Raw genomic sequence first — 72089 nt, 5'->3', positions numbered from 1 at the left:
ACAATAATTATACAAACAATTTATAACATATATAATTAAAATATATATGAAAATACAGTAAAAAAATGAACTATAATATTAACCATATTTTTGTAAACGATATTAACAACATAGATATTTTTACACAGCAGATGGCGGAACCTTCATAAAAATGCACCTGATACATAAATTGCCATTACTATATTTAGCCCCTTATCAGGAAAATGGGGATTATGTGCACACCGATTGAACACCCGCCATCACAATGACAGTTCTAGCTAGAACTTACGAACATGTAATGAGAAAAGCACAGGTGCACCATAAATTGAAAATGTGCTAATATAATACAATTAACACAAAAACACAAATAGTGATGTCGAGAAGTCTGATTGGGTTGAATAATTTATTTGTCAAGTAGTAGGAAAACGAACAGCCGACGCGTTTCGTCCCGGATGGGACTTCTTCAGGGCAAGAAGCAGGGTAGAAACTCCTTGACGGTGAAAGTAGTCTTGTAGTATGATGTAATGGAAGGAAGCCAGCAATTTACGGTCCGTTTCGCAGTCTCAATGCACAAAATATGCGAATCTTATCCTATATTCTGGAGGCAGTTGACTCTAAAGGTATCTGCGTAAAACCTTATCCCAGAAATTCATATCTTTTAAGGAGATTAATTCGCCACACTAGGAATGAAGCTAAAATCCACTAGTAAGCAAAGTTATAGCTATTTATATTGATCCAAAAGCATGTAAACAGAAGTGAGATGCACCAACCCTGTGATGTGCACCTGAAAAGAACCTCCTTCCAATGTTATGTAAGGATTATATTGGGAGTATCTTCTTTGTTCTTCACCAAAATTCGCAAGAAATGAAGACACCGGCAGTAATAGCCCCGACGTGACGATCCCTCAGTACGTATAGCGCCTGAAAATAGATATTTTTGTAAATGAAATTAATTATTTCGATATTGTTAAAATTAATATTACTTACCTAGAATGTTATTTCCTTGTCAATGAAATTCTTACACACAATATTTCTTTATAACAATATTTCAAACTCGATATTTATGTATCTCCATATTCAAATTTCATTTTTTTGTCTGAATACCACAACGTTGTTTAAGGGAGCAACACTAAACTGCATCACCTGTGCTTGCTTTTGTTTTGAGTTGAGAGGTTTGGTTTCTGGAGCTCTAAGGAGTTTGGAATTCATGGTGATTCCTGAGACTATGGAAGTTCTGTAATCTTGATGAATGAGATCAGGTCCTGGTGATGCATGGGAGATTATAGCAGGCCCTTGCTTTTCCCGTGTTTTAAAATCTTATGTTTTGTGTGAAAGACTTTGACAGCTCATGATATAAAAGTATGAACAGGGACACTGAACCCATTATCTGCTGAACTTGAAAGATACACTGTATCTTTTTTCTGCAGGTAGCTCAGAATAAGTGGTGATGTCAACCTAAAATGATTCTTACTGTGTGGTCTAACGGAATGATGTTGGCATTGGGGGCACACACCCATTAAAAGTTGCCCAACTGCCACCAAACACTTCAGCTAACAAAAAAACAGACCTATTGGCTATGACAATTCTTGTTATTCATTGCAGGGCTCTTATCATTAATTCCAACAGAAAAAGAGGCTGCAATGTTAGTTATAGACTGTCAGGTCCATCTAGCCTACACAGTGACAGCCTGCCACATGGTTCCAAGCTTTATCTTAATACCCAGAGTTTTTTATGCTGTTTCATGCTCAAGAACTCATGAGAACACCACTCTGATTCTCTGATTCTTTGATGTGAGAAGGGTGTATTCTCTGAACAGCACTGCATCATTAATATCCTTGCAAAATCTCTGCAGAAAGCAGAATAGGCATTTGAACTCAAAGAACTTATAAATTCGAATGTGTGTTTCATCTGAAGATTGCAGAAAACACAGTGCTCCTTAATGTATAGTTGCTGGTGTGTTAAGGATGCAAGCTGCTTCTCTATGATATGTTTTGTCAAACAGAGTAGAGCGAGTGCTTTCATTGCCCTGTCACTGGCATTTATATAGAGCATATTCTGCCAAAAATATGGTCTTGTAGGTCATTTGAAGTTTGGAGCGTGTTGTTCCAGTTCTGAGATTTCTGGAGATTGATTAAGCTTTGATGATGAATTAGAGATATTTTGTTCTGGTGCAAGTGGCAGTGTGCCATGGTATGGGGATTTACAATATGCTATGGTTGTCCTGGGTTAATAAAGGACGTTATGTTGGAGCAGGGGAATACGGGATGAACAGCATCATTTTTATTCTAAATATGCTGCAGAGATTTATGATCGTCAACACTAACCAGATAAAGGTGCTTTTGGGGAAAGCTTCATGAACTGAGATTGACCAGTCTTCTTTCAATCTTTTAGAAACAAGAACATTAAAAGTTAATATGACAGCAATATATTGTGAAAATAGATTTGTTTTTACATTGAATAGATAACGTGGGATAGATGGCTAGCTGCTGTAATGAAAGCATGAGCCAATTTGCTAAAAATTGATCTGAAGAGAAGGTTCACTGTGTGCTACTCCCCAAACGCATTCTATCACTGCACTTAAACTTTTAAGCATGCTTCCTACATGGTAAAAATGAAGAATCCCCATTTGGCATACATACATTTCCAGTAAGGCCATATGATCCGGTGCAGGAGAATTCAACCATAGCACCTAATGGTAAGTTAAATATCACCTGTGGACTGCAGTACATGCTTTGCCATACACTAGTCTGACAAGGAAAACATGGCTTCAGATCCACATGAGTAGCCTGACTGCTGCAGTTTCTAAACCATTATAGAAATGGGGTAGCCCATAAGGTATGGCCCTGGTGAATATAATTGTAAACAAACAGTGGTCCTGAACCTATAAATCACAGTATTTTGAACAAATCAAGAATGAATCAATATTTAAGTAGGAAAGCAACAATGATCTGTCTGCTATTTGTAAAAAGACTATAATGTCTTTGAAAGGAAACCTTACACCACGGTTAGAGAAAATATATTCCTATTTAATTTTTATATTCATATTTTTTGCAATACTTTTTATCAATAAAAACACAAAGGTTGCCCCAGGACAGGAGCGTGCAAAGGAAAGATGTGATTCAGAAAATGAAAAACAAGTGAAAAAAAGGGGAGATGAGTAAAGAAATAGTGATTAAGAGATAATTCGCACAATTTTACAATCAATACAGAACAAAATTCTTCATTGTATTGAACACCTGGCCAACAACATAGTCCTACCAATGTAGTCAAAAAATATTGTGTTACATGAGCCTAAGTATCATCAATTTTGCACTGTGTACAATGTTAACAGACAATTGGTCCAAGGTGTATGTATAGGGATGTCGACGTTTCGACTCGACTTATTCCCAAGCGGCGAGTTGGACCTGGGGATCGCGAGTCTTCATCAGGACTAAGATAAAATGAGGCAACCAGGGAAAATGAGTAACCCCTTAATATTTAGAGCAAGTGATGTGGGAAGATCCGAGTTTACCACAACTCAACAGGTGTCCTTGAATTCATGTCTTTATCCATGTCAAGGGGACATTGCTTCATATATGACATGGTGTGAGGTACCTTATTTGCAGATTCAATCAATCTACCCCAGTCGATAACTTGCAAATTTCCACTCCAGAATTCAAGAAGCACTGAAGTTAAAAACTACAGTTTTTCAGGTAGGCCATGTACCGATATACTCCTGCTCAATTTCGGGAGAAGCCGTAGTTTAAGACGTTCTCATCGTATTCATCCGGTCACCGACGGCGTCTTGAAGCTATCGGAGGCTCGGTCTGAGACATTTTCCACTCTATGGAAGAGCGGTTTTCCGCCAAACGAGCAGTATTTTTACTGACTTTGACCGTCCAGGACATCCGTCAGCACGTGAGGCTCGGATGAATACGATGAGACCGTCTTAAACTACGACTTCTCCCGAAATTGAGCAGGAGTATATCGGTACATGGCTTACCTGAAAAACTGTAGTTTTTAACTTCAGTGCTTCTTGAATTCTGGAGTGGAAATTTGCAAGTTATCGACTGGGGTAGATTGATTGAATCTGCAAATAAGGTACCCCACACCATGTCATATATGAAGCAATGTCCCCTTGACATGGATAAAGACATGAATTCAAGGACACCTGTTGAGTTGTGGTAAACTCGGATCTTCCCACATCACTTGCTCTAAATATTAAGGGGTTACTCATTTTCCCTGGTTGCCTCATTTTACCTTTAGTCCTGATGAAGACTCGCGATCCCCAGGTCCAACTCGCCGCTTGGGAATAAGTCGAGTCGAAACGTCGACATCCATATACATACACCTTGGACCAATTGTCTGTTAACATTGTGCACAGTGCAAAATTGATGATACTTAGGCTCATGTAACACAATATGTTTTGACTACATTGGTAGGACTATGTTGTTGGCCAGGTGTTCAATACAATGAAGAATTTTGTTCTGTATTGATTGTAAAATTATGGGAATTATCTCTTAATCACTATTTCTTTACTCATCTCCCCTTTTTTTCACTTGTTTTTCATTTTCTGAATCACATCTTTCCTTTGCACGCTCCTGTCCTGGGGCAACCTTTGTGTTTTTATTGATAAAAAGTATTGCAAAAAATATGAATATAAAAATTAAATAGGAATATATTTTCTCTAACAGTGGTGTAAGGTTTCCTTTCAAAGACATTATAGTCTTTTTACAAATAGCAGACAGATCATTGTTGCAGTTTCTAAACCTGGAGGTGAACCTATTGGAAAGGGGCGACCACTCGGTCCCCCCGAACGTATGGCGGAGTGCCTCGATCCCCCCGGGAAGCCATTTTTTGGCGGGAGGCGCGTCTCGGCTGGTATGCCCGAAGCGGCGTAGCCGGGGCGCGCTTTTTCCCGCCCTAGAGTGGGCTGGCCTAGACACCGACGCAGCCAGCCACGCCCTCGGGGCAGGCAGGGGCGGGTTTACGCCCGCCCTGAAGACGGATAAAAAGGGACGCAAGACCAGAAGACGTCCTCTTGTTCTTGTGCTCTGAAGCTGCACCTCCTCGCTACACGTGAGCTCGGGACAGAACGAAGAGCCAATTTTGACCCACCCACCAGCCCCTGAGGACAGCAAGTTGTTTTGTAATAAAGAAAATCTATGATTATGTTTGCTGTTTTCGTTTACAGGTTGTGATGGTATCATGTTTATGATTGACCATAATGAAGAATAGTGTATGTGGTGAAGGTTGTTTCAATAAAATGATTCGATATAGTGCTGAAAGTTTAAGCATGCTCTTTCGGTCGTAGCGACAAATGTTTTTGTAGGTTTGAGTAGCATTGTCGTATTTATTTTTGGTAGGCGGTAAGGTCATGATCGGTGAGCACTAATTGGTAGATCCCTATGAGTGGGCGTCACCCAACACGGATGGGAGCGCTCGGGAGAGGTGGCCATTGGCCCCTCAATGGGGAGGCGGTCCCGTCTAAGGATGGGTCGCCGGAAGTAAAGGAAAGGCGGTCAAGGCCCCTTCCTTTGTAGGAGGGGTTACAGCCCCCTCCTGGTGAATTTCCCGGGGCCAGTGACATCTGCGACGGCAGATGCTGTAAGTTGTGTGGGGTGGGGGGAGGTCCACGATACCTTCTAGATACCTCACACAAGTCTTCGAACGACCTTTAAATGGCGTCGAGTTCTTAAGTGCCCCCGTCAAGTCAAGGGAAATTGTTAGTAGTTGCACTTGAGGTAAGCCTCTGTGCTGTCGCCCCTCCCAAGTGGGAGGGGTAAGTCTGGTTAGGGATCTTGACACCGGTTATGACCTTGCCGTTGGCCCTTAAACGTTAGGATGTACAATTTCAGTAATTTTAGAGAATGTTTTGTAGGATGCTAGTTCGGCTAGGAGAACCTCTGTATTAGAGAATCTGTTAAGGTTAGCCAAACATCGCAATGTGGTAATGAAATTGTACATAACATGAAATGTTTAATGTTTTTTAATTTGTTTTTAATAAATACGGCCGGGAGGGTCACTCCCTCCCACTTCCAAAAACTTCAAGAACTGTTTCCGGTTTCCCTCCTTTCTGGGGATTGTGTTGAGAGGGGGTGGCGGGTATCTCGGCCATATAAAATAACCATGTTTGACAGGAAGAAACACTATGTTTAGATATTGTCACCACTATGAAGGCCTCAAACCCAACATGTGTGGGTGACTAGTATTTAAAAGTGGAAGATGTAAGAATTTCAAGTTGGCAGGGTCCTACATTGGCAAACGGTCTAAAGTTATTTTCACTGTTTAAGGTGGTAACTGTTCCTGTGAAAAAAATCACAATGCAAAATTTATAAAGCATCTGATTCAATAGTAAAGTGGGATATTTGATAAATATATAGTAAAAGTAAGTTTTAAAAATGTTGACATTGCCTGCCTGAACCTCCAGTAGGCTAATGTCAGACCACAACATTCAGCTAAAGTCAATAGTACTAACCTATCAGAGTGATGAATTGCCACCTGCACCCTGTGTCGACATCTAAATTAAACTTTTGAGCTGCACTCAGTGATTTAACACAAGACAAAATTGGGAGAATTTAAGAGACTGCTCACTGGTGTTACATCACAACCTTGAGAACTTCTCTCTTGTTATGTTGTATGCCTCAGTCTTATCTACTCAATCCTTAAAACAAATAAGCATAAGTATTGTTTTCAAGTGTGTATTTTCCTTTACATGTCAAACTATCCAATGTCTTATCTTTTCCTAAATGTTCTTTAACTGAAAATGTCAAAGTAAATGGATTCTTGTCTTCTCTGTCTTTTCCCTATTTTAACCTTAATACATCTGCTGCTTTCACAACCTGTTACGGTTCAGTTCTACTTACAAGCAGTATTTCAATCTTGCTTCTTTTAGTTTGAGTTTTAGGATTCATCTGCTTCAAACTCATTTTTTTTAATTCTGTAGTTTCTTTATTCACTCTTATGTCACTCTTGCACAACTGTCTTTTTAGCATGCATGTCTCTTCTAACTTTGTGCTAGGTTTTACTTGATTTAATCTTGCCTTTCTCTTTTCTTTTTACGTATGTTCTGTTTGCAGGGTGACGTGTCTACTTAAGATGTCTCCGTGTTGTAGAATGCACATGATCAAAAAGATTCTACAGATGGATTTGTCAACTCATATCCCAAGTAAGAATCTCCTCAAGCCTGAATTGCCTAGTAAGGCATGGCTGGGTTTATAATGTTTTATCCAACGACTGCTGAGATTTCAATGTCTTTCATGACCATTTCATTACGTATGTTCTGTTTGCAGGGTGACTTGTCTACTTAAGATGTCTCTGTATTGTAGAATGCACATGATCAAAAAGATTCTACAGATGGATTTGTCAACTCATATCCCAAGTAAGAATCTCCTCAAGCCTGAATTGCCTAGTAAAGCATGGCTGGGTTTAAAATGTTTTATCCAATGACTGCTGAGATTTCAATGTCTTTCATGACCATTTCATTACGTATGTTCTGTTTGCAGGGTGACTTGTCTACTTAGGATGTCTCCGTGTTGTAGAATGCACATGATCAAAAAGGTTCTACAGATGGATTTGTCAACTCATATCCCAAGTAAGAATCTCCTCAAGCCTGAATTGCCTAGTAAGGCATGACTGGGTTTATAATGTTTTATCCAACGACTGCTGAGCTTTCAATGTCTTTCATGACCATTTCATTACGTATGTTCTGTTTGCAGGGCGACTTGTCTACTTAAGATGTCTCTGTGTTGTAGAATGCACATGATCAAAAAGATTCTACAGATGGATTTGTCAACTCATATCCCAAGTAAGAATCTCCTCAAGCCTGAATTGCCTAGTAAAGCATGGCTGGGTTTATTATGTTTTATCCAACAAATGCTGAGATTTCAATGTCTTTCATGACCATTTCATTACGTATGTTCTGTTTGCAGGGTGACTTGTCTACTTAAGATGTCTCTGTGTTGTAGAATGCACATGATCAAAAAGGTTCTACAGATGGATTTGTCAACTCATATCCCAAGTAAGAATCTCCTGAATTGCCTAGTAAGGCATGGCTGGGTTTATAATGTTTTATCCAACGCCTGCTGAGATTTCAATATCTTTCATGACCATTTCATGACCACTGAAAGATAGTTTCCAAAGTATTTTTCCTTCAAAGCATTACCACTCAGAGGCAAGTTTTTATTTTAGCGAACCTACACATATGTAATGGATCTTGGCCTACATCAAAACTAGGCTAATTCTCCATCTTTTCAAATGCCAAGTCCAGGTACGGTTATAATAGGACATCTAAGTAGTATGGAATGCCATAATGGTCATTTAATCAAATTAGCATTAGTCTTCGAGCAGCTGACTCCCTGTTAGTGTTTCCACTCAAAGAGGCAGGCAAACTGCAATGGTGTGGGTCTTAGGGCAAGAAGAGCTGGGTATCAGGTATGTAACTCATCTCAGCTCAGTATGGCATGATTTAGGAATTTTATTATATTGAAAGGCAATAGTTGCGTCCCACTGATTCATAGTTAATTGTAATTTGATGGATGGAAAAGGGATCCTTTGATCCCAGGGCCAAATGTTGCTAGGTTGATACCATCCCAGTGGGAAGGGGAGTTGGACCTAGAGTGAATTTGGTGTGGTTGGGGAGAGGGCTGTTCGTTTCTGTGGGCACGCCCCTGGGTGGACCCTTCACCTCATCATGGAGCAGAAGGGTTCTGTCACTAATAATAGTATTCTGAGGGACAGTCTGTAGTAAAGTAAAGAGGATGTGCTGCAAACGTGGGCTGGTTTAGCCTTAGTACCTTGATTCTCTTTAGTTAGGGAGTAGTCAGGAGTCACCCCACCCACTGGTGAAAATAAGCTGCACAAGTGTCACGTCACTCCCATCTCATCAAAACACACCTTGACCTGTGCATGAACCAAACTGAATTCGACATGCTGTCTGTGGACCTGCTCCTATATGCAACTAGGACTGAGAAGTGGACGCCACTGACCAGTTGGCTGAACTCCTGTGTGATTACCTGTTCACAACAAGCTGCAAAAGAACCTTTCCTGGAGTTAAAACATGACCAATTGCACCAAGATCTGGAATGGTTCTTGCTAGTGTCCTCTGATGGAGTGAGTCCTACTCCTTAAGTGCTGCTCTTTGAAGTCCTGAGGGTTTGGAAGTGGCTAGGAATAACTGCTCCAGAAAGGCATGCAAAATTGGGGATTACGAACATATTTGGATTTACAACACCTCTGGAGATTTAGTGGGACCTTTTTCAGTTACAGCGTCACATTTGCCCTGCTAGAGAGTTTTGAAAGCAAAGGGTAATGGTAAAAATTGTGTTCGACTTGGTGTATTCATACTTAGCTCCATCGCAGTAAGCATGGAATTTCATCTATGTCCTGGTCGACAGCAGCCAATGACTTCTGATTAGTGATTTGCTTCTCCGTGGTACTTTTAGTTGCATAACAGTTATTTTTCATGTAAATTAGGATTGTATAAATGCTCTCTATTGTTAGACATTAGTTGTGGGGTTTTCATTGCATCGTGTTTTGAATTATGAATTGTTTTAGTACTGCTGAATACTTTATACACTTTTCCTTAACTTAAGACTGACTTCTATTTTCCATAGCTACAATCAGTTGCTCACAGGTTTGTGTTGAGCTTGGTTGTGGGACATGACAAGTTTTTGGATTTATTACTTTGGAAGAATTTATATCCTCTCCACCTAATAACCATATGTGTACACTAATTCCGACCCTTCCTGCCTTATCCTTAACTTAATTAAAGATAGAGTGGAACAAACTCAAAAGTCTATTGTGAACTTAGTAGACCAAAACACAAGGGTAATATTGTAGGCACTTGGGGCCTGATTCACAAAGGGCCTCCGCAATCATGGTCGAGGCTCCGCAGTCATGGGGGAGTCTCCACACTCGGGGAAGAATCTCCGCAATGAGAAATCTTTTTATGGAGATTCCTCCCCAAGTGAAGAGACTCCTCCACGACCATGGGGTACATGGAAAATTAAACTAAAATGATACCTAATATTTGGCGGTGAGCAAAACAACAATGGATTTAGGCCCAGTACTCTGACTTGGGGTGAGTGTTTAAATTGTTCAGCATTCCATCCATCAATTTGTTTTGCATTTGTCCCCCTAAAGGGAGATGGGTATACCCAAACGTGGGGTCCTGTACTCACTATGCCACTGGTTTCGAGATATCCTGGCTGATGAGGGGTGATACCCTGAAGCCGGTTCTAGGATGCTTGATTCCAGTCCAGGGAGGACTTGGCCCAACAGTTTAGGCTGGACTATTACCATGGGAGGAGGGTCAAGACTAATTTGCATAAGGCTGGGTCTAATCTGGAATGGCATGGTGAGCAGAAAAAACAATGGACGTAGGCCCAGATCTCTGACTGGGGTGAGTGTTTTGCAGTGTTCAGCATTCCATTCATCAAGTGTTATCTTTGAATTTGGTACCCCCAAGTGGGCTGGGTATGTCCAGACATGGGACCAGTCTTTGCCATGCCACTGGATTTAAGCTATCCTGGCTGATGGGTCGTGATGCCCCAAAACTGGTGACTATTTTGCTTCTTTCCGGTCCAGTGAGGACCTGGCCAGGCAGTTTGTATTAGATTGTTACCTTGTAGAGTATGATCAAGATGGATTTGCGTATGGTTGGGTCCAAACTGGAATGGCATGGTGAGAAAAAAACTATTGATTTAGGCCCAGTTCTTTTTACTGGGGGTGGGTGATTGACATTGTTCAGCATTCCATCCATTAGCTGTTCTTTTTGAACAAGTCACATTAAAAGGCATCTGCAGACACTCATACAGGTGATAGTCATTTTATAGTTAAAAGGTGAAAAAGCAGCAGCCAGGAGTCTAGGAACACTAGAGGAAACAGCCTCAGGTGAGAGTCTCTCCCAGGCCACATCTGTGGTCTTCATATGGCATCTTCTGGGGCTTGGGAACAGTAGGACCCCACAAAGTACGGCAGCTCTCAAGGTAGAGAAACCACAGATGTAACATTATATCCCCTCCCAAGGCACCAGGTTTGTCAGAGAATGCCAAGGTATGGGTGTGGACTAATGAGGGTAGAATATAAGAACCATTACTAGCACAATATATTTTCCAATGAAAGAAGAACTGTAATCAACCCATAAAAGTTTGGAGTCGCAAATCTCACTGATCTCATAAGTGGGTTGCCCATCTCCCATGGCAGGAGGGGTCCAATGAAAAGAATCAGACACAAAAGGCTTTACTGAAAGACATGAAAGCTAGAATGAATCTACCAAGAGTTACGAAAATAGAACCTAAAGGAGACTCAATACATTTGTTTTGGTATGACAAAGGGTCCAAAGAATCAAGGACAAAATCAGACTGACAATTTTGAGAGGGCAAGAATCTGGAAGACAACAGAACTTTCTCTCCCACCTTAAAGTTTGGAAACAGTCTTCTCAACTTTTTTTGTGCTAGCCCTAATAGCTGTCCAAGAATGCTTAGGATTTTGAGCACTTACCCTACTTCCAGCGTGAAGTTTCTATAGACAATCTTTGGCACCAGAGACAAGAAGAGAAGGCAGTGGAGAAGAGGGAATGAAATGAGGATGAATGCCCTTGATGCAGTAGAATGGGGAGGTTTTAGTAGCAGAGTACACAGAGTGCCTACATGAAAGCACTGCTAAGGGAACATATTCTGCCCAGTTGTCTTGAGCGGCATTACAGAAGCACATCCGATATTGCTCTATGCCCTGATTGACCCTTTCTGTCTGACCATTTGACTGTGGAAGGTAACCTGGGAAGAGAGTGTAATAGATTCCCAGAGTAGGGCAGGTTGAGTGGCAGGCCCAAGGAAAGTATTGAGAGACCCTGTCAGAGATGGTGGTGTAAGGAGTCCATGCATGGAAAGGATACAGCCTGGAATTTCCTAGCTATGATGCTGCCACTCAAAAGCCTCCAAACTAGGAAAAGTGAGTCATCTTGGAAAAATGGTATAAGTAAACATAATTGCTCAGTTTCCATCTGATGGTGGTAAGTCCGGTCATGCAACTCATCTGGTTGTTGCCTGCAGAGGCAACACTGAACCTCCTATCACTCCTAGTCTGGAGTCTGGTCAGGGAACTGTAAGCGTTAATCAACTGCCACCCAAGAAAGGAAGAGGGTTGGGGCACAATACCAAACAGAGTAACTGTGTGCCTTCAAGATCAGCCACTGCCTTCTAGGAGTTGTACGTAATCTTTTCTTAGTCCTGGAGAGTGTTGTTGTGAAATGTGTGTAATTCAGTGCACAGTGAGTTTTACTGCATATACAAGAAGAAAGGGATTTCAACAAATGTGTAGCCATGAAATATTCTCTCCCGCCTTTGACAGTACTGACAGTCAAATAAATGATAACAAATCTATTGCTGCATAGACTTCTAAAAATCAAGTATTACCCTTGGAGTTGTGGCACTCCCAGCAGAAGTTTTAATGCCTTTTCACATCACACACTAAGTTACACTTTGTTTGTTTGACACTAGGCACAAGGAGTATGAAAGTGTGCTTTTTGGATTCACATAGTACAGCATAAAAAAGGATGGCACGTTAGAATGGCACTGGGCGCTAATACCAAGACCTCTGTATCATACATGCCTACAGACCCTATTCAGGCGGGAGACTACCGTTTTTTCAAGCCAAAAACGACTTTATTTTAGCTGTCTCCCGCCTGAAATTGCATTTTCAACAATAGAAGTCAATGGCGAATTTTTATTCTCCCGATTTTTTACTTGAAATCTCCCACGTCCCTGTCCTAAAATATTGGCATGTATGTCTGTATGTACATTCAATAATACCCATAATGTCTCAATGTTCAAGAGTTTAAACTTTATTCATTTATTTTTTGTTTATTTATTTATTTATGTTGGAGTCAGCCCAAATATCACCATAGCCATGCTGAGTAACCCCAAATATCGGCATAGTCATGATGAGTCATCCCAAATATCACCAGAGCCATAATGAGTCGGCCTGAAGGCCCTGAGTGATGTTACTGTTTATGTTTGATGTTTCATGACTCGGTGCCCTAGGACCCCGAAGGTATATTTCCAATGCCAAGAACGTTGTCAAGTCTACAGGGCAATGAATCCCATGAACAGGCAAGTAGGCATTGAGACGTATGTTCAATACCTAAAGACCCCAACACACAAGGTAGGAGGTGTGGGAACACAAAGAGGTCAGGGCCATGAGAAGTCCAAAGTAAAGTCAGTGGAAATTGTGTGCCAAGGATGAGTAGAAAGGAGTAAAGGCTGAAGAAAACCATCATCATCATTATAATGAACTGCCTTGAACTGAACTTGATATAGAACTCTATGTCCTGGTGAACAGTAGGCCACCAGAATGAATGCAGGAAAAGTTTGAAGATTGATTTAGAAGGAGCAGCAGCCAGGAGCAGGAAAAGAACGAGGCCCAAGTGATGAGAGATTTTCCACCCCACAGATGCAGGCTTCATATCACATCTTCTGAGGCCCGGAAGTCTCAGGACCTCTCACATTACTGCAGCTCTTTGGCATGCAGGAACCAAGGAACTGCTGATGCAACACCTAGTACAAGTTTCACTGCTCCAAGTAGCACTAGGATAAAAAAAATGCACATAGAATACCAACTCATATCATAGTCCAACTACTTTCTGTACCCAACATAAAAAGGATAATATTTTGGAAAAGAATAATGGAATGAATAAATAACTCCCCTCATCAAAAAACATTTGAGGAAATAGACATCTCTCACCACCTAAAAAAAAGGAATAGAACAGAAGATTTCATTTTTTTTGCTAATCGAAATAATGAGAGGCGTATATTCATTCTTATGACACCACAAAACTTGTTAACTCAATCAGTCATCTGTTTTTAGAAACTTTAATATCTACCCCTCTCCATTTATCATCACCAACAAGCAATATCAGGACACCAACACACCTCTAGTTTTCATAATATCACCAAATACCGAAAACATTTACAGTGAACTCTTAAACACAATCAGATGGAATACAAACAATGACTCAACCATTAAAATAGTTAAATATTTTGAACGTGCAATGATAAACACAATAGTAAAAGTATTTTCAAACACCGACATACAATGATGTTAGTTTGGTATGTCATATTATCTTATGTTATGTTGGCTTATGTTATTATGCTGATTTGTATAGTGCACTAATCACTCAAGAGGGTATCCAGGTGCTTGGGCAAGGTGTGTAAGTGTGTGGTTCCAAGGTGCGTATATGAAGAGCCAGATCTTCAGCTTCTTGTGGAACTCAATAAGTGAGGAGGAGGCTCTGATATGTTGATGAAGGTCATTCCATGACTTGGGTGCAATGTAGGAGAATGAGCAACCTCCAGTTTTTCTTTTGTGGATCCAGGAAGTGTGTGCAAGTGAGAGTGAGGCAGAGTGTTGGTGTCTGGAGGGTTGTTAAAAGTGTGTGCAGCTATTTATGTATTCAGCTCTTGTATTGTAAATGGCTTTATATGTGTGCATGAGACGTTTGAATTGTCTGTGCTTGTGAATTGGGAGCCAGTGAAGCTTCCTGGGGTTCAGTCTGATGTGGATGCGTTGTGGGAGGTTGAGTATGAGTCTTGAGGCTACATTCTGGATGGTCTGGAGTCTATGTAGGAGTTGTTTGGTGATTCTGGTGTAGAGAGTGTCGCCAATGTTCAGCCTACTGGTGATGAGTGCTTGTGTGATTGTCCATCTGGTGTTCTTAGGCAACCATTTGAAGATCTTTCCCAGCATGCTTAAGATGTGAAAGCAGGAGGTGCATACTGCGTTTACTTGAGCCATCATGTTCAGCTTGTCACCTAGAATGATTCCTAGATTGTTTGCGTGGTCTGTTGGTGTGGGTGTTGGTCCAAGCCCTGACAGCCACCAACAGAAATTCCAATGGGGGATCTTTTTGGCGAAGACCAGTACTTCTGTCTTGTGTCTGTCTTGAATTGAGCTTCAGTCATTTGGTTCTAACCCAGTCTCCCCTATGAACATCACACTTAACATCAAAACACCAGCTCACCGCTTCCCTGAGCCAGCACCCTCCAGCCAGCTCAGCGAACCCCAACCAGGCCGCCGACAACCTCTCGAAGTGGATCAGCAAATGCGCAGATGAACTCGCCCCTCTGAGGATCCCGCCCAGCAGACCCGGCAATAAGAGAGCCCCATGGTTCACCGACGAACTCAAGAGCTCCAAGAAGAACTGCCGAGCCCTCGAGAAAGCATGGAGAAAGGAACCCACGCCGGACAATAGGACCACTCTCAAGCTCGCCACCCGGAAACACCACCAATTGATCCGCACCGCCAAGAAAACTGCATTCAAGAACCAACTGGACAACAACGCACACAACTGCAAGGAACTCTTCAACATCGTGAAAGAGCTCTCTAACCCCAACGCCGGAAACAACGACATCACCCCATCGCAAGACCTCTGCAACTCCCTCGCCTCCTACTTCCACAACAAGATCGCGGACATACACAACAGCTTCAGCACTCAACCGACGCACGCCACGACCGCAGCAACACCACCCACCACCACCCTCCGCGCCTGGACCCCGGTCAACACCGAAGACACCGTCCACATGATGAACTCCGTCCACTCCGGATCTCCGACCGACCCCTGCCCTCACCACGTCTTCAACAAAGCCGACGCTGTCATCGCACCCCACCTGCGGGACATCATCAACACCTCATTCGACACCGCCACCTTCCCCGAGAGCTGGAAGCACGCCGAACTCAGCGCTCTACTCAAGAAACCTACAGCAGACCCCACCGAACTCAAGAATTACCGCCCCATCTCTCTACTCCCGTTTCCAGCCAAAGTCATCGAAAAGACCGCCAACAAACAGCTGGCCGTCTTCCTCGAGACGAATGGATTCCTCGACCCATCGCAGTCCGGATTCCGTGCCAACCACAGCACCGAGACCGCCCTCATCGCCGCCACTGACGACATCCGAGCCCTGATGTACAACGGAGAAACAGCGGCCCTCATCCTCCTAGACCTCTCTGCGGCTTTCGACACAGTCTGCCACCGCACCCTAGTGCAACGCCTCAGCAACATCGGAATCCAGGAGAAGGCTCTGGAATGGATCGTCTCCTTCCTCGACGGAAGAACACAAAGAGTCCGCCTACCACCGTACAAGTCAGAGGCCACCGAAGTCATCTGCGGCGTCCCTCAAGGATCCTCGCTGAGCCCTACTCTCTTCAACGTCTACATGAGCCCCCTCGCGGCCATCGCACGCCAACACAACCTCAACATCATCTCCTACGCCGACGACACCCAGCTGATCCTCTCCCTGACCAACGACCCCGCCGCCGCCAGAGCCAACCTGCACGAAGGGATGAAAGAGGTAGCCGAGTGGATGACGTCGAGCCGCCTGAAACTGAACTCAGATACGACGGAGGTCCTCATCCTGGGCTCCTCGCCCTCCGCGTGGGACGACTCCTGGTGGCCCCCCGCCCTGGGCACCGCACCCAAACTGACGGACCACGCACGCAACCTGGGTTTCATCCTGGACTCCTCCCTCTCCATCACCAAGGCAAGTCAACGCCGTCTCCTCGTCGTGCTTCAACATCCTGCGCATGCTTCGGAAGATCTTCTGGTGGATCCCCACAGAGACCAGGAAGACCGTCACCCAGGCCCTCGTCACCAGCCGACTGGACTACGGCAACGCACTCTACGCCGGAACCACCGCCAAGATCCAGAAGAGACTCCAGCACATCCAGAACGCCTCAGCCAGACTCATACTCGACATCCCACGACACAGCCACATCTCCGGACACCTAAGAGACCTGCACTGGCTCCCGGTCAACAAGAGAATCACCTTCCGCCTCCTTACCCACGCACACAAAGCTCTCCACGATCAAGGCCCGAGCTACCTCAACAACCGCATCAACTTCTACGCTCCCAAACGCCACCTCCGATCTGCCAGCCACGCCCTCGCCGCCGTCCCACGCATCCGCAGAGCCACTACAGGAGGAAGGTCCTTCTCCTACCTGGCCGCCAAGACCTGGAACTCCCTCCCGGCCGACCTGCGCCTGACCCAAGACCACCTCTCCTTCAGGAAGAAGCTCAAGACCTGGCTGTTCGAGCAGTAGCGGCACCCCCCTCCCCCCTCCCCCAAGCGCCTTGAGACCCTACGGGTAGGTAGTGCGCTCTATAAATGTCTTTGATTGATTGATTGATTGATTGATTAAACATTAATTAATCAAGACGATTTCTAATTATTAAAAACCTCAATGCACCGCAACTAACATAAAAATCCCACCCAAACCTAATCTAACTAGAAAAAAACAACCTCAATCCAAAAAAGATAAGTTTAAAATAAGCTAAAGAGCTGCTACCAGACCTGTGTCAAACACCGCTGAGTGAAAAGAAAGACTGTTACAAGTAAATAAAATAGTAGTTCAAATTAAAGAAAACACGCATTTTACATGTAAAAATAAAACAAAAAGCTATTCTATGAAAAAAAACTTAAATGATCTGTTACATTTAAATGTATCACTGTATTTTTGTTTTTATTATATCAATGCATAAAAATGTTAAGAATGTTTGACATATATGTAATATTGTACATAGTGCTAAACAGAGATTATTGAAGTAATATATATACGTATTTTAAAAATTTTGTACACACTAGAGAAAATAGCATTACAAATATTTTTCTCTATCTGTTAATGTACTTTAAATATTTATATTATTTAAAGTATTGTAAGTAGCAAATTATATATTTATTATGTATTATACTATATTTGTATATTTCAAATACATTGCTTGACTTTATTGTACTATTTCTAAATTTATATGAAATAAAACCTAAAAAGAATGAAATAAAAAATGTACTATTACAAAACGTTTCATGAAATAAGTTCAATGCAAAATAAGTCTTATATAATGGGGGGAAGGCAAATGAAAGGCATGTTAGCTTTACCTAATAATCTCCAGCCCAACTAAAAAATGCCTATAGTTGGGGGGAGGGCAGATTTACTGTTCTCACTCCAACTCAACTAACATTGGTGAAAATACATGAATTTATATGGGTCAGATTTTATATTATAACTGCAACCCAACACTTATTGGGACAAATATACGTATTTATGGGGGGTCAAATGTAATCGTCCAACTCCTACTCAACTAACAGTTGGAAGGATGTATATACTCTTCTATCTCCAACTCACCTAACATTGGAGAAATGCTAATATGCTTATAATGGTGAGTTGAAATTACCTATTTTAGCGCCAACCCAACTAACAGCGGTGAAATGGACTAACATTTGAGAAAATATGTACAGTTAGCTGGTCAGATATACTATTATGCCTAACATTGGCAAAGATAAAGATTATTAATACAATATCATTTGACAATTTAACAATATTTTTGAAAAAATATTAAATCAACCAAAATAATTTTCTGAAATTACCAGCCCTCACACTCTCTCTGTTTTTCCGACTCTCGCTCTGGTCTCCTGCATTGCAGCCAAACCTTTAAACTCTCTCCCATGTTATCGTGACAATTTAAAAAAAAGTCTCAATAATTGGCTTTTCGGATACATCTCAGACCTGTTAATATGCTCCTTCTTTGAAGCCAGGACACCTGCCTTGCAGGCAATAACTGCACTTATAAACCTATTAACATAACAGAACAATCCACAGAATTTTACTCTGGAAGAGATCGAGACAACAGAGTCTATTTTTCAATAAAAATTATTATAAAGTCCCTATAGATATTTAGTATTCAAGCTCAGTTATATGAAGAGAGGAAACTTCAAAAGTTAATTTATTTAATAAAATACTCAAGAGATCTCAAAAGAAAAGCCACCAACCAATACATCATTTAATGAAAGTGTGTTTAGGATGACACTTGAAAGTAGTTGTGGTCCATTAACTTCTGTTTTTACCAGACTATTGAAATATGATTTAATTAAAATCTCTGCATGGATGTAACGTATTTTACTATTGAAATTAATTAATTGATTGATACCAGTGTAGTTTGAAACATTTATTGAATATGAATAGTGTGCGCTAAATCATGTCTGAGTGACTACTTGAGCAAGAAAGTCATCGGAAAGAGCTCTCACAGGTGTTTGAATTGTACCTAGTCCAATGTCACAGGCTGTGCCCCGAGGCAAATGGAGAATTAAATAGTTAAATGTTCATGTTTTTCAAATGCTCTCTTTGAAATGATGGAAAAGGCTTCCTAGGTATGAGCACTTTAACACAAACCTATACGACAGTGTGTGTGTGTTACAGAGGAAAATGGCATTTTCAGTGTGTTCTACGTACTGTATTCAATAACACGTTGTGAAGTGCTATAATGTGAATCACAAATGCGCTGGTGGTGGCTGTGGCGTGCTTGTGAGGCAAACGTTTCTGTCCAGGTGAACTCTTTTCCTACGGTGAAGTTCTTTGTTCTTGTGGAGTCACGGGGAGAAAGTCTCTCTTCCAACAGTGCCCTGAGTGGGAGCTGTGCTATTTGGACAACTACTGCCATCACTGAGGGACTACAAGTCCCAAGACTCCCTTAGTTCCCGCACGCCTGGCCCGGACCATTGACACGCCCCCAGCCTCAGGCGCAGTAAAAACAGCTCGCTGCACCCGCTATCATGTGTGCCGCAGCGCTGGTGGTGGCTGTGACGTGCTTGTGAGGCGAACGTTTCCGTCCTGGTGAACTCTTTTCCTACGGTGAAGTTCTTTGCTCTTGTGGAGTCACGGGGAGAAAGTCTCTCTTCCAACAGTGCCCTGAGTGGGAGCGGCGCTATTTGGACAACTACTGACATCACTGAGGGACTGCAAGTCCCAAGACTCCCTCAGTTTCCGCACACCTGGCCCGGACCACCATTCCCGCGGCGCGGGAGCGTCCCAGCCGGGGCCGGAAATGGCCGGGACGAGCCCCCCGTTCCATCTGTGTTCCCGTAAAGGAAGACTCTCTCGTTATTGACATTGGGCAGCATTCATTGACAGGCTGAACATTGTTCGTGTTATTGTATAAGCGTTAAACCTTTGCTGGTCCACCAGGGGTAGTGTGTAGATTGAAATTGATTCATGCTCGTGTGTAATCCCCCCCACATTTACTTTTAAAGTTGTTGATGCCGTTGATGCTAGCTTGCCACTTTTTAATTACTAGCTAATACCTTATACCGAGCACTAGCAATGGCGCTACATCTAAGAAATGGGAGAATGATTACACAGGGTAGTGTGGGCGGTTCTGTAACAGGGACTCTGGAGCACATCATATCGAGAGCAGCAAATGTTCTTGAGTATGAAATTTCTGTTGCTGAAAAAAGACTATCCCAAGAGTTGGCTGCAAAAAGATCCTCTCTGGGTAAAATTATGACCGCTATCACCAGAGCGGCTGCTTGTTCGTAGTGAACAAAACCCAAGCACAAACCTGGAGAGGGCAGGAGTTGATACTTCTAGAAGAAGTTCTTCACTAGACACCACTACTGATATTATATCAATTTTGGGGAGTAGACCACCAGAGCCCAATCTCCCCACTATTAGTAACCCGTGTATTGAGAATAATTCCAGGGTAGGGAAAAAAAGTAAGGGAAACCCCACACCGCCAACCATAGGCAAGAGAAAGCGTGGCAGAGGGATACAGAAGGGTGGACGTGTGAACGTACAAAAAGTACAAAAATTCTCCTTCACCACATCTCAACCAGACCACCCCCCATATACTGCACCATTTATCGGCTAATGGCCCATGTAACCAAGTTACTATGACTACTCCCAACCAGTCTCCGGTAAGTCCACTCCCAAGAGGTACTATAGAAACTTTAGAACAACTTTTAAAATCTTTAGAACTTCCAATCCTGGAGAGGGTTAAACATCTCAGTAAGAGTGTAGGGAGGCTGGAAAACATGGTAATAGCAAACTCAGCAACTTTGGACAGGGCTGTGAGACACGAAATTTGTCAAGGGCCTCCACCACCTCCCGATATGGCCATGGTATCTACAAATGGTCTAAATGATATTTCTCACTCTTTACCGCTTACCCAAAGTGAGAAACAGCACCCCTCCCTGTTCCCGTAGAAGCCACTTCACAGCAAAATATAGTTCAACCAAGGGTGGTAGCGGATCCAATTGTTAATGATGGTGGGAAGAGGGTAGTTACTAATGACCCCAAAACAGGATCTACTAGAAGAGGCAAATACCCCCCTCGGAACAAGGCTATTTCACAAAAAGCGCCTAGTATACACTTACCTCCAGAGGTTGCACCCTACACGGTCATCATGGCAGGTGTTCCGGGACTCCACCATGATAACCAAGAGTCACACATTGAGCTCAAACACAAGCGGGCATATTACCAAGCTATAGCGATAATTATCGCTAAGCTTGGTTAGCGGGTATTAAAATATTGCCGCGCTCCGACGATTTTTACCGCTGAGATACCTGGATATTATCAAGGTTTATCTCAAAAGCAGTAAAAATCGTGGGAAATGCATGAATATCGCTGTAAAATCAGCGATATTCATGCATTATCGTGACAATTCTCTTACCCATGTTTTCCACCTTCCATTGGATAACATGGCTAAGAACTGCTCTGGACAGGCTTAGCGCGATTATTTCCAAAAGTTGGTAATAGCTGACAGGGTGATAGGTAACTATCACCCTATCAGCTTGATAGATACAATCCAAAAAATCATTGCAAGGATGGTCCTGTCTCGAATACAGAGCTGGATGGAGCTTGAGGAAATGTTATCACCCCTCCAGGCTGGGTTCAGATCATGCACCAGCACCATTGAACAGGTCCTTAGGTTCAAACTTATCTAATGGAAAATTGTCAGCCTTGGCGGTGGTACCCTGTTCACCGCCTTCGTTGACCTCAGGTCAGCATTTGATCTTGTCCCTAGGGCCAAATTGTGGGGGGTCCTAAATAGAATGTGGATGCCCCCGGAACTTCTCAATATTGTAAAAAGACTCCACAAGGCAAATTTTGCTCAAGTGCGATGGGGCAAGCAAGGGCAGGTCACAAGCAGATTTCCAGTGTCAAGGGGTGTTAGACAAGGGTGCGTCCATGCGCCAACCCTGTTTCTGTTATACATTAACAGGGTTGTGCAGTATTTTTCAAATGTTTCAACGGACGCCCCCTCCCTGGGTGGGACCAAATATCTGCTATTAATGTTTGCGGATGATACGCTTTTATTGTCTCAGACGCAGAAGGGCATGCAGGCCGCCCTAGATAAGTTTGATGAATTTTGTAATGATCACAATCTGCAGGTTAATGTCTGATCTAACAGGGCTGGATGAACAGGGCTGTGAGAACTTCGGACTGGGAAGGAGTCAATACCTACATTACACAGGACTCTCAGAGAATTGTTTAAAATGCTGTGGCTTAGCGCGATTATTTCCAAAAGTTGGTAATAGGTGATAGCGATGTTAGCGACTGTTTCCAGTCGCTAACATCTTGGCACGCCCACTTTGCATGTGATTAGCTATAATTATCGCTGACATGCATAGTGGGCCCCTAAATGCCGCTATCGCCTATTAGCCGTCGCTAACTGGTGTTAGGGACAGCTAGGTAATAGGGCGATAAAATTATCTCCGCTTTAGCAGGAAAAATTCCCGCTAAAGCGGCGATATGGCCCTCGGTAATATGCCCCATGGTCACCCACTGGCTAAATGGGAATAGGCCACTCCCCCCCTACATGAAAGCAGAAATCTTATCAGTTAGGAGGGTAAGCTGGTTGGGTACTAGAAGAAAGGCCGTGGAGGGTGATTGCATTATCCTAAACTTCAGGGACCCGAGTGTGGTTAGGTTCATCAGTGACTATTATAGAAACCAGGGTGAAAAGGGAATTCTTACCCTGGACTTGGCTTATTTTTTTGCCCACTATTGGAGATGAGAGACATTTGATCAGCTAAATGGGTGGGACATGTTCTCCAGATGACCCCATGGCCCCTGTGGTCAGAAGTTTTGTTTCCCCCTGCTTAACTGCTTTGAGGCGTTGAGTAGCCTGGAGTGTGTGGACTGACTGAAGCATAAGCGCAGGGAAAACAGTATAGTTATGCATAGTGGGATAGCCTGTAAAAATGATGAGGAGATGGCATCTAGCAGCTGTTTAAACGGGGAGTTACTGGGTGTTGGAAATGTAGAGATGGACACTGTAATCTCTTCCCCCTTAGTACCACAAGGCAGATCAAGCTTCCAAATCCACACTCCCCCCAAAGCGAGCGCCCATGACACTATTATATCTATTACAAGTTCTTTACATCCTGGGGTGGCTCTATCTGTCGGGGGACTTAAGTAGGGTAATGATGAGCACAGATCGGGGAACCATTGTATAGGTGCGAGAGGGTGTAATAACACGAGTATCATTGACCTCCCGGATGTCCAGCAGATTGCGCCCTTTCAAGCAATGCCCACGGTTTTTGATACCCAACAAATTACTTTGGTTTCATGGAATATAGCTGGTTACAGGAGCAAGATGTCTATAGGAGAATGGTCTGCCTGGACTGAGAAATTTGATATACTAGTCTTTCAGGAGACATGGGCAGTTGAGCCGGTTTATTTACCAGGTTTTCTTAACTTCTATAAAGCAGCAGCCAAAGGGGTATAGGGTAGACCTATGGGCGGCCTGTGTATCTGGGTCAGGCAAACTATCAATGACAGCCCCATGGAACTAGCCATAGACAACCCGGACCTTTTGGACATAAAGCTGCATTTTTCCGGTGGCCCTGACATACTCATTATCAATGTTTATAATAGCGGCCTGCCTGGCGGGCGTGGTACCGTTACCTTTCAAAACCTTGACAGCTTTTTGGATAAATTTAATCCGGGTATAAACATAATAACAGCAGGGGACCTAAATTATTCTTTTGAGCCATTGAATGTCGATGGGGATACTTTTCTGACAGAACTAGACGCCCAATGGAACATCCCCCCCTCGACCTTACTCCCATTAAGAAATGGACAGAATCGGCCCTACAATGGTTGGGTCTCTGCCTAGAATGTGGTTTTAGGGCAACAATTGTGCAGTCTTACTCTGACAAATTGGGAAGGGACACTTTTGACAATGGCTTGCACAAAAATAGATTAGATTATGTCCTTACAAGGCTGAGTGTTGGTCAACCTTAAGGAATATGGTGATTGTGGATCACCCTGAGAGCGACCACAACCGCCTTGTAGCTACTTTTCAGCTAAGCGGAGATGCGCACTGTAAAGAGAATACGGAGATAGTCTCAGCTGATGCCTTTTTAACCAATGACCAACGTAGGGTGCGCTGGGCGAAGGTTGCTATCCATCCGGGAGCACAAGATGCAATAAAAATCAAAGTAACTAGGGCCCTTGAAACCTTGAGCTCTTTTCCAACACAGGCAGACATAAACATGAAGATAACACAACTTCATGTAGACCTGTTCTCTGGCCTAAAGATGCACTTCACTAAATCTGGTAACCCAAAGGGGAAAGGGGGTAAACCCAAGTCCAAAAATTGGTATAACAAACAGTGTAGGGAGAAATATGGTCTACTAGCGGCAGCCATCAAAGCAAAGAACATGGATGCTATCAGATCAGCCAGGGGGAGCTACTCCAAAGCCAAAAACCAGGCCAAGCAAGAGTGGGACAACGACCACTGGCAGGATCTCCTAGTTGCCAGTAAAAAAAAAAACCTGACCAAGTTCTGGCACATCGTGAAATGGGGCAATTCTCAAAACTCGCAGGTACCAGAAAATCATGTCCCTATAGAGAGATGGGTAGAGCACTTTAAGTCCCAATTTTCAGGGGTAAACCTGAATGAGGCTGTCATTCCCCCTGTTACCCAAGATATGGCCAGTATGCACAACCTAGTCTTCGAAAGTAGAAAAGTCGAGGAGGCCCTTAGTAAGATTGATCCCCTAGTGGGAAGGCCCCGGGTATTGACTGCATTCCGGCAGACCTCTTCAAACATGATCTAGACAACTGGGTACCCTATATCACTTTTTTGGCTAATGCCATATCCAAGGGGGCTGTTATCCCAGAATCATGGAGAGGCGCCGAGATATTGCCAATATATAAGAAGGGGGACCGTACAAACCCGGGTAACTATCACCCTATCAGCTTGATAGATACAATCCAAAAAATCATTGCAAGGATGGTCCTGTCTCGAATACAGAGCTGGATGGAGCTTGTGGAAATGTTATCACCCCTCCAGGCTGGGTTCAGATCATGCACCAGCACCATTGAACAGGTCCTTAGGTTCAAACTTATCTAATGGAAAATTGTCAGCCTTGGCGGTGGTACCCTGTATGTATAGGCATTTATATGGTACCCTATATGGCGGTGGTACCCTGTTCGCCGCCTTCGTTGACCTCAGGCCAGCATTTGATCTTGTCCCTAGGGCCAAATTGTGGGGGGTCCTAAATAGTATGGGGATGCCCCCGGAACTTCTCAATATTGTAAAAAGACTCCACGAGGCAAATTTTGCTCAAGTGCGATGGGGCAAGCAAGGGCAGGTCACAAGCAGATTTCCAGTGTCAAGGGGTGTTAGGCAAGGGTGCGTCCATGCGCCAACCCTGTTTCTGTTATACATTAACAGGGTTGTGCAGTATTTTTCAAACGTTTCAACGGACGCCCCCTCCCTGGGTGGGACCAAATATCTGCTATTAATGTTTGCGGATGATACGCTTTTATTGTCTCAGACGCAGAAGGGCATGCAGGCCGCCCTAGATAAGTTTGATGAATTTTGTAATGATCACAATCTGCAGGTTAATGTCTGATCTAACAGGGCTGGATGAACAGGGCTGTGAGAACTTCGGACTGGGAAGGAGTCAATACCTACATTACACAGGACTCTCAGAGAATTGTTTAAAATGCAGTGGCCCACTGGATATAATGCTTATATGTGCCGCTGGGCGCAGACTCATATCTCTCCCCTATAATGCTATGAGGCTTGACTCAACAGGTCCCCACCCATGGCATGGGCAGCATTGGATGCTGATATGACAGAAACCCTAGGTGAAAGGTCATGGAAAGCAATAAGTGCACTAACGCTCACAATGTCCTGTAATGCACGTTTCAAACTGATAGACTGCAACTAACTACATGGCACGCATATGACACCAGTAAATTTATACTGCATTGCACTGGATCGTCCAGAGGCATGTTTCAGGTGTGGGAAAACATGGGCAGATTTTATGCACTTATTGTGGGAGTGTCCTAGGATAAGTCAATTTTGTGAGCGGGTGGAGTAGAAGGTTCAGAGGTGCATGGGACTTCGGGTGGAGATGTCACTTCTACACTGCTCACTGGGACATATTCAGAACCCCCCCAAAAAATCAAGATAGCATATAAACTCTTGCAGCTGCTTATAGTGTTAGCTAAACGGAGGGTCGCAATAACATGGATGGGGAAGCACACCCCAGAGGTAGATGTATGGCTAAAGGATGTGCAGAAATGGACATTGGCGGAAGAAGCTCATATGAAAGCCTGTAAAAGAGATGAAAACCTTGAAGAGGACCTCCGGACATGGAGGGAGCTTAGTAATGCATTACTCGACTGTGAGTGATTAGAATGAGTCGGGTATGAGTGAGAGTATGGCTGAGAGGAAAATGGATTTAGTAGAATGACCAGCTCAATGCTTCTTGATATTTTGCTATACCATAGTTTGAAAGGTTTGAATCATGATACTCTGCTTTATAGTACACCAGCCTGCACTGATAAATACTGTACACATGTGGAGTTGTGTTTAAATTGATAAATAAAGGTTATAACAAACAAACAAAATGTGTTATTTATGATTTACTTTATCAATAAACTAAAAGAAAATGTAATGAATAACATTTTTAAGGCAAAGTAATATTTTTTAGTAGCAGGATATTGGATTTGAATTTATTAACAGTATATTTCGACCTACACGCAAAGCAAGGCTACCTTTCAAACAAGAAGGATACATAGTTACATAGAAGAATACATAAAAACACTGAGGCAGATTTACAAGCCCCTTGCGCCTCTTTTACACCGCCGTTGCATCACCTTTGTGATGCAGCGGCAGCGCAAAAGATGCACCATGGTGCGGGGTATTTACAATGTGACGCATCTGGGAGATGCGTCACGTTGTAAAGCCTTGCACCAGAAGGAGGCGTTCCATCGCAGGGGGAGGCGTTCCAGCGCAGGAACGCCTCCCAAAAGTGGCTGAGTGAAATCTACAAGATTTCACTCTGTCACTTTTGGGCCCATGCTGCGTCAAAACCCTGGGCCTGCATGAAGCAGGCGTAAGGATTGACGCAGCATTGTGGAGATAGAGCCCCCCCCCGAGCATTGCTGGAGCTGCGTCGCGCCTGCGACGCAACTCTAGCAATGCGCCGCTTTTACGGCACTGATGCGTCACGCATCTGTGCCATTTTTGGCTCATGGTGCGCCGCATTGTAAAGGCGGCGCATCCAGGGTGGCGGAGCTGTGGCGCACAATTACTGGCGCATCCCTGCTGATATGCAGGGATGCGCCAGTAATTGTAAATCTGCCCCACTATGTACAATATGAATACCAAATAAAGTTTCCAAAACAGGATAAAATTGACCAATTCTTATAATCATGGGTTCCAGACTGTTCTTCAAAGTATTTCAGACCATCGATCTAGATAGATTGTTTCAGAGGCCAGCGGCAGGACCAACACAATTCCCCATCTTCACCAAATTTGCTCTCTGGTCCCAGCTTTTCCTCAAAAAAATTCCAGTCCATTTTGTTGTTCATCTCGAAAGTCACTTGCGAGGAAAACAAATTGCTCATCTGGTTTATCTAACTGTTCTTGTTGGGGCAATTTACTAACAGTTCGTGTTCGTGTTGGGTGCGGCCAACAGGTCACTAGTGTGCCCTGCTCACAGTCTACCTACACCCTGCTACGCTTATCTAGTAACTACTTGACCACCCTAGCTCACCATCTTACTTTGTTTTGGGATCAACCAACATATTACATTGTGTATTTATATTGCCCCAAGATGTCAAAAAGGATTCGCCTCACCAGGTCAAGGTCAGCAGCTGACGCCAATGGAGGCGTAGTCCCAGCAGGGCCACTGACTAATGATCCCAGCATAATACGCATAAATGCTCAGAATCCAGGCCAGCTTTTAGGAGCAATTAAGACACAGAATATTAAAAAAAACTGACAATACTGCTTGAACTAAATATTTGCTTATAAAATCTACAAATGGAGCTTCAGCTAAAGGCAGGGCAGACCACCCAAGAAACATCTCAAGTGTCAAGGAAGACTTTTCCCCTCTGCAACACACTCCCAGGGCCTTTGCCCTACGAAGTCAAAACACCGCTCTTTTTCTTGCCCAAACATGGACACTGTCAACAGTCTTACCCAACTGCCCTTGGGGCCAGACTCTGTCCCTAATGCTAACACAAGCTTTGCTTCAATGGGCCTTCACTTATCACCGCCTACTGACTGTTCTAAATTAGCCTCATGTGCGTCAAGGAGATCTATAACAACTGAGGCACAAATACATCAATCTCATTCACCCATTCAGCAGCATTCATCTTTGATTGCTATCACAGGCTCTCCCACTGCTTTGAAAAAACAAGACCTGGGAGAACTTTCAGCATCATTTTTACAACAACTTGAAACTAAAATCGAGCAAACCCTGGAGTCCACTCCACAGTTGTATAGATTATCTAGTAGAACAAATCATTATCACTGTACTCCTCAAAAGATTGAAAATCCAAGTTTCTCGGCTGCCTCCGAATCATCAAAACTTACCAACCCACAACTCATAACGCCCAAAGCTTTACTTTGGCAATCCTCCAAGATGGATTTGCAAATGGATCTCTTCCAGGCAATAGCTCTGTGTTTGGCAGATTTGAAAGGAAAAATGGCCAATATCACAAATCTGAGTCTTACCTCACAAACAACATGCTCATGTGCGGCCATTGTGGACCAGTGGGCAAATCTGCCCGCGGTTTTGACCACCTTAGCAGACTCAGTCAGGGTCTCAAGAGCCCTCTCTGATCGACCCACACAACTGTCTCCAACTTAAACTAATACAGAATCCACCAACAAATTATTTAACATACTTGAAGACCAGCTCTCAAGCACAAATACAACATCATATTTGCCATCACCCACTATTTTGAGTTTAACAACTTCAATGAGGCCCATAACTACTGCACCCTATCTTTCAACTAGCTGTCAAATAGTAGAAGAAATTGACGGTGCTTCAGAGAACAAGCAGAAGGAAGGTCACTCTTCAAGAAAGCCAAGAAAAAACTGAGGAAAGCCCAAAAAAGGCTAAAGGCCAACAATCGAGCGGTGTCCCTTCCATCTCGTACATATACAACTAAGTCAGACATTGGTACTGTTAAGCTCTACTCAATTTTTTCAGTAAAGACATCAGGAAATAAAGATAAAGTGACATCAAACCATCCACAACTCAGAAAACAACCATCAATAAAGAGTCTAGCTGATGATTTTGCCAGAGGGGCAATCCCTTCTAATGTCCCCTCCACTACTCTTCCTGATAATGAGAAAGGGGAAGCCTGTATAACATCAATTCAGTCCAAGCCCATGGAAGGCGCCGACGCGAGGACTAACTGTGTCCCTGGGCTAACATTGTTGCCCACAGTCTCAGGGCCACAGGCGGAGGTTGGTAGGGAACCATTGTCTAGTACAACACTAATATGCAGTATCAACAGGTGGTAAAATCCCCTCCTGGACTAATGGGATATAGAACCCCCCCAATATATCAACTAACACCTGCATCTGACAAACAAGCCACACTGGGAACCTTAATGAGCAGCAGCCGTTCAACATCAGGAGTAGTGGAGATCGCACTTACTCCAAGATACCATGCCAAAGGCAACTATGATGTTTTGAATAGAGGAAACATCCTGCGCTTATTTTCTCACATACCATCATTGGAGCGCATAGGCTCGGCAGATGTTGCCTGGGTTCTCCCACGACAAAACTACAGTGGTTAGGCTACCCCAGCAGTCACACCAGACATCAATTCTGTGCGAATCCAATCAATTGGCAGACTGGGGTATTGAGATTAGGCTCTAACCTCAAGGCAGATACCCTCATGTTTTAGCTAATAAACCTTTAACTATTTACTCCAACCTAAAATGTGCTGATGATATCTGCCCTGGCAACAATTTTACCAGTAATCGCTCTCAACATGAACCTCTGAGGATCATCTGTTCTACTAACCAGAGAAGAGTCTTTTCCAGCAAACAGGACACTTCGGTCCAACGGCATCCCTAAGCCCCCAAGATTCAATATAGACTATACATTAAATGAGCAAAACAATTATTTAACGATTATTTCTTGGAATGTGGCTGGTCTTCAGAAATTGATTAAAAATGATTCAGCCATAGATTATCTTCAAAGCAGCAATATAATCTGCCTCCTGGAGACATGGGCTATGTCTACTACAGCTCTTTCTGGGTACTTTGAAGTCAACGTCCCAGCTTCAAGACATTATTTCAGTAAAGACATCAGGAAATAAAGATAAAGTGACATCAAACCATCCACAACTCAGCAAACAACCATCACTAAAGAGTCTAGCACTTGATGATCAGGCAGCCATCATTGGAGATTTCCTCATCAAATATCCTTATCGTAATCCACTTATAGTGGGGGACTTTAATAATAGATCACTTGATAAGACAGTAAAAGAACACAAAAAATGTAAAGAGGTTGTGATATTACAAACTTTATTTGACGCGATGTTCTATATCATCCGCTCATAAGCTCAAGAAAGCAAAGGATCAGGCATGGGCCCACTTCCAACATGCAGGAACATTTCTACAATCGATTATCTATTTATTGGCAGTACACTAGCATTACATCTGAATGACTTTGATATTGACAATCGAGTAGAGAGTGACTACAGGCCCCTTAGAGCATCTTTCAACCTCTCCATTGCTGTATATTGTAAAATCATACCTATAGGTGAATCAACGGGCGAAGAATGTGATAAAGTCCAGCGCAGGATAAAATGGACCGCCAATCTCGGTACAAAATTGTCCGCATTGATAATTAAAAATGAAAAATTAAAAACTGCTTTTGGTTCACAAGCCCTCTTAGACTACTTACCCACTCTCCTGATGTACCTGCATCGGGCGCTGGGGGGAACACCGGATGTTCAACAGAAACCAGGGCCAAATGATCCAATCCAGCACCCAAATAAGGAAAAGCCGGAAATCAAATGGAAGCGCCAATATACTTCAAATGCAAGCCGAGGGGGAAAAGCTTTGCAAGGCTCTGCAATTGGATCACTTTGAGCTGCCTACAAGAAACGTGTATGGGAGCAATGTGCTAAACAAATTGAGGATGCCTGGCTTAAAATGTTCTCTCTTCTTAAAGAAAAAAATACAGCTTCATTTTGGAAATATAAGTCAGCAACCCATCTCTTCCCATCCTTTAGCTAGGTTCCTCTACCTCCCGTGTTTCCTCCTCTCCCATTCTGTCTATCAGCGCCAGGAAGCTTCGGCGTCAGCGCGCTTTACAAATGGCACCTAACATAACATAACAGCAATAGTGGTCAGTCCAAGGAGAATGGGGTACCCAAGAATGTTTGGGTGAATCACATCAATCAGATCTACAGTAGTGGGATAGAGGAGCTGTCAGCCCTCTACTCATCTCAAGCTCCAAATCAGGTAAACATCCAGGGCCCCGGCATCTCCAAAGCTGAAGTGATCAAGATCCTCAGTCGTATGATGAATGGTGACGCGCCAGGTCCAAATGGAATACCAGCTACAGTTTTTAAATCGAATCGATCTTTCTGGGCAGAGCTCCTTACACCGCTCTTTAAAGAAGCCTTTCTTACAGCTACAATTCCATTTACCTGGCAGGGCTCAATATTACATCCACATTACAAAAAGGGTAACCGCTCAGATCCAGTCCAATATAGGCTAATAGCTTTATTGGACATCAAAGCTAAGGCCTATGCTCACGTCTTGTTGGCAGAACTCGAAAACTGGGTTACAGAAAACAGCATCCTCCCCCGCACTCAGTCAGGCTTCAAATCAGGCTGATCAACGACAGACAATATAATAGCACTGTTCTACCTGTCTTGGAGAGCCACTATGCCCAATCATCTACCTCTATTCTGCTGTTTTGTGGACTACAGTGCAGCATTCGATAGAGTCAACTAAGGGACGTTATGGAATAAAATAAATTCCTGGGGGATACCATCTGCACTCCTCTCGGCACTAATGTCACTGCATCAGAAAACTTGGGTGAGGATTAAAACAAGTGCCACAACTGTATTTGCAAAAATTATACCAAAAAATGGTCTGAAGCAAGGTTGTGTACTTGCCCCTCTACTATTTAATCTTTATACCGCCGACTTGTCTAAAGAACTGGCAGGTTCAACTTTGGTTGCTCCAAAGTTGGGTGGTATACGATTACAGATTATGCAATAGGCCGACAATATAATTATTATGGACCCTACAAAAACAGGTCTACAAAGAGCGCTTATTGCCCTTAATACATACAACACAAAAAATGATCTTCTGATGAATGAGTCAAAAACTAAAGTTGAGATGTGTGGGAAACATCAAAAAAAGAAAATGTTGTCTTGGCGAGCAGGTGGTCTACTTATAGTGACCTGCACTAGCTATAATTATCTAGGAGTGTGGTTTAATGAAAGAGGAAATCAAATAGCCTATCTCAAACACCTTCCACCCAATGGAGCAGGGGTCATACATAGTCTGAGGCGCTTGAATCGGCATTTACACACCCCACAGCCGAACCAATCCTGAGGGTCCCACGAGCCAAACTACATCCGGCAGTGTCCTATGGTCACCAAGATTTCCCTGGTTAAATGGACTCATTCCTATTGAACTACCAAATATTGGCCTATAAGAAAATCTATTCGTCTCCTCAGCATGCAAGGAGGGCGAGGCTGAGATTTTAGCTGGGCCTGGCAAGGGCAGATCTTCACTGTTTAGGAGACCTAATGAAATTCTATATCTACACTTTGTGTGCACCAGCTCAATCCATGAAAGAACATGTGATCAGTATTCAAGGACAAACTCTCTCCCTGGTACAGACAGCTGCACCTGGCCACTTCCACATTGAAGATTGAAATCTCAAGCCTTTCTAATTCAATCCTTCCCTGTCAACGTGGAAAAAAACGATAAAAAGTCAAATCACTTTAGTGTCATTCGAGAGAGACATTGCTCGACTTCCCAAAAAACCACTACTTACAGCTCTTGATGCTTCGTATATTAAGGGGAAACCTCAACCATATATTAATTACTCTCTCCAATCACAGACTCGTAATGAAATCATTTATATGAGGCTGTTAGCCCTTCCAATTTATGATTTTATCCCGCTGTGGGCTCAGAGGAATGGTCAGTTAACTTTTAGGCTCTGCAATTATTCACATGAGTCCTGGTTACATCTGCTATGTTGTTGCCCCCCATCTTGCCAACGAACGTCAACGTCTACTGGTCCCAGTCTATCAGGAAAAACTACATTGCAGGGAAGCATCTGTTTTGTGCTTCTGTAATACTTCAGCCCGAGTTTTAGCAAGGGCTAGGAAGTCTGTAAACATTATTTTAACTGCACTGCATAATGCCGAGCAATAAGAGAAGATAAGCACAAACTAACGTTAATGAAAGTTAACACTCAGTAACAATCATTGTGACATTTTATTATTGTCACTCCTATTATATACTCCCCTTTTGGACCAATCGGCTAATTGGGATATATTGCCATAAACTGGAATTAACATTTTGTCGTATTGCCAGATTTTATAATTATGTATACAATTTTTAATCTTTGAAATTGTATTAAGTATTACTATGAAGTTTGTATGTTACGATTTTAATTAACTGGATAATAAATATACTAAATTAAATACAGAGTGTGTAATTTTCTTAATACAAAATCTATTTTTTTCTTAAAAATAAAGGAATTAAAATAATTATTCTTTCTATTAGTTTGAAAAGAGTTTTATTTTTGAGTTTGTATATGTTTGCTCAGTGGACTAATGCGTCTACTGCAGGGGCCTGTGTTCGACCTCATGGTCACAGGTTCAAATCCCGGCGGGTCCACTCAGCCTTTCATCCATTTGGGGTCGATAAAATGAGTACCATTGAGTTGGGTAACAACAAACATCTGTTATTTCAGCGCCAAGAGGCCGTAGTGGTGAACGTGCGCTTTACAAATACTCATGTTATGTTATGTTATGTTAAATGGGAAAGGTACTTGGGATTGCGTTTTAGTGTTTTAAATATATTTTATAATTATTTATTTGTTAACTTTAGTATGAATTGGTTATATAATAATGATAATTTGTATTCCGCATTAATCATGGCCATAAAAGATAAAAACACAGTAAATATAAAACAACAACAATTAATTTAAGAGTTCAATTGGTTATGGATCTATGCTACTATAATAAAGGAAGAACTTTCAGCCTTTGAGGCGGGTAAACTCGGGAACCACAGCGCCAGTTAAGCATGGGCGAATTTTGCGAATCTGGCGTTCGCGAATTTTGCGAATTTGCGAACTCGCAATTCACATCCGCGAATTTGCAGATTTTTTTTGTGTTCGCAAGTATTTTTGCCAGTTCGCGAGGGTTTTGTACCAGTTCGCAATTGCGAACTTACATGTTGGCTCGCAACGTTCGCGATTATGTTGTTTCTACGTCTGGTTCATCATCACAGGTTCCCAGCACCCTCTGTTTCACCCCTGCCACCCTCTGTTTCACCCATACCACCCTCTGGTACATCAATGCCACCCTCTGGTTCATCATCACTGTAGATTATGGGGGGAAAAAGCAAGCACACCTGCCCTGCTTCAACTGACATGAATTAATTTGGGGTTGATTTATTAATATGTCACTGTTTTAAAATTCCAGTCTGGCACCTACTTCCTTATCTGTAATTTGCTTTCTGTTGCAGTGCAATTTTTTTTCCAGGACCTTTGTGGCCTACTTGTAGCTATTCTATGAGCCTGCTGTGAGGGTCAGAGCAGGGTCATACAATTGTTGCAACTAGCAACTGAACTCAGGAGGGGCCCCAGTCAGGAAGCACTACAGGGAATGGTTACTAATGATGAGTTTGAACTTTTGCACCTGCTGAATGCTTTCACTTTTGCAAAACTCGTTTTTCTGCAGAACAGCATTACAGCAACTGTAATGCCCCAAACAAGCTTACTTGTGAAAGTTGATTTCTAATCCAAAAGTGATCCAAAGAAAGTCAAAAGGCCTCAAATCCAAAAAAGTGCCGGCAAATGTCAACCTGAGGAGTTATTCTGATAGAAATCATCATTTTCAGAAGGTCTATGCTGCTTGCTAGTGGATTTCTTGTGCAGAATTGCAATTTTTGTAATTTCGCGAGTGCGAGATTGTTGCTGCCCGCCGCACCTACATGTTCGCAATTGCAAACTTACACCGCACGCAACAAAATTGTATCACCAAGAAAAAAAAATCCGCTGCATGCGAATTTGCGGATTTTCGGTAAATTCGCGAGCATTCGCGGATTGCGAATTTACCGAAAATCCACAAAATCCGCGAGCGTAACGGATTTTCCGCCCATGCTTAGCGCCAATCCACGCACCCGATACACCGTTGGAATCGTCAGGGTGTGTAGATGGTTATAGGCTATATAAATGTAAAAAAAAGTAATTAAAAAAATTTACATTAAAAAAAAAAGTAGTCCCTCCGAAGTAGCGCCGGCCGCGACGTGCGTGCTCACGTCAGGAGCGCGGGGAGGAGTGGCGTCCAGGAGCGCGACGAGGAGCGGCGGACATGGCGCGGGGGAGGTGACGTGAGTAGCAGTGGACAGGCCAGCGGCGGTGCGAGCAGCAGACAGGCTGGAGGAGCGGCGGCTGAGGTAAGGGGACCCATGTCGGGGCAGGCGTGGGTCTGGGCAGGCAGGGAACAGGGCAGGCGGGGGACGGGCCGGGCGGGGGCTCGGGCTGCTGGACAATGTCGGGGCGGGCGGGGGTCGGGGAAGCCTGTTGCTCCTGGACAAGGTCGGGACGGGCTGCTAGTACTAATATAATAAAGAGAGAGCCCAAACCTTTGAGGCGGGTAATCTCAGGAACCATATCAACAATCACAACATCCAATACAGCTTTGGAAAGGGAAGTTGCAGCAGAAGGACATAGGCTATGCAGACGCCCACCATATACATTTAAAATGTAAAAGAACCGTGCCAGCAAAGTAGTCCCTGGTGGGCGTGTCTGTGTTGTGCTGTGGGCGTGTGCTGGGGGGCGTGACAATCCCTGGGGGCAAGTGGTACGTTCCGCCCTTCATGCCATGTCTCATATTGTGTGCTAATCCCACCCTGCTCCCTTTAAAAACCCCTGCACCCCATAATCATAACCCACCTTTACGCCTTAAAATACCCCAACACCCTTAAACACTAACCCATCTTAACCCTATAAATACACCCTGTACCCTAAAACCCAAACCTGTCCCTAAACCCTAAAAATACCCCTGTACCCCAAAACCCCAAACTAGCCCTGAACCCTATAAATACCCCTGTACCTCAAAACCCAAACCTACCCCTGAACCCTAAAAATACCACTGTACCCCAAAACCCAAACCTACCCCTGAACCCTAAAAATACACCTGTACCCCAAAATTCAAACATACCCCTGAACCCTAAAATACCCCTGTACCCCAAAACCCAAACCTACCCCTGAACCCTAAAAATACCCCTGTACCCCAAAACCCAAACCTAGCCCTGAACCCTAAAAAAACCCTGTACCCTAAAACCCAAACCTACCCCTGAACCCTAAAAAACTCCTGTACCCCAACACCCAATCCTAGCCCTGAACCCTAAAAATACCCCTGTACCCCCAAACCCAAACCTAGCCCTGAACCCTTAAAATACCCCTGTACTCCAAAACCCAACCCTATCCCTGAACCCTAAAAATACCCCTATACCCCAAAACCCAAACCTATCCCTGAACCCTAAAAATATCCCTGTACGCCAAAACCCATACCTATCCCTAAACCCTAAAACTACACCTGTACCCCATAACCCAAAACTATATCTGAACCCTTAAAATACCCTAACACCCGAAAACATATACCTCAGAACCCCAAAAGATATACCCCTATACCCATACTTACCTTATCCAAACATAAAAAACATGCTTTTACCATTCATGCATTTACAACGAATTTCGTTGTAAATGTATGCGTGGTAAAAGCACATAAAATGTAATGCCATGCGTTATAATGGCATTGCGGAGTCATGGTACTTTCGTAATGAAAGTACGCGGAGTGATGGTATGCGTAAAGAAAGTTGCAGAATAATGGGCGTTTACCCTCCCCCGGTAAGTACATTGGTGGCACGGCGGCCCACATTTCCAGCAACAAACTCATATTTTTTCACCACACATTTGAAAAATGCACAGGTCTCTCTCATTGATGGCCAGCACCGCCATACACTTTTAGACACACCTCCCGCATCAAGTTCTAGAATTGCGAACTTTTGAGCTGGGGAGCTACGTTTGAATCTCGGCATCAGCTCAACATCCTGTGATTCCAGGCAAATCGCTTTGTCTCCCCATGCCTACCACAAATGAATATGTTCCTCTGTAATATAAATTGTGCTCATGCCATGTTGTCGAGTTCGCGCTATATAATATTGCAAGGAAAAATAAAGTAGGGAAACTCGAGTTCACACACTACTGAACGCGCACTCTTAAGTGCATCAGCAGTGCACTGTGAATCGGAGCGTTTCACAGGCCTGTCACAGATAAGAAATGCTATCAAAACGAAATCCTACATAACAATACACTACTGGCCGGCAGCAAGTCAACCCCGGACAACATGCAGGTGTTAGTTGATATATTGGGGGGGTTCTATATCCCATTAGTCCAGGAGGGGATTTTACCACCTGTTGATACTGCATATTAGTGTTGTACTAGACAATGGTTCCCTACCAACCTCCGCCTGTGGCCCTGAGACTGTGGGCAACAATGTTAGCCCAGGGACACAGTTAGTCCTCGCGTCGGCGCCTTCCATGGGCTTGGACTGAATTGATGTTATACAGGCTCCCCCTTTCTCATTATCAGGAAGAGTAGTGGAGGGGACATTAGAAGGGATTGCCCCTCTGGCAAAATCATCAGCTAGACTCTTTATTGATGGTTGTTTTCTGAGTTGTGGATGGTTTGATGTCACTTTATCTTTATTTCCTGATGTCTTTACTGAAAAAATTGAGTAGAGCTTAACAGTACCAATCCGTTGTAAGTGCTCAATGAGATTCGTTGTGCGTGTGTCCGAAATGCAAAATATAAGTTTTGTTTGCTTCAGCGAAGGTTTTAAGGTGAGCGTGTCACCAACATCAGATCTCCCACGACAAAACTACAGTGGTTAGGCTACCCCAGCAGTCACACCAGACATCAATTCTGTGCGAATCCAATCAATTGGCAGACTGGGGTATTGAGATTAGGCTCTAACCTCAAGGCAGATACCCTCATGTTTTAGCTAATAAACCTTTAACTAATTACTCCAACCTAAAATGTGCTGATGATATCTGCCCTGGCAACAATTTTACCAGTAATCGCTCTCAACATGAACCTCTGAGGATCATCTGTTCTACTAACCAGAGAAGAGTCTTTTCCAGCAAACAGGACACTTCGGTCCAACGGCATCCCTAAGCCCCCAAGATTCAATATAGACTATACATTAAATGAGCAAAACAATTATTTAACGATTATTTCTTGGAATGTGGCTGGTCTTCAGAAATTGATTAAAAATGATTCAGCCATAGATTATCTTCAAAGCAGCAATATAATCTGCCTCCTGGAGACATGGGCTATGCCTACTACAGCTCTTTCTGGGTACTTTGAAGTCAACGTCCCAGCTTCAAGACATTATTTCAGTAAAGACATCAGGAAATAAAGATAAAGTGACATCAAACCATCCACAACTCAGCAAACAACCATCAGTAAAGAGTCTAGCACTTGATGATCAGGCAGCCATCATTGGAGATTTCCTCATCAAATATCCTTATCGTAATCCACTTATAGTGGGGGACTTTAATAATAGATCACTTGATAAGACAGTAAAAGAACACAAAAAATGTAAAGAGGTTGTGATATTACAAACTTTATTTGACGCGATGTTCTATATCATCCACTCATAAGCTCAAGAAAGCAAAGGATCAGGCATGGGCCCACTTCCAACATGCAGGAACATTTCTACAATCGATTATCTATTTATTGGCAGTACACTAGCATTACATCTGAATGACTTTGATATTGACAATCGAGTAGAGAGTGACTACAGGCCCCTTAGAGCATCTTTCAACCTCTCCATTGCTGTATATTGTAAAATCATACCTATAGGTGAATCAACGGGCGAAGAATGTGATAAAGTCCAGCGCAGGATAAAAGGGACCGCCAATCTCGGTACAAAATTGTCCGCATTGATAATTAAAAATGAAAAATTAAAAACTGCTTTTGGTTCACAAGCCCTCTTAGACTACTTACCCACTCTCCTGATGTACCTGCATCGGGCGCTGGGGGGAACACCGGATGTTCAACAGAAACCAGGGCCAAATGATCCAATCCAGCACCCAAATAAGGAAAAGCCGGAAATCAAATGGAAGCGCCCATATACTTCAAATGCAAGCCGAGGGGGAAAAGCTTTGCAAGGCTCTGCAATTGGATCACTTTGAGCTGCCTACAAGAAACGTGTATGGGAGCAATGTGCTAAACAAATTGAGGATGCCTGGCTTAAAATGTTCTCTCTTCTTAAAGAAAAAAATACAGCTTCATTTTGGAAATATAAGTCAGCAACCCATCTCTTCCCATCCTTTAGCTAGGTTCCTCTACCTCCCGTGTTTCCTCCTCTCCCATTCTGTCTATCAGCGCCAGGAAGCTTCGGCATCAGCGCGCTTTACAAATGGCACCTAACATAACATAACAGCAATAGTGGTCAGTCCAAGGAGAATGGGGTACCCAAGAATGTTTGGGTGAATCACATCAATCAGATCTACAGTAGTGGGATAGAGGAGCTGTCAGCCCTCTACTCATCTCAAGCTCCAAATCAGGTAAACATCCAGGGCCCCGGCATCTCCAAAGCTGAAGTGATCAAGATCCTCAGTCGTATGATGAATGGTGACGCGCCAGGTCCAAATGGAATACCAGCTACAGTTTTTAAATCGAATCGATCTTTCTGGGCAGAGCTCCTTACACCGCTCTTTAAAGAAGCCTTTCTTACAGCTACAATTCCATTTACCTGGCAGGGCTCAATATTACATCCACATTACAAAAAGGGTAACCGCTCAGATCCGGTCCAATATAGGCTAATAGCTTTATTGGACATCAAAGCTAAGGCCTATGCTCACGTCTTGTTGGCAGAACTCGAAAACTGGGTTACAGAAAACAGCATCCTCCCCCGCACTCAGTCAGGCTTCAAATCAGGCTGATCAACGACAGACAATATAATAGCACTGTTCTACCTGTCTTGGAGAGCCACTATGCCCAATCATCTACCTCTATTCTGCTGTTTTGTGGACTACAGTGCAGCATTCGATAGAGTCAACTAAGGGACGTTATGGAATAAAATAAATTCCTGGGGGATACCATCTGCACTCCTCTCGGCACTAATGTCACTGCATCAGAAAACTTGGGTGAGGATTAAAACAAGTGCCACAACTGTATTTGCAAAAATTATACCAAAAAATGGTCTGAAGCAAGGTTGTGTACTTGCCCCTCTACTATTTAATCTTTATACCGCCGACTTGTCTAAAGAACTGGCAGGTTCAACTTTGGTTGCTCCAAAGTTGGGTGGTATACGATTACAGATTATGCAATAGGCCGACAATATAATTATTATGGACCCTACAAAAACAGGTCTACAAAGAGCGCTTATTGCCCTTAATACATACAACACAAAAAATGATCTTCTGATGAATGAGTCAAAAACTAAAGTTGAGATGTGTGGGAAACATCAAAAAAAGAAAATGTTGTCTTGGCGAGCAGGTGGTCTACTGATAGTGACCTGCACTAGCTATAATTATCTAGGAGTGTGGTTTAATGAAAGAGGAAATCAAATAGCCTATCTCAAACACCTTCCACCCAATGGAGCAGGGGTCATACATAGTCTGAGGCGCTTGAATCGGCATTTACACACCCCACAGCCGAACCAATCCTGAGGGTCCCACGAGCCAAACTACATCCGGCAGTGTCCTATGGTCACCTAGATTTCCCTGGTTAAATGGACTCATTCCTATTGAACTACCAAATATTGGCCTATAAGAAAATCTATTCGGCTCCTCAGCATGCAAGGAGGGCGAGGCTGAGATTTTAGCTGGGCCTGGCAAGGGCAGATCTTCACTGTTTAGGAGACCTAATGAAATTCTATATCTACACTTTGTGTGCACCAGCTCAATCCATGAAAGAACATGTGATCAGTATTCAAGGACAAACTCTCTCCCTGGTACAGACAGCTGCACCTGGCCACTTCCACATTGAAGATTGAAATCTCAAGCCTTTCTAATTCAATCCTTCCCTGTCAACGTGGAAAAAAACGATAAAAAGTCAAATCACTTTAGTGTCATTCGAGAGAGACATTGCTCGACTTCCCAAAAAACCACTACTTACAGCTCTTGATGCTTCGTATATTAAGGGGAAACCTCAACCATATATTAATTACTCTCTCCAATCACAGACTCGTAATGAAATCATTTATATGAGGCTGTTAGCCCTTCCAATTTATGATTTTATCCCGCTGTGGGCTCAGAGGAATGGTCAGTTAACTTTTAGGCTCTGCAATTATTCACATGAGTCCTGGTTACATCTGCTATGTTGTTGCCCCCCATCTTGCCAACGAACGTCAACGTCTACTGGTCCCAGTCTATCAGGAAAAACTACATTGCAGGGAAGCATCTGATTTGTGCTTCTGTAATACTTCAGCCCGAGTTTTAGCAAGGGCTAGGAAGTCTGTAAACATTATTTTAACTGCACTGCATAATGCCGAGCAATAAGAGAAGAGAAGCACAAACTAACGTTAATGAAAGTTAACACTCAGTAACAATCATTGTGACATTTTATTATTGTCACTCCTATTATATACTCCCCTTTTGGACCAATCGGCTAATTGGGATATATTGCCATAAACTGGAATTAACATTTTGTCGTATTGCCAGATTTTATAATTATGTATACAATTTTTAATCTTTGAAATTGTATTAAGTATTACTATGAAGTTTGTATGTTACGATTTTAATTAACTGGATAATAAATATACTAAATTAAATACAGAGTGTGTAAATTTCTTAATACAAAATCTATTTTTTTCTTAAAAATAAAGGAATTAAAATAATTATTCTTTCTATTAGTTTGAAAAGAGTTTTATTTTTGAGTTTGTATATGTTTGCTCAGTGGACTAATGCGTCTACTGCAGGGGCCTGTGTTCGACCTCATGGTCACAGGTTCAAATCCCGGCGGGTCCACTCAGCCTTTCATCCATTTGGGGTCGATAAAATGAGTACCATTGAGTTGGGTAACAACAAACATCTGTTATTTCAGCGCCAAGAGGCCCGTAGTGGTGAACGTGCGCTTTACAAATGCTCATGTTATGTTATGTTATGTTAAATGGGAAAGGTATTTGGGATTGCGTTTTAGTGTTTTAAATATATTTTATAATTATTTATTTGTTAACTTTAGTATGAATTGGTTATATAATAATGATAATTTGTATTCAGCATTAATCATGGCCATAAAAGATAAAAACACAGTAAATATAAAACAACAACAATTAATTTAAGAGTTCAATTGGTTATGGATCTATGCTACTATAATAAAGGAAGAACTTTCAGCCTTTGAGGCGGGTAAACTCGGGAACCACAGCGCCAATTAAGCATGGGCGAATTTTGCGAATCTGGCATTCGCGAATTTTGCGAATTTGCGAACTCGCAATCCACATCCGCGAATTTGCAGATTTTTTTTTGTGTTCGCAAGTATTTTTGCCAGTTCGCGAGGGTTTTGTACCAGTTCGCAATTGCGAACTTACATGTCGGCTCGCAACGTTCGCGATTATGTTGTTTCTACGTCTGGTTCATCATCACAGGTTCCCAGCACCCTCTGTTTCACCCATACCACCCTCTGGTACATCAATGCCACCCTCTGGTTCATCATCACTGTAGATTATGGGGGGAAAAAGCAAGCACACCTGCCCTGCTTCAACTGACATGAATTAATTTGGGGTTGATTTATTAATATGTCACTGTTTTAAAATTCCAGTCTGGCACCTGCTTCCTTATCTGTAATTTGCTTTCTGTTGCAGTGCAATTTTTTTTTCCAGGACCTTTGTGGCCTACTTGTAGCTATTCTATGAGCCTGCTGTGAGGGTCAGAGCAGGGTCATACAATTGTTGCAACTAGCAACTGAACTCAGGAGGGGCCCCAGTCAGGAAGCACTACAGGGAATGGTTACTAATGATGAGTTTGAACTTTTGCACCTGCTGAATGCTTTCACTTTTGCAAAACTCGTTTTTCTGCAGAACAGCATTACAGCAACTGTAATGCCCCAAACAAGCTTACTTGTGAAAGTTGATTTCTAATCCAAAAGTGATCCAAAGAAAGTCAAAAGGCCTCAAATCCAAAAAAGTGCCGGCAAATGTCAACCTGAGGAGTTATTCATCATTTTCAGAAGGTCTATGCTGCTTGCTAGTGGATTTCTTGTGCAGAATTGCAATTTTTGTAATTTCGCGAGTGCGAGATTGTTGCTGCCCGCCGCACCTACATGTTCGCAATTGCAAACTTACACCGCACGCAACAAAATTGTATCACCAAGAAAAAAAAATCCGCTGCATGCGAATTTGCGGATTTTCGGTAAATTCGCGAGCATTCGCGGATTGCGAATTTACCGAAAATCCACAAAATCCGCGAGCGTAACGGATTTTCCGCCCATGCTTAGCGCCAATCCACGCACCCGATACACCGTTGGAATCGTCAGGGTGTGTAGATGGTTATAGGCTATATAAATGTAAAAAAAAGTAATTTAAAAAATTTACATTAAAAAAAAAAGTAGTCCCTCCGAAGTAGCGCCGGCCGCGACGTGCGTGCTCACGTCAGGAGCGCGGGGAGGAGTGGCGTCCAGGAGCGCGACGAGGAGCGGCGGACATGGCGCGGGGGAGGTGACGTGAGTAGCAGTGGACAGGCCAGCGGCGGTGCGAGCAGCAGACAGGCTGGAGGAGCGGCGGCTGAGGTAAGGGGACCCATGTCGGGGCAGGCGTGGGTCTGGGCAGGCAGGGAACAGGGCAGGCGGGGGACGGGCCGGGCGGGGGCCCGGGCTGCTGGACAATGTCGGGGCGGGCGGGGGTCGGGGAAGCCTGTTGCTCCTGGACAAGGTCGGGACGGGCTGCTAGTACTAATATAATAAAGAGAGAGCCCAAACCTTTGAGGCGGGTAATCTCAGGAGCCATATCAACAATCACAACATCCAATACAGCTTTGGAAAGGGAAGTTGCAGCAGAAGGACATAGGCTATGCAGACGCCCACCATATACATTTAAAATGTAAAAGAACCGTGCCAGCAAAGTAGTCCCTGGTGGGCGTGTCTGTGTTGTGCTGTGGGCGTGTGCTGGGGGGCGTGACAATCCCTGGGGGCAAGTGGTACGTTCCGCCCTTCATGCCATGTCTCATATTGTGTGCTAATCCCACCCTGCTCCCTTTAAAAACCCCTGCACCCCATAATCATAACCCACCTTTACGCCTTAAAATACCCCAACGCCCTTAAACACTAACCCATCTTAACCCTATAAATACACCCTGTACCCCAAAACCCAAACCTGTCCCTAAACCCTAAAAATACCCCTGTACCCCAAAACCCCAAACTAGCCCTGAACCCTATAAATACCCCTGTACCTCAAAACCCAAACCTACCCATGAACCCTAAAAATACCACTGTACCCCAAAACCCAAACCTACCCCTGAACCCTAAAAATACACCTGTACCCCAAAATTCAAACATACCCCTGAACCCTAAAATACCCCTGTACCCCAAAACCCAAACCTACCCCTGAACCCTAAAAATACCCCTGTACCCCAAAACCCAAACCTAGCCCTGAACCCTAAAAAAACCCTGTACCCTAAAACCCAAACCTACCCCTGAACCCTAAAAAACTCCTGTACCCCAACACCCAATCCTAGCCCTGAACCCTAAAAATACCCCTGTACCCCAAAACCCAAACCTAGCCCTGAACCCTTAAAATACCCCTGTACTCCAAAACCCAACCCTATCCCTGAACCCTAAAAATACCCCTATACCCCAAACCCAAACCTATCCCTGAACCCTAAAAATATCCCTGTACGCCAAAACCCATACCTATCCCTAAACCCTAAAACTACACCTGTACCCCATAACCCAAAACTATATCTGAACCCTTAAAATACCCTAACACCCGAAAACATATACCTCAGAACCCCAAAAGATATACCCCTATACCCATACTTACCTTATCCAAACATAAAAAACATGCTTTTACCATTCATGCATTTACAACGAATTTCGTTGTAAATGTATGCGTGGTAAAAGCACATAAAATGTAATGCCATGCGTTATAATGGCATTGCGGAGTCATGGTACTTTCGTAATGAAAGAACGTGGAGTGATGGTATGCGTAAAGAAAGTTGCAGAATAATGGCCGTTTACCCTCCCCCGGTAAGTACATTGGTGGCACGGCGGCCCACATTTCCAGCAACAAACTCATATTTTTCCACCACACATTTGAAAAATGCACAGGTCTCTCTCATTGATGGCCAGCACCGACATACACTTTTAGACACACCTCCCGCATCAAGTTCTAGAATTGCGAACTTTTGAGCTGGGGAGCTACGTTTGAATCTCGGCATCAGCTCAACATCCTGTGATTCCAGGCAAATCGCTTTGTCTCCCCATGCCTACCACAAATGAATATGTTCCTCTGTAATATAAATTGTGCTCATGCCATGTTGTCGAGTTCGCGCTATATAATATTGCAAGGAAAAATAAAGTAGGGAAACTCGAGTTCACACACTACTGAACGCGCACTCTTAAGTGCATCAGCAGTGCACTGTGAATCGGAGCGTTTCACAGGCCTGTCACAGATAAGAAATGCTATCAAAACGAAATCCTACATAACAATACACTACTGGCCGGCAGCAATTCAACCCCGGACAACGTCGGGACGGGCTGCTAGTATCTATATATTATGATTCATTGTAGTTGGATTAGCAAAGCTGACTCCTCTAGTTTACAACACTTAACTTGTATTGTAACATTTGCAAGAATTTTGGTAGGAACATAGGGCCTGATTATGATGGCGGTTGGATGAGCATCTGACCGCCATCCCAGCGGGATTAAGATGCAACCACCTTCAAGAAGGTCACATTTTGTATATTTTGTACTGTGGCATGTGCTGCGGTATGCAGCACGCGCCGCCGTCCAAAATAACTACATTGCCCATATCCCTGCACTATGTGGCAGGCACCATGTGATGCTTGCCACATGGTGCAGTGATATGTAGGGGGCACCAAATTGGATGGCCAGGGGAAGGGGAACCCGCTACAGGTCCCCAAGTCCCTCTCTGCCTGCCTTTTCATGGCGGGTTAACGGCAGGATATTGTAATCCCTACAGCAGTACCTGTGCAAGCCCTACCACCATTGTGGGGATTGCAGACCATCTGCCAGTCCAGCAGGCTCCTTGAGCCCATCGGATGCATGGCAGTCAGTCTCTCCACCCACCCTTCATCCGCCTGTCATTGTAATGTGGTGGGCAGAACAGCAGTGACGGTCCCACCATCATCGTAATCAAGCCCATAGTTATTTTATTATTTTTACTCAGCTAGTTTTTCTGCTACCTGTATTTTGTATTCTATTAACATCATTGTGCGGCGGTTTTAGTTCCAGTCAGTCAAGGTTTCCTGGTGCTACTCAAGTTTTAATGTAAGATTTATTTTAACTCTTTTTTTAGGGCTTTTGGATTGGGGGAGGCGGGTGGGTGTTTTTACAGCAGTAGATTGTTTTAATTTGTAGGTTTCATTTTGTTTAGTTCTAGTTAGCGTTTTGGTGTAACATAGTGTAATGGGCTAGGTCTATTGCAATTTGTGTTGTCTGGGTAGTTATGATAGAGGTTGTAATTATGTTGTTACTGGTTCCTAAGTAATGTTGAAGTATTTAAATATGTTTGGGGTGCATGATTTGTGAGAGTGTTACTTCTTTTTTTATTACAGTTGGTTGAGTTGCAGTAGAATAGTTTTCCTCTTTCTGAATTTTGTTTTGTAAAAGGAGTTTTTTTGGGTTATTTATACCCAATATTATTTTGTTTTCCTGGAGTGGTTCTTAGTTCATTTTGTATAGTTAAAAGATTTATGGGTATTGGTGTGGATTTTTTCACCTTTAATTTTTGTATTTTATGAGTTTATTTTTACTAATATTTGTGGATTCACTTTTTGTGGATTCATATTGGATTATGGGCATCAACTACAAAACCATACATTTCATTTCTTTGTATATGTTTCATGAATAATGTAATTTCTGCTACATTTATTTATGTGTTTGTTATATAAAATATAATAACTATTTTGTTCCTATGTCATGAGGAGTTTTTAATGCATTGTGTTTTAATATAATTATGTTATATGTTTGGATATATATTTTTAAATAATTTTGTTGTGCATTAGATAATTTCTGTTGGTTTCTATTGTTGGTGCAATGTCTTCTATCCTTAGTTGTTGGCAGTGCTGGTCTTTCTGGGGGATTTCTAACATTTTTTTTAAGGTAGGTAGAGTGGCCTGGGATATTGCGGTTTTGGAAGCCATTGAACCATCCTTCAACTTCATTGTTTGTTTTGGATTGTTGATCTTCTGTACTGTTGTACACATTCCACAGAAAAATGTGGAATTTTGTTTGGCACCTGTGGCTAGAATGGTGCAGTCTGCCATCCAGGGGGGCATATTTACAAACCCCTAGCACCACCAGAGCATCATTTTTTGTGACGCTCTGTGGCACTTTATGAAATCCAATATTAACATGGCCGTGTTACGCCACTTTACGTGGTTTAACACAGCCTTGCAAATATGGCCCTCTGCGATGCAGTTTTCTGCCGCAAATGGGCATGCAATGGGTGTAATTGTGGGCATTCCCAACAACACCCATGAATTTTTCACACCGCTCCAGATTTTCAAGGATCTGTAAATCTGAGGCAGCGCTAAACATTAACCCCTTTTGAAAAGAGTCGTTAATGTGACATACCAAGGGGAAATACTTTTATTTCTCCTTGTTTTTTGCTCCTTTTATGTGTGCTGCCTTCTACTCATTTGTACGCGAGGCCACACAAAGCCACTTTGCATTACATTTCGTGGCCTCATAAATATGTGTAAGGCAACTCAGTGCAAATCGCTGCTTTGCCTGACACTATGTCAGGGAGGCGTTCCATGGGTGTTATGGTGTTATGGTGCATCAAAACCCCATGGGTTTTGATGCATTCCCAGATTTACAAGGATCTTTAAACCTGGGAATGTGTCAAAACTGTATGCCTCCCCAGGGCAGGTGTAAAAAGGCGAAATATCTTTATTTCTCCTCACTTTTTCTTCTTCTTTCTTTTGCAGCACACATAGGAAGAGGAAAAACCTCCATGAATTGTTTTCTGCAGGAAGGTGTTCCTTTCTGCACAAAAACAATCCTGGCAACAATGTAGACACCCTTACACCATGGTGCAAGGGTGCCTGGGTAGGCGCTAGGCACCAAATTGTGCACCGATGCTTTAAAAAAGGACAGGAATGCACCACATCTCATAAATACTGTGCATTCCTGCCCTTTCAGTTTGGCATAGGGCAGCACAGCAAAAAGACTTGCTGTGCTTCCCTATGCCAAATCATTGTAAGTGAGGTCCCAGGTCTTTAAAAATGATACAAATAAAAAGATGAATGCCACCCACCATGAAATTGAGCTACATCCCCACCCCAGAAGGAGCAACAGTGTCTTTCCGCCCCTAGGGTCAGACAAGATGTTTTCCACAATCAGAGGGGTTCACCTGTAATCTGCTCCCCAGGGCAATAGAAAGCCCATGAGACACCATAATATCACAGTGGGGCAAGAAATGGGTAAAGCATCCCACCCTTGCATTGGGCCATATGCCAGAAAGACTCTTTTTACCCCAGAAGGGATAAAAAGAGTCTTTCTACTGCCCAGGGGGAGATGGGAAGTTTGCCTCCAATCTGCATCATCGTGGGCATTGACTTAACTGGATGTCAGGATAGTTTTTAAAGAATTAATAGGGTGGGTGGTCAACCCTTCCTGACCTTACGCCCCGATGCCACACTTAAAGCCTCAATAGTCTTTCCGGTCCCCTGGGGACTAACATATTCCCACCTCAACTGCAAGTGAGAGGAAATGTCTATACTTTTAATATATCAGCAAGCGGAGTGGAGGATAATCCCTATTTTTTCTCACATGCAATGCTGTATGGTTGCAATTTTCAGACTTGGGGTTAGCCAGCAACTAGGAAAAACTACCATACCCATAATGTCTTGCGAACTTCAACGATTGGGTAACACACACCTTTTCCTTAAATTTCTGTGAGAGAAAATTCCAGAAGCTGCGAGGACCCACAAGCTCTATGGATGTTTTAGATTGGTAAACAATTGCAAATACTTTATGAATGGTAGCTTTGTATCAAATGGTTACGCTAACAGATATTATTGTACATGAGTTACATTTTTCAAGATGGGTCACAAATGTGATAGAAATCCGATCTGCCTTAGTACAATTGCTATGTAATATAATTTACATGTAATAAATAGGATGGCTGTCGAGGACATCTGTGACTGAGCAATGCCTTTGCCAAGTTCTAATCTAAGCCCTATGTGATATCACATTTTGTGCACTTTCTTTAGAAATTAACTTTCAATGTGTACATTGTGGACGACTTTGATATATATATATATATATATATATATATATATATATTCACTGAAAAAACCATAGGTTTCACACCAGTTATAGTTAGGAATTAGCATTTAAAAAACCTATTAAATTCACTGAAAAAACCATAGGTTTCACACCAGTTATAGTTAGCTGGAAATTTTACTGATATAAAACCATTGAAATTCCCACGTTATAGTTAGTCGGACTCACTATAACTTGCGCGTGCAATGCACTGCTGATGACATCACATATTACATCACTCATGACATGGTCAGTGACATCACTCATGACATCACTGATGACACCATCCTTGTGACACAGTGACAGACCTCCTTTCACTATAATGTAACCCATGAAACACATATTCAAAAATAGAAACTAATATTTTCAAAAAAGTGGATATACCCATACCAGTTACAACAACCAATTCAGTAATACCACCATCTAATACACATCCACTCATGTGTATGTATATGGGTTATTAGATATTTTTATTAGTATCAGTATGAGTGTCTATATGGTTTGGTGGGGGTATTACTTAGCACATAGATGCATGAGTGACTGACTCTTTGTTTGTATGTGTTTTGAAGACAACATATGTACAGGACTGTATGGGTGGATGAGTGTCTATATGTGTTTGTTAGTGAGTGAATGACTGTCTCACTAGTGTCTTTATCAGTAACTACATATGTTTTAATCTAGTATATGTGAATATTGATGTATATAAGTGAGTATATGTGAGAGTAAGAGATTGTAAGAGTTCCTGTTTAAATAAGTATGTGTTTCTATAAGTGATTGTTTAAGAGAATAAATATGTGTAATTTTAAATAGAAGTAAGGTGGAAGTGTGTGTATAACTCTATATTCAAATTAATGGATGTCCAATAGTTTATTTGCACGTGTGAATATGTGTGTGAGTAACTTTTGGATGAATGTCGGTGTGTAACAGGATGTATAGGTGTATCACTTCATATGATGAGTGAGTATATGTATGAGTGACTATATAGAACTGTTGGTGAATGAGTGGATGTGTATATAGATAGTGGAATTACTGAATTGCTTGTTGTAACTGATATAGGTATCTCCATTTTTTTAAAAATTTCAGTTTCTATTTTTGAATATGTGTCTCAAGGGTTACATTATAGTGAAAGGAGGTCTGTCACTATGTCACAAGGATGGTGTCATGAGTGATGTCACTGACCATGTCATGAGTGATGTAATATGTGATGTCATCAGCAGTGCATTGCACGCGCAAGTTATAGTGAGTCCGACTAACTATAACGTGGGAATTTCAATGGTTTTATATCAGTAAAATTTCCAGCTAACTATAACTGGTGTGAAACCTATGGTTTTTTCAGTGAATTTAATAGGTTTTTTAAATGCTAATTCCTAACTATAACTGGTGTGAAACCTATGGTTTTTTCAGTGAATTTCATAGTTTTTTAAATGCTAATTCCTAACTATAACTGGTGTGAAACCTATGGTTTTTTCAGTGAATTTCATAGGTTTTTTTAATGCTAATTCCTAACTTTTTATTCATACTCATACCTATGTGTTTTTTAGTGAATTGCTAAAGTATGTTTTTGTAAAAATGAACACTATAATGTATATTGAGATAATATAGAATACGCCCTACTACATAGCAGTCCCTACCATTTGCCCAAATTTGGTGAAATTCCATTGAGACATTTAGGCTACAGGCCTGTCTAAATATCCTGAGGTAAATTACATGACAAAAACACACTTGTAATGTTAGAATTTACAACCAATTAAAAAGTATCTTTCATTTTCTATGATTATTTCCTGACGTTTGATTGGTTAAGTACAACAATATATATAAAAGAAGAGAGGGAAACACAGCCATTTTGACTACTGCTTCCTGAAGTACACTTGAAAACAAATTTCACTGACAACTTCAACTAATTTCTCTAAGGTAACTTCTAATTATGGAAATATATTGTACACTTTAAGTTTATTTCTTAAAAAATATTCTGTTAGTGATATGCTATCCCTCTTTAATAGTTAGAGATAGAGATAGACTTCTCTGTAATAGTTATGGATTGAATTAGGCTTCTCTGGTATACTAGCTCTACTAATATAGTTAATTTATATGCAATTTTCAGAAAGAAAATGGAAGGAGAAAATAAGGCAAATGATACTTCTATCAAAGTAAAGGTGGAAAAACCAGAAGATGAAAAAAAAGAAGTTGATTTCATGGATGACTCTTTGGATGAACAGTTTATAGAATGTTTGGAAGAAATTGAATCATGTACATATAATTATGAGGAAATTCCGGACAATATTATGTTAGAAATTTTATTAAATTATGAAAAAGAATCAGAGGAATAAATTTATCTTTCATAATTTCAATTGTTTCAGACAATATACTTTTTTATATGTAATTCATAAAGTATTACCAAAAATGTTTAAAATATAAAGTGAGACTTATAGTATACTGTTCAACTATTTTTCTGTTACATAGTAAGTTTACTCATAGTTACTACCTTTCTCCCACTATATTATCTCATATGAATATTTTACACCTCATTTTCATAAGTGAGCAGGATAGACTACTCATGATCCCCTAGAAATTCTCAGGGAGTGCTTAAAAGATCTGTTTCTCCTTTCCAGACAGACTATATTATGAATTCCATATACCACAAAAAATACAATAACAACATGCAAGCTGTCTACAAAGAAGATGGTGAACATTAAATTTAAGTCTCTTCATTAGTACCTACATGTAGGTACTTACATAAAATAAAAAAATAAAAAAAAAAACAATTAATAAACATACAATTTTTTGAAGTGATTATTTTTCCATAGTACCCTCCTCGATACGCTCCCCGGTGCGCGCACCAGGCGCTTCCCCCGCGAAAATCGAAAAAAAAAATTTTTTTGGAGGCCCCGCGGGGCCCTTTAATGGCCCCCATATCAAACCTAGGGGGTCAGGGGGGGTCTACCCTGCCCCCTTATGGTCAATTCCACCCTTTGTTTTTGCCACCTCTTATGACTAGATTTTACCGATAGACAAGATGGCGGCCGCTCCGGACTGTTTAGAATGTTTACAGACAACTGAGAGCCAATCAGCTTCCTGCGCGCAAGTCGCGTGTCGCGCCTGGAGCGCACTCCGGTGCGCGCACGGGAGAGCGCCTATAGATATATATATTTTTTTGAACCTAAATTACTCAAAATCCACTGGAGCACATATCTTGAGACATAGCAAAGGCACATCGGGCTACCAGTCCCTACAATTTTGCCAAGTTTGGTGGAAATCCATTCAGCCGTTCGGGCTAAAAGTGAAATCGACCGCCCTATGGAAATTAACATGGGGAAAATGCGTTTTGGGACCCCCCTTTTATCTCGGCCCCCGCTTGACGAATCCCCCCCAAACTTTCAGGGAAGGACCGGACCGCCATGAGACCATTTTCCTGAAAATTTCAGGCAGATTCGTCAACCGGCGCCAAAGTTATTCAAAATAGAATGTTGAGATTTAACATTGAAAATTATCCTAACTATAACTACCTACTGGCGACCGCCAGTAGGTAATATATATATATATATATATATATATATATATATATATATATATATATATATATATATATATATATATGTTGGTTATTCACTTTGTAGTGTCTAACTGATGTTTTATTCAGCTCCCTCAGAAGGGCCAATGAGAATTGGTTGATGCAGCAATTGACACTTAGGAACACTTCACATCTGAATCAGAGGCCTCCCCTCACAGTGGTGGCCAAAACATCACAGAAGACTGCATCTGCTCCTCTGGCCACCAGTACCAATGCCACTAGCACCTCCCTCACACATATCTTCTCGGTTTCAAATCAGCACCCAGTCCCTTAAAGTACTGGGGTTTCATTCACCCAGACACCTCTATTCCTACTGTCATCCTACAATCAATGGGGTCAGAGAAGGCATTGGAAGTGCTTAACACTTCCCTGTGGGGCGGACAGCATTGTTGTATGCCTCGCATGGTGTCAGTCAGTGATTGTCTCAAACAATTGACATCCTGGATGACTAGCAAGGGGCCTTGTCTTCCACACAAAGGCCCTGTTTCTTTGTGTGGTCTCTCTAAAAATGTGTGACACCATTCTACCACCTGACCCCATAACTATCCCACCCTATTTTCTCCTACTGAGCCAATTTTTCAATTTCCCTCCACTACTTCACCTATCCCTAAATCACCCTATACCCAGAACCATCACAATTACCACAAGCACTCCTCCCCAGAAACCACAGGCCCTGACCCTCCTTAATAAATCTGAGAACATATTGCTGCAAAGGAGGGGAGACAATTTCAAGGCCTGGAGACTCATTCAAAGACTGTGATAGGGCACTATTTTATCTACCCTACCCTCAGATTTTTGGAGGATTTTTCTTGGTTAAAAGACGTGTTCCCATAGAGGATGAAGATTTTTGTTGTCCCTCAAACGCTGAATTTTTTGTAACTGTTTACTTGTAGATATAGTTTGTTTTTGAGCATGTTATGATGTTTGCCATATGCAACTGCATATTTCAAAATGTTGCTTCTGTTAACCATTTACTTGCATAACCAGGTCTTCTAATTTCCTCTGTGTTGCATTTTAAATGATGTATTTCCCAGTTCCTTTAACACACATTCCCATGTGTGTTAAAGGATCTGAGAGTGGTGTTGTGAGGAGCTAGTGTGTGAGGCACTCAGAGTGAGAGTTTGTATTAAAATGCAAGAATACTTTCAGGTATTAGGGATCATATAGAGTACATGACATATTGTATGTATGCCTATGTCTAGTATATGAGTGAAATGTCTGGCATGTGAGTGTGTGTCCTGCCCTTGATATTATGTGCAGGATTTGAAGATGTAATATGGGCCTGATTACAAGTTTGATGGTGCAGGAATGCAGTGGCAGTCCACCGTCCCGCTCCTGCACCACCAAACTCAACTGCTTGCCAGATTACGATTTTCCTCGTTGTCTGGAGGGCAGTCGTTTAGCGTTCCCACAGTGGTGCCTTTCAAAAAGACACCGCAATAGGGATGCCAAACAAGTTCATTCACGGCATGGACTTTTAAATCCATGCCGTGCAGGAACTGGGCATGCTTGCACACAGAGTGAGACACTGTGTGCCTCCTGCATGCAGCCAATGGGCTAGGAGGCACTAGGAGGCTCTGTAGGATCTCCTTTGTTTGGTCTCACTGCCTCCGTTAGGTTTAAAGTGAAGACTTTTAGAATATGGTTGGTGGTGCTGCAGCAGCACCACCAAGCAAATTTCTGCTTCTGAATGCTGCGCCAGGGATCACGGAATCCTGGTGGTTGCAGAGGTCCACTCATGGTCCAATCGCCGTACTCATAATACTGCATTCATAATACTGCATTCAGAACACTGATGTGGTGGTCCCTGATCACCATCGCACCTTCACCACTGGTTCAGCAGTCTGATGGACCGCCGAACTCGTAATCAGGTCCATAGTACTAATTGGATTGAGGAAATAATTACTTGAAATTCATGGTTGCATCAATTAATTGCAGATTATGTGGTGAATTGGTAAACTGAGATTAAGGGAAACCTCGGAAAAGTTGTTTGATTTAAGTTTTCAAAACTTCAATTTAGAGCTAAAGCTACTATACATACTTTAAAAAATATATATAAATATTTACGTTATTGAGTGTTACCTTTAAATCTATGACTGAGCAGAATGTGCAGTTTTAAGCAAGATGTGTTCATTTACCAATTTAGAGTATTGGGGTACTAACATTGTGGTAGGTAAGCCTTTTATATAGTATGTATTGTATATGTAGTGTGAGATTTGGCCAGATAGCGAGAGAGACTAAAGTTATCTTAGATATGGTTTGGTGTACATTAAGTTAGGTTTATTGACAACTGTAGATAACATAGTGCAGTTACAATAGTGTAAAAATGCTGTACTTACCTTACCTTCTATTTTGTTATGCATTGTGATGTAGTTCATCCACCATTGCAGGTAAAGTTCAGGGCTAGGAGTAGCATGGACATGTTGATTGAGTAGGATTTGTGGCTGTTGTTGGCAGGGTTTGGGAATTTATGTTTTTTTCCTCCAAGAATAAGTCTGGAGGATGAATGGCCATGTTTCAGTAAAAATAAATTATACTGTAAATACATCAGATGAAGTATAGACTTCCCGCCACTGCCTCTGTCATTATTAGGAGATTCCACAGTGGACCGAGTCAGAAGCATGTAGGAGAGGGGGCAGATGGATGACAGACTTTCGTCCATCAAACCGCCACATTCTACATGGGACAGATGGACCTCTATAGTGCTGGGGAGGCAAACAGAGGGCTTTTGACAGCCCTTTGGCATCCACCAAACTTTAACTCAGGTCCTAAACCTTTTTTAGGAAACTCAAAATCCTCCAGTGAGACATGCTTGAAGCTGCATCTGGAGAAGTCCTGTCAATCTTTGACATGTTTGCTGCATGGTCCTGCTGATGCTTCAGAGGGTTTGGAAATCTAAACATGTCCCAGCTTTTCAGACTTTCTGGAACAGTTCCTTTCTGTCTCTTGAAAGGCTCCCAGGAACTCAAGGACTGCACTATGGGGCCAGGCCAGGATTGACTCCAGCGGAGGGCCACAGGATGATCCACTCCTAATCCAGCTGATACTGCTCAGTGGGACAAAAAGAAAAGAAAAAGATGTCTTTAAGCTGATTGCATTGCAGTAGCCACACAGGAGGTCAGACAACTGACCCACGGATCTCACTTCTCAATCCTAAGGTACAACTAGGTTTCAGATCAAGTCCCTCAGATCTACGCACAGATCACAGACTGACGGTCCAGTCCTCTTGTTTTTCCTCAGTATGTTATGTTATGTAGTTATGTAATGTGAACTTATAACGCACACAGATATTCCTAGGAGTGTCCCAGCGCGAGCCTGAGGAGATGGGCAGTGGGCTTAGGGAGGGTGAGGTTCAGTTAATCAAAAAAGTAGGTATTCAATTTTGTTTTTAATCGAAAATAGTCTTGAATAGTGCAGAGAGTCAGGTGAAGTGAGTTCCAGGCCATGGCATCTCTAACAGCAAGTGAGCTGCCCCCCACTCTAGTGAGCCGAAAGCGAGGGATATGGGCCAAGAACTGAGAAGATGAACGAAGATATCTGGCGGGACCGTAGGGCAGGAACGTCTTCCGTAGATATGTGGGGCAGAGGGCGTGCAAGACCCAATGGAGTAGTCACAGATGCTGTTGGATACTGCTCCTCATCGGGATGTTGAAAACAAGTCTTGCAGCAGCATTCTGGACAGACTGTAATTTGCGAAGAATGGAACCCTCTCAAGCCAGTGTACAAAGCATTTGCGTAGTCGAGCCAGGAAAGAATCACTGTTTCCTCAGCTGCTCTGGGAAGAAGAGGGAGAAATCTCCTAAGGTTTTTTTAGTGTCCCAAAGAATATCCCTGCTAACTTCTTAATCTGGGTGGAAAAGGAAAGATTCTCCTCAAACCAGACTTCCCCATTTTTTACAGGTTGGCCCGTTAAGGCTGGCAGGGGAAATTCCGCAGGCCATAGAGTTTCTCTGAACTGGGGGGGGAAGTGCCCATGGAGGAGGATTTCAGACTTATCCTTAATTGCATTTGAGCCATGCCATTGAAAGACTGCTGTCAAGCAATTTTGTCCAAGGACGTGAAGTACTCTGTTATTCCCAAGTAAACAGAAGCTGAGTGTCATCAGCGTATGCTATAATTTTGGCTCTCAGTTCTTCAGCCAAGTAAATCAAAGAGGTGACATAAAGATTAAATAGAAGGGGGCTCAGGGAGGACCTCTGCAGCACCCCAGTAGTCACCTTCTGAGATGAGGAGGAGAACGGGGGAAGCCAAATGTGTTGTGTGCTCCACACCAAAAAGGTCAAGGCAGGTAAGCAACAGGGAGTGGGGGACAGTACCAAATGCTTGTGAGAGATCCAAAAAATAAGTGCGCCCTCCCACCAGCATCCAGACATTCCAGAATAGCTTCTGAGACTTCCACCAAGGCCGTGCTGTAGGAGGGTCTGAATCCGGATTCAGCTGGGTTAAGTAGGCCAGCACCCTCGACAAAGTCTGTGAGTTGTTTGTTGACCACCTTTTCACAGGCTTTTGCCATGATAAGAAGGAAGGCGATGGGGCGGTAGTCAGCTGGGTTCAGTGGGTCCAGTGATGGTTTCTTTAAAAGGGGCAAGATCTTGGCCTGCTTCCATACTAAGGGAACATGGGCCTCCTGAAGGGATAGATTAATACGTTTGTTGACTTCAGGGTTATAATAATAATAATCCACATTTGTAAAGCACACAAACACCGGTAAGGGTCTCTATGCGCTGGGGGTTCGTCGGGTTGATTAGGCAAGCTTTTGCCCAGAGTCACATGGTGCTGGGCTAATCTGCCACCGGTGCCAGGGATCGAACCGTGATCCCCAGATTCCGGAGTCAGTCACCCTAGCCGCGGCGCCACACCTCTTCCAGGGTTCACAGTCTCTGCAACCAAGGCCAGAAGCCTGGCTGCACAGGCGTCAGTCGGGGAGCCTGACTTCAAGGCCTTGAGGGTCTTCAGTGACTCAGGAAGATCAATGGGTGAGAAAGACGTCAGGGAGGGTGATTCAGCATGATGCACCTCTGGGGACTAGGGCTTGACCACGGAGTGATCACCTACCATGAAGGAAGTCTGGATGGAGTGAACTTTATCAATAAAGACATTTGACAGTTCCTCACACCAAGTGTTAGACGAAGGGAGTATAACAGATTCCGCCCTAAGGGCCATAAAGCTCTGGACAAAAGAGAAAATGTCCTTAGAATTGTTCCTGGCTAGATCGATGCGATCTGCATAGTAGAGGCTTTTAGCCTGAGCTATGGAGGTGTAGTACAACTTTTGGACTTTCCATAGATTCAGTTTTGACAAAGGGCAATAGTCCAGTCTCCATCGCCGTTATGTTTGCAGTGTTGTTTCTGCAATCTAAGTTCATGTGAAAACCACAGCTGGGATGGGGAATCCCTAGAGAACTTTGAGAGGGCCGTAGGATGGAAGCGGGCCACCGCCTTCCCAATCCAACTGGAGAAACTTTCAACGGTATCCTCCAAGTTAGCGGAGGAGGCTGGTCTTGACTCATATAAAGCACAACTAAAAAACATCGGGTCAATTTTGGCAAATGTTAGGCCCTGGCCAGTACTGCCTAGGGGGATGTTGCCATCTGGAACCCAAGCAAAATGCATTAAAAAGTGATCAGACCATGGCACAGGTAGGGGATCCTCCACCTTGATATGGAAATTGGAGCAAATAGGGTCAAGGATATGTCCAACTGAATGCATCGGCGCATTGACCCATTGAGTGAGCTGGGCCAGTTTTAGAGAGTCGAGGAATTCCCTGGAGTCCCCAACATCATCTTTATCCATATTAATATTAGGTTCTCCCAAGAAAATATAGTGCGTATTCTGATGAGCTGTGGGTGAGGAGCCGCTTTTGTAGGATTGACTAGCCAGTGTGTGGGGTGAAACCTGGACACTCCATAACCAATGAGAAAGTAGTTTTCCAGGATCAACCCTTCGTACGTTTGGAGCACATCCCTTGTTCCTTACTGCAAACTATCCCACAGTGGACTATTCTGAATAAGAGCCACGATGTCAGCACCCTTTTGCCCTTGATGGCTAATGGCGTGCCACATAGGGGTATGTTGAGGGAAATGACCAGTCCCGTCCTACTCAACTACATCAGGTTTGTCCTAGATGAGGTCCCCTCCCACTGTCAAGCTATTACAGATATTCTATTTGAAATCTGCCTTTTCTGCATGGGTACCCCTATTTTTTTACCTTTTGAAGGACCCAATACTTTTTCTGGGTTTGGAATTCTTGTCACTTTACCCCTTCTAACTAGTAGTAAAATGCCTGTGCTCCCCTTTTAACGTGGCCAATTTGGCATACTCTCAATTAGTATATATAACTTGCCTATGAGACTTTAGTATATGGTACAAAGCATACCCAGGGTCTGGAAATGCCACTAGTGGACCGCAGCACCTATTGTGCCATCCAGCACAGTAGCAGTGCAAGCGTAGCTTCAGGCATACCCTTGTAGCCTGACTGTGGCAGTTTAAAACCATAATTCAACCTGTCAAAAAAACCTTTTTGACAGGTTCAAACCTTCCTTTTAGATAATAATGTCAGCCTTAAGTGGGCCTTGTAGTCCACCAGTTATTTGCATGGCATTTAAAAGTAGGACATGGAGAAATATACTTACTGTGAGTAGCACCCAAAAGTTATTTTTCACTGTGGCAAATCTAGCTGTCCTATGTTGAAAACTACAGTACAGATTAAAATCTTAAAGCTGTATTTTGGGGATGGGCCTAGCTAGAAAAATAATTAAACACCTATTTTTGATAGTTATTAAAAATTCAATTCAGAGGTGAAGTTGGATTTTTAGTACATATTAAGGAAATGTAAAAGTTTCACTGCCTGAATATCCTGGAGGCTAATTTGTAATTGCTCTCCAATTTCTCCCAGCCAAGGATTAGTATTTTTGTGAAAACTGTGTGAAATGCCTCCTAGGAGCTATGTAATAGGTCACTTGTGATTGGCAGGACATTATAAATAGGTGGGGAGACTCCTCTGAGCTCAGCAAAAGGCTGAGGTCTGTGTGCATTTTTTTGATATTACGTCAAATTCTGCTTGACAAGTCTGATGTTATATATATAACATTTTAGGCTCACTTGAAAGGAAGTTAACATGATACAAAGAAAAATCTTAAGTACCCAGTGTCTGGTTACTGGACAATCCTGTTTTTGCACTATACCATTTTCTCTGGGTGAACTGGGGGTAAAGTTTCAAACTTAGTTTTGGAGTTAGATGTGGGAAGATGCTATGATTTCCATATTATACTCCCCACACACCCCAAGCCCTGAGGTCAATATTTTGGTGTGACCGAAGACTTTTACCAACTTGAAAAAGCCCAAAAAGGGTAGGGTTTACCTTGGGTCTTTTACTCCATCATTTAGGGTGTGCCCAGGAGTCATTCCCACCCACTAACTTGCTACCTCCGAATGCACATTTCAGAAAACTGATGGATCTGAGGAAGAACATATGAGGATTGTGATCTGGGAGGAGCCCTGAAGGACTAGACATGCTACCTCTTGTAATTATGACAAGGAAGTGGTCTCCAAGGGTCATAAGACTGACCTCCTGCTCAAACTACAAGGATTCAACAAGTGACAAATGCTAATAAAGGTATGTAAAAAAAAGAGGCCCTTCCTGCAACTCTTCAGCTGAATAGTGGTTACTGGACCTGGACTGGTCCATGCTATTGGCCTCTGCCTGACAGCCTGTGGGTGTCTAAGTGACTTCCCTGAGTAGCTGAAGGTCTTTAGAAAAGCACACCTGTAGTGGTTTGGGACTTAAAGGACTAACTGAAAAGATGACCAGGATAAACCTGGTTGGTGTATCTGACCTGCACTCCGTCGTGGGGGGTTCGTCAAGGGGGGGCCGAGAAAAAAGGGGGGTCCCAAAACACGTTTTTCTCATGTTAATTTCCATAGGGCGGTTGGCCTCACTTTTAGCCCGAACGGCTGAATGGATTTGTACGAAACTTGGCAAAATTGTAGGGACTGTTAGCCCGATGTGCCTTTGCTAGGTCTCAATATATGTGCTTCAGTGGATTTTGAGAAATTAACGTTCAAAAAAAGATATATATCTGTAACAGCGCTCCGGGCTGCGCTCCGGTTCGCGTACTTTTCGCGTAACGGAACTTTGCGATGCGAAGCTGATTGGCTCTCCTGTGTCTGTCAACATTCTAAACAGTCCGGAGCGGCCGCCATCTTGTCTCTCGGTAGGATCGAGAGACAAGAGGAGGCCAAAACAAAGGGGGAAATTACCATAAGGGGGCATAGTAGATCCTCGTTGACCCCCTAGGTTTTATGTGGAGGTTTTAAAAGGGCCCAGCAGGGCAAAAAAAAAATTTTTTTTTTTTTTTTTGCGTGGTGAGCACCTAGTCCGCGAACCGGAAAGCGTTCTGGGCAGCGTACTATAAGGAAAAAAGAATGATAGACTTTTCAAATACTGTATGTTAATTGTTTGTTGTTTTTGTTGATTATTTTTTTTTCTTTATTTTTTAAGCATTTTTTTTTAATTTTGATTGTGTTTCATAATTTATTAAATTTTCTAACATTTCATTGTCAGAAATTTCATATTTGTCATTGAATATATTTTGAAGTCTATGAGGGTGTAAAATGTCCTCATTTTTAAGCAGGTTATCCACTGCTTCCACACATTGAAGTAGTTCCAGGTCCCTACTTTCATCCATAAATTCATCAATGTTTCCTTGGCTGCTCTCTTCCAGTACAATTTTAAATTGAACTTGCTGCTCGTCTTCCATTTTGCCTGAAATTTGGATTAAAAAAATATATATTACTAGAGATAGGGCACTGTTGGGATTAATTTTAGATAGGCAGTTTTTATCAGAGAATTTATCTTTTGGCAGTGTATAGTATCAGAGTGGAAGTAGGACTATAAAAAAGTGTATGTGATTTAACCAAGAGAAGCCTAACTCCATCCATAACTATAACAGAGAAGTCTATCAAAATCTATAACTACTACAGAGGGATAGTATATAACTATCAGAAAAAGTTTACCATATTAAGTTATAGTGCACAATATACTTCAGTTTTAAAAATAACAACTTACCTTCACAAACAAGTTGAAGTGTTTACTAACAATTCAAATGTAATGTACAACAAGAAGTAGCAGTCAAAATGGCTGTGTTTTCTTCTCTTCCTTTATAAATATTCAGGTATTTAACCAATCAAATGTCAGGTAATAAAAGTAGAAAATGAAAGTAACATTTTCATTGGTTGTCAATTCCAACACTTCAGATGTGTTTTGTGAAGTAATTTACCTCACGGTATTTAGAGAGGTCTACAGGCTTAATGGCTAAATGGAATTTCAATCAAATTTGTGAAAATGAAAGGGATTATTATGTAGTATGAGCTAATGTATATTTGGTGAGAGTGTCTCCAGTCATTTTTCTGTGAATTACTTTCCCACCTTTTTTATTGGACCGCTTCCCGGTATGCGTCCCGGTCCGCGAACCAGCAGCGTAACGGGAGTCCACCATTTTGTGTTTCGTTCGAATTAAGATACAAGATGGAGGGCAAATAATGTTCAGAATGGGTAGAAGGGGGCACGGTAGATGTATCTTGACCCCCTAGGTTTTCTGAGGGTGGCTGAGGAGGACCATATGTGCGGGGAAAAAACATTTTTTTTTTAAATTTTGTGCGGTTAGCTTCCAGTTCGCGTACCGGGTAGCGCTCTTGGAGCGTAGTTTGATGAAAATTAGAGATAAAAGTTAGAGAAAAATAATAATTGTGAGTGATCAGATGTAGGGTAGCTCTGAGAAGAGCTTTAGGGTTTATGGTACATTTTGGTACTTATAAGTAGGTACCAATGCACAGTCTTAAATTCAAAATGAAAATTCTGTTGCCCTCATCTGAGAAGTGAACTCCATCTCCTCTGTAGATATCTTGCATGTAGTAACACAAGTTATTGTTGTACAAGGAGCCCATTCCATGGTCTCTCATGTAAGCTGAAACAGATTTGTTTACATGCTTCCTCGACTTCTCAATTTGTGGACAAAATTAGTTGGACCACCTCCATTTCTGTCTTTGGCATATATTGGAATATACCAAGGCAGTTTGAGGAAAAAGTGCCATTAATTGCTCAAAGGTGTCCTTTAAAAGCATTTCCAGACCTACCCCAGTCAAAGTGCCCAAATCATTACCTCCACAGTGCACAATTAACAGGTCAGGTTTTGGCAAATGCATAAAGGTTTTCACCAATGGTATCAATTGGTGGCATTTTAATCCTCTTTGGCCCAACCACTTAATTTCCACATCTTGTAAATTGAGGTTAGGTAAATTTCTGTTCTCAGCATACCTTTGAGCCCAGTAGATGTAACTATGTCCAACAATCCAGACATTAAACATGGTGAGAGAAGGTTGGGCTGCAGTCAGATGAAGTGTGGTAATGAAAGGGCAGTTGAAACAGTAGGAGTTTGTAAAGAAAAAAAACTGTGGATTTCCAGTGCTAATGATTCATTAGCAGTGATTGGTGCATTTCCATTTCTGAAAACAGAAAGTTAGGGTGCATGGATGTGTTCTTTGAAAGATGTAATTTGAATGGTCAAGGAAAAAACATTTAATGAAAGATTGCACTGGATACGCAGGTGCACTGAGAGTTCAGAGTTCAATTGAAACATTGTTGTGTGAACTTGCAAACATGAGAGGTCTTTCAGGAGGTGGTTGCTAAGCAAAAAAGGCAGAGAGGGCAGAGGGGGGAAGGGTTTTGATTTGAAAAAAGTGAGGGAAGAGTTATGATTGGCTAATATGAGAGATATGTGTAATGAATATCAGCTTTTCTGTGCTTTCTATAGCTGCAGCCTCTGGAGTGCATCCTCTTTGTTCTGCTGAAGACAATTTGGAGTATTTCTGAGACTGTTTTGAAACTTAAAAAGTATTTGCTAAGGTGAGAAAAGATTTATTTAATTTAGATAGAGAATAGTATGATTTAAGGAGAAAATGATGAAGAAAGCTGTGTTTTTAAAATGTGGCTTTGTCTCAAGTGATATACAAATAGATTTTGTTTCTTTGAGAAATTGTAATTGTATATTCGGTGTAGCATTCTGGCATGCACTAACACAAGTTATTGTTGTACATGGAGCCCATTCCATGGTCTCTCATGTAAGCTGAAACAGATATGTTGTGTTTAAAAACGATTTTTGAAAACAATTACATTTCTGGATATGTTCTGCTAGAGCTTCATAGGTTGTTTGGGCCATATTTATAAGGCATTTGAGTGTCTCTGATGTTATTGTTCCCATTTTAATTGAAGAGCTTTCTTCATGGGGCTAGTTTCTTGTAAATACGCTCCCACCTGTGCTTGGTAAATTTAGATTTTGATTATGGGAGTTACATAGCCAAGGTAAAAATGTCCCAAAAGTGGTGCAAGGGCATTCAAAAAAACGCTTTCATGTGTCTCAAGGACATTTTCAGTCATTTCCTCTTGAATGTAGGTGTACAATTGATTTATATGCTGTGTTTAAAAACGATTTTTTGAAATCAATTACATTTCTGGATATGTACTGCTAGAGCTTCATAGGTTGTTTGGAGCATATTTAAAAGGCATTTGAGTGTCTATGATGTAATTTTTCCCATTTAAATTGAAGAGTTTTCTGCATGGGGCAAGTTTCTTGTAAATATGCTCCCACCTGTGCTTGGCAAATTTAGATTTTGATTATGGGAGTTACATAGCCATGTTAAAAATGACCCAAAAATGGTGCAAGGGCAATCAAAAAAACGCTTTCATGTGTATTAAGGACATTTTAAGTCAATGAGGAAACACAGGTGATGTAATTCTGAAATGAGGAAAAGAAACTCCACATTTTTCAATTACATCACTAGTGTTTCCTAAGTTTATGAATGACATTGTGCAGATAAAGTTTAGGTCTGACCACAGATTCAAAAGAGGTCTGCCCTTTGTTCAAGAGTGAAGTGGACATGACTTACTTCATTGGTAGGCCTTCACATGTATTATCTCCTTTGTTTTCTTCAACAAGCGAAAATCTCATCTGCAATCGTGTGTTGGCCTCACCTCAAACAAACAAAACAGGTGATGGACCGAATGTGGATCAATGACACACATTCACCCCAGTCCAAAGATCTGGGCCCAAACAAACCTCTAGATAGGCCTCACCTTATCGTCATCCTGAATCAATCATTTAAAATGTTAGGGAGAGGTTTATGATAGGTGTATGCCTGTTTTGTACCACTGTGCGTCACTTTTGGGACGTAGTGGTGGTGCAAAAGATTTGCTATGTTAAATAATAAGTAGGGTGTTAAGTTTTTGATGACTGTTATTCATTTACTGTTTGGTAATAGTGGTTAATAACATTTTTTATTATATTTTTCCACAGATTCAACTGCAGATCATTTCAAAATTTGAAAAATGCCAACTAAGAATCGAATTAGAAAGGCTAGAAAACGTCAAAGACAGCAGGATCATCTATTATTGCAGCAGTCCTCTCCCCAAAAAACTTGTGAAATCACCAAGAAAGCTCCGGGTAAGAGCACGAAATCATTCCTAAGAAATATTTGTAGTAAAAAAAATATTTCAACAAAAAATGTTTCAGTCCAGAAAAAGAGAAGCAATTTAAATGGAAAGGAAAGACCAATCAAAAATGTTACTGCTAGAGCAAGAGATAACTCTGTGCATGATAGTAGAAGGAAACAACAGTTTAGGGACATTCGAAAACGAATGTTCCGCAACAGGATAATAGTTAATTTATTAAAAAATATTAAGAAAGGCCAACAGAAAGTGGCATTTTATAAGAAGAAGAAAAATGTAGAGAAAATTATTGATCATGCTTTCGAAATTAAGCGAAAGTTATTTATTTTGGTAATCAATAGAATTAGGAAACTAAACAAGGTAATTACTGATTTCAAATCAAATAGTAGATGGAAGAGAGTAGTAAATCGTAGTAACTTTTGTGAAGTTTTTTCCAGAGAATGGATGCATAGTTCAAGTTGTGAGGCATTTTTTAATGAGGAGAGTTATTTTCAGGATAATGATTTGGTGTTTGCAGTTGACACCAGTGGTCGAGCTTATGAAGTGAAGGATGGTTGTTCAGTTGAAAAAGACAAACTTGTGACAACAGAGACAGACGAGGTGTTAGGTAATGAAGTTTTAGGAAGAAGTCCTAAGGGTCCTGTGTACATTTGGAAGTGTAGTTCTATTTGCAGTGTGCGACAGGATTCCATCAATTTGCTTTGTGATTTTGTACGGACATTTAATAAGAAAAGTTTGAAGCAGAAAATGAAGTTATTGCAAGAATTAGATCCTTGCAGAGTGAGACAAATGACAGGTTTGCGTTGTCATTCACTAGCTTGTCTTTCCAGGAGAGTATGCCAGAGTGTTTTTCATCATTTCAGGATGCTAGCAGTGCATCATAATAAAGTGAGGAAATTAGTGAGAATGTTGTATCATGCTAAGAGTCCAGCAATTATGCTTAAACAATTATGTGCTGGTCTTTTGCATGGTTCTGAAATAGATGTCAAGAATATTTGTGAAGAAATTGAGTTTTGTTACTTTGGACGTAAAGATGAGAATGTTCAAATTGACTCAGAAGTAGAGGGTAATGTTGAAGATAATGTACAGGTTTCCAGTACAGATAATTTTCAGAAGGAAATTGACACGTTTTAGATGAAGTCAAGTGAGAGGCCTAATTTCACTTGTGTGTGTTGTCGACGCACTTATTACAAGAATCAGATTAAGTTAGTGGATTTATATGCAAAAAGTGAAAGGGAAAATAATAGTGAATGGAAGGATTTTGCCACATACTTGATGGTAGAAAATTATTTTGATTTGGGATCGGATCAACGTGTGTGTACTTATTGTTGTAACAAATTAAACCAAAACCAGATGCCTGCTAGGGTGGTTCATAATAATCTTGAATTGGTTGAGATTCCTTCTGAATTGAAGGATTTAAATACTTATGAATCTATTTTGATTCAAAGTATTCATCCCTTTCAGGCTATTGTAAGAATGGAGCCAAAGACAGGGAAGATGCCTCCATCAGATTTACAGAGAGGATTAAAGGGAAGAGTTGTTTATTTGCCTCTAGATTTGAACAAAAACATTAACACAATTGGAGTGGAAAAAGTGGAAGAGGAACCTCTGGTTATCTTGGTTAATGGGGTTCCGACAAAGAATAAGAAAATATGGCAAGATTTAGTGGATGTTAGGAAAGTCAAAAAGGCAACATTGTATTTGAAGAAAAATAATAAGTACTGTAAGAATGTATATGTTGCAGAAGAGGAAGTAAGTGATGAAGAGGATAGCGATTTGTGTGCTGGCCAAATTGAGAAAGTAGAGGCCTCTAAAAGTGAAGAAATATATGAACATTATAGTGTTCATCCTTTGCATTCCAAGGAAGTCATGGGGAATGCTATTGAGTTGTTTCAAATGAAACAAGCCAAAGGGAGTCCCATTAGTGTTTGGGAGGAAAGTTTGGAAGCTCGATGTTTCCCACAGCTATTTCCCACAGGTCAAGGAGGAAGATATGATGAGCGACCTCATCAAATTTCTGCGTCTGAATACCGGACTTTACGATTGTATGCAGAAGATCCTAGGTTTCGTCAATGCATTCCCTATTTGTTTCATCTCCTGTTTGAAAGCGATCTGTCTGGACTGTCATATGCAGTGAACCACATCTTAAAAAGTGGTATACAGATGCGAAACATCTCGGCAAGTGACTTTATGCATAAAGTCAATGTCCAAGACAGTGTTTTGGATTCTCACCCAATTAATCTCATGGCGTGTCAGCGTGGTACTAATGAGTACTGGTACCGTCGTCATGGTGATTTAAAATGTATGCTGAGGAACTTAGGAACTCCAACATGGTTCCTCACTCTGAGCTGTGCCGAGTATGGCTGGGAAGACTTACTTGAATTTCTACGAGAGGCAAATGGAAATTATGAAAACATTGAATTCAAGACACCTGGAGAACTGTGTTCTTTGGATCCAGTGAATGTATGCAGATACTTCAATCATAGATTTGAAGCTATGATGTCTTTTATCACAAATAAGAAGAATCCACCTCTTGGAGAGGTGTTGGATTTCTTCTGGAGAAAGGAGTACCAAGCAAGAGGTGCTCCTCATATACATATGCTGCTGTGGATCAAGGATGCACCTAAATTTGGAACAGATCCGGATGACTTAGTGATGAGTTTCATAGAACAGTATTCTACATGTGCTGTTCCAAACGCAACGGAGAAGAAAAGCCTAGGAGAACAAGTTCTACGTTTCCAAAGCCATCGTTGTGGAAAGTACTGTCGTCGTAAATTCAGAAACAAGGACAAATTCTACACCAAATGTCGTTTCAACTTTCCACGACCGGTGATTTCTAAAGGAAGAGTGAACAGTTTGATGTCTTCTCTGCGACATAATGTGACGAGGAAATCACCCAAAAATACATACAATTTGAAAAGGAACGAAGAGTCCAAGTACATCAACGACTACAACCCAGGGATTGTCCATGTGGAATGCTAACATGGATATACAGTTTGTGGCTGACAACTGTATGGCTGTGGCTCGGTATGTGACATCTTACATCACCAAAAAAGAAAAGACAGAATTGAAGGATATGTGGGAGGATATTTCCCATGAAAAAAGCCTCAGCAAGAAGTTGTACAGTTTCAGTTTGAAGATGTTGTCGCATCGAGAAATCGGAGCTTACGAATGTTCTGACCGGTTGTCTTCAGCAAGTCTCTATGCCAAATCTAGGAGTATCGTTTGGGAGAGTCTTGGTCTTGCTGCAACGCGAAATCGAGTTCTAAAACCTGTCCGGGAAATTGAGTATTTGGCGGAAAAGGAACCAAACAGTACCGACATTTTGAAGACCAACATGTTGGATACATATTATCCAAATCGAAGCAGTCATCTTGAGAATGTTTGTCTATATGAGGTTCTACAAAATTATATATTCAAGAGGAACATCAAAGAAGATATTGAGAAAGGAGTGTATGCTGTAATTGGAAGTGAGGGTTGTCTATTCAAGCAAAGAAAATGCCAATTAGTAAACCATCGAAAATTGAGTGGCGAATCTCCAGAAAAAAAGGAGTTTTTCTATTTAGCACTTTTGCAACTTTTCAAGCCTTGGCGTGCAGAAGAGGAACTGCTTGGAGATTTCCTCTGTTACGAAGACTCTTTCACTGCTGCTAAGGAGACCATAGAATGTCCTGCTTTTACCAAATATCAAGAAATGTTGACTTTGGAAATTGAGCAGGAAGCAACGATTGCAGCCGAGATTGCCAGAGACAGTTCTCAGGACAGTCAGAGTTCTGTTTCATTGAGTCAGGATCCACTAGGAGGACCTATTATCGAAAATGAAGCTGCCACTGCTATGAATGAAGTGGAAAGAGCCATGGCACATGCTCAGGAGGATGCGGTTAACTTAGAAGACTTGGAAAAACAACTCAACGTTGAGCAGAGGAAAATATATGATGAAGTTACCAAGCAAATTGATCATGGATTAAGTCATGAGAAGAAAGAGTGCTCATGTACGTCGTTGAAGCCTGTCCGACTGTATGTGAGTGGAGAAGCGGGAACTGGAAAAAGTTTCCTTATTAAAGCAATTTCTTGTTACTTGCAGGAAAGGACTGAGTCATCGCTGTCTTGTGTTGTTACCGCTCCTACTGGACTGGCAGCACATAATATGGCCTGGAAACCCGTCACCCCCTCCCAACACAATCCCCAAGAATGGGAAGACGGATACAGTTCTTGAGCTTTTTGAAGGCGGGAGGGAGTTACCCTCCCGGCCGTATTTATTAAAATATGAAACAAAATTAAAACATTAAATAACAGTTTCATATCGTGTACAATTTCATTTATACATTACGATGTTTATTGGCTAACCTTAACATGTCTCTAATACAAAGGTTCTCCTAGCCGATTCTAAAACATCCTGTAAATGCATTTCTCAAAATTCAAATTGTACATCCTAACATTACGGGCCAACAGCAAGGTCGTAACCGGTGTCAGATCCCTAATACCAGACTCCCCCCCTTACTTGTGAGGGGCGGGCGCACAGAGGACTGTACCTCTGTGCCAACTTTCCAATTTCCCTTGTCTTAACGGGGGCCCATACTTACTCGACGCCATCTTGGTGGTCGTCCGAGGACTCGTGTGAGGTGTCTAGAAGGTAGAGTAGACCCCCCTCCCACCCCACACTACTTACCACATCCTCCGTCGCGGATGTCCTGGCCCCGGGAAATTCCAAGGAGGGGACCCGTAGCCCCGCCTCCCCAGGGAGGGGTCTTGACCGCCTTCCCTTTCGGCGGTCCCATCTTTAGAAGGGTACCGCCTCCCCGTGTGAGGGGCCAATGGCCGCCTCCCCCGGGCGCTCCCATCCATAATGGGTGGTGCCCCACCTCTAGGGATCTTTCAATTACTGCTCACCGATCATGACCTTACCGCCCGACCAAAAATAAATACGACATTGTTTAATCTACTAAGAATGACATATACAGTTATACTAGCTTTTCAAGGATAAAATTTATCTCCACCATACACTTCTTTTATCACAGATGCAATACCCGCCTGAGTTCATGCTAAAAAGAGCAACCATTTATTGTACATCAAAACATCAAACTTTATTAGAAACAACCTGCAAAAGAGACATCACACTTTATTAGAAACAACCTGAAAAAAGAGCTCATATCATCATCAATCAACTTTATTGCAATCCCAAACGCTGTCATCAGGGGCTGTTGGGTGGGTCAAAATTGGCTCTTGTTCCGTCAAGGGCTCACGTGCAACGAGGAGGTGCAGCTTCCAAGCACAGGAACAAGAGGATGCTTCCTTGGATTGCTGCTCCATTTATTCTTCTCCGGGAGGGCGTGGACCCTCCTCCAACCGCCTACAGGGCGTGGCCAACGGTGTAGGTGTCTAGGACAGCCCCTCCTGGGCGGGAAAAGGCGTGCCCCGGCTACGCCGCTTCGGGCATACCAGCCGTGACACGCCTCCCGTCCAAAATGGCTTCCCGGGGGGATCGGGGCACCCGACCATACGTTCGGGGGGACCGAGTGGTCGCCCCTTGCCATATGGCCTGGATACCCGTCACCCCCTCCCAACACAATCCCCAAGAATGGGAAGACGGATACAGTTCTTGAGCTTTTTGGAAGGCGGGAGGGAGTTACCCTCCCGGCCGTATTTATTAAAATATGAAACAAAATTAAAACGTCCAAAATGGCTTCCCGGGGGGATCGGGGCACCCGACCATACGTTCGGGGGGACCGAGTGGTCGCCCCTTGCCATATGGCCTGGATACCCGTCACCCCCTCCCAACACAATCCCCAAGAATGGGAAGACGGATACAGTTCTTGAGCTTTTTGGAAGGCGGGAGGGAGTTACCCTCCCGGCCGTATTTATTAAAATATGAAACAAAATTAAAACATTAAATAACAGTTTCATATCGTGTACAATTTCATTTATACATTACGATGTTTATTGGCTAACCTTAACATGTCTCTAATACAAAGGTTCTCCTAGCCGATTCTAAAACATCCTGTAAATGCATTTCTCAAAATTCAAATTGTACATCCTAACATTACGGGCCAACGGCAAGGTCGTAACCGGTGTCGGATCCCTAATACCAGACTCCCCCCCTTACTTGTGAGGGGCGGGCGCACAGAGGACTGTACCTCTGTGCCAACTTTCCAATTTCCCTTGTCTTAACGGGGGCCCATACTTACTCGACGCCATCTTGGTGGTCGTCTGAGGACTCGTGTGAGGTGTCTAGAAGGTAG

Source organism: Lissotriton vulgaris, chromosome 6, assembly GCF_964263255.1.
Source record: "Lissotriton vulgaris chromosome 6, aLisVul1.2, whole genome shotgun sequence".
Lineage (NCBI taxonomy): Eukaryota > Metazoa > Chordata > Amphibia > Caudata > Salamandridae > Lissotriton > Lissotriton vulgaris.
This window is presented reverse-complemented; position numbering follows the sequence as displayed.